We start from the raw sequence: 54,749 nt of genomic DNA, 5'->3' as shown, positions 1-54,749 counted from the left end.
CCCATCTTCAGGGTATGTACAACGCCCAGATGTAATCTGCCTCTGTGTTGGGAAAGTAAGCTTACTGTAAGCCTTCTTTCGAGGAGTGTGCGTCAGTTGCTTGGGTTAACGGTAGCTGGCAGAGTTTGCTACTGGTCGTCCACTTGCCTCGCTCACCGCTATGCTGCTGCTGCTCGTAGAGTATCGTAGTGACTGAGTGAACTAAGGGAGGCAGGTGCTGATTTGCGGCCGTTGGTTTGTAAGAAACACGCTACAGTACATATGTTTATGTATATATTAATACAATTAATAATATTTGTATAAATAACACTTTCTTTTAGTTATAAACAATGAAATTCTACGAATTTTTCAAAACAATATTTTGACATAACAATCATAAAATTTCCACTTTAACGTGAATTGGAATCGTTTCCTTCTCGATGAGTAATTTAACCAACCTAAAATTGCCTAATATATTAATACGTAACAAAAGTAATGAACAAATGTCCAGTTAAACGTCTTTTACCTAGGCTACTGTTAGTGTGTGTGTGTACTAGTTGGAGGGAAGTCATCATTATTTCCTCTTTTTTTATTTTATTATGTATCTCTGTAACCCTTTTCACTGCCGGCGTGGAGAATATAAATGGTGTCCCATTAACAAATGTCAATAGTTTTTGACTAAAATGCGTGGGGGTGAAATGAGAAATAACTATGTTTTACACATACAAATTTGTACTCTCAAAGATTAAACAGTGAAATTCTGTGATGTTTCAAAACAATACTTTGACATAACAATCACACAAAAATACACACGATACTGTGTTCGTGTGTATTGCTATACACTCGAACACAAAAGTATTTGTTGCTATACTTTTGCAACAAATATATAGCACATGTTGCAAAATCAGCAAGAGGAATGCCTGGCCACATGGTTATGTAAGACAAAGTTGATTCTTAAGCTGAAATGCGAGTAAGTAAATACAAGTATAGTGATGTTAAGCGCTGGCTGAGAACCCTGGCTTAGGTAACGGGTTGCGTGTGGCGTCTCGGGGGGGCCGCCTCCCTGCACGTGTTCTGAAGGCTCCCACGCCCCCTCTCCACTCCAGTACACCGTGAGAAAATCAACAAGGAGCCAATGAGGATTGTTGTAAAGTAGCACAGGCTATGATGAGCCCGTACTGGACTTGCCAGACCCAGGAGCGGGGCTGAAACTGTGCCAATGGGGAGGATTCCAACCCTCAAACTTGGTACTCGCCAAGCCCAGGCTCTAGACCGCTGCGCCATTATGGCTAGGCGCTGCATGCCGTCAAACACATGGTTAACATGTCTCAAGTGACTTACAGCCGTCACCTACATAGATTTACCTGAATTTACCTGGGGGCCACTAACACTCCAGTGGCCTCGACGGGGACACGAAGTCGGCAGCTTGTCAATGGTCCCCCCCCCCCTTAGGTATTCTAGATACTCATTCAGCGATCTCATACGATTATTTTAAGAATACATTAATATTGATTTGGTTTAGCATTATTTAAGTTATGTAAGCAATTATCAAAAGAAGGCATCAAGCCGGGAAGACTATGTAGCAAGTTAATACAGCTGTAATACAGTAGGGTTGCATCCTGGAGAGGGTTAGCATTTGGATTTTTGTTTGGGGGGGGAGGGTCAATACCTCCTATTGACCCAAGCAAGGTGCTCCTATTGACCCACGTGAGGAAACTTGTATGGACCATTAATATAAGCATAATAATATAAGAGAAATAAAACTAACGCCTTTACATCATAAAATAAGCTTATCAGTTGTTTAGGAACAAACGTGTCTCTAACGTTATCTATTATTCAATTATAGACTTTACGGACTACAATTTTCCTTAATAAAATGTATTGAAGGAACCTTATAGTTGTTGTGTTATTGCAATATTTAGGAAAACAAATAAGTCTTTGGTGGCATAAAAACATGGCAAATATATTTATTGTCGTGGCTACATTCCGTAATAGCAATAACACTCACAACAGTTGTGTAAACTTATAAATAATTATAATGGAAAGTAATCGGGTGGTATTGATCGTGGGGCCTTCCAATATTCATTTATCTGTGAAGCTTTGTTTTCGTGCAAATGATTTATTAGTTTATTTGAAGTACCATCTGATCTCAGCTTGGCTAGAGAGGTGTTCTTGCGTCAGCACCCTGTTGCAGATGATGAGTCACAATAACGTGGCTGAAATATGTTCACCAGACCACACACTAGAAAATGAAGGGACGACGATGTTTCGGTCCGTCCTGGACCATTCTCAAGTCCATTCTGAGAATGGTCCAGGACGGACCGAAACGTCGTCGTACCTTCATTTTCTAGTGTGTGGTCTGGTCAGCACCCTGTTCTTGCGTCAGCACCCAGGGTGTCCAGTGCTTCCTGGAGATGTTCCAGTGACGGCTGCGTCTGAATCACTTCCCTCTAACAACATTTTGATGTTTTTCTCTCTCTCTCTCTCTCTCTCACTTCTGATCTGCAGCACTCTGAAGTGTTTCAAGGTAACCGCCACTTTCAGAGATGAAAGAATTAATGTTCTGAGCAATGACGTGGTCTGTCTGCACTCCGTCAGCCACTTGTCTTCGCCTCCGTCCGCGTGAGAGTATAGGCCCCACAAGCGCTAACATTGTGAGCACGACGGGCATGTAACAGGTGGGACTACTGAGACACCCAACACTCTCAGCTGCCGGCTTCTTCTTCTTCTTCTTCACGGCTCTCTTCTCATCCTCTTGGTTCTCCGTAACTGGATCGTCGTTTTGTTCCACGTTAACTAGGGCAGAGACGATGGCGGAGGAGGCTGCTGCTGCGTCGACTACTTCTAGTGGTCTAAAGTGCAGCTGCGGGAGAACCGGTTCAATCAGTTCACTGGCATAGTCATCAGAGATTCGTGACGCTTGTCCCGTATTCTGCTGATATTCGTTATTCTCATCTGTGGAGGAGGCAGAATTATGTATAGCGCCTCGAACCAGTGCCTCATAAAGGTTGACGTTAGGTTCATAAGAAGGTAGGAGATGAAACGTAGCGTCTTCCAGCGGCACGCTACTAGCAGTGTCTCGACGCTTGCGACCGAGCACAGGAACCACGAGAGGAACTGCCATTGCACCAGTGGCTCCCATCGCCACCGTCAGTGCAAGACCAACAGCGCACCATTTGGTCTTGAGGCACATCCCTACGTTGTCCTCGGGCTCTGGTGTATCCTGGATGTTCTCACCAATGGCATCCAGACGCTCTTGATTAAAGGAAGTCGGCGAAGTGGTTTGGGGAGTGATTGGTGATGATGGAGGGTTGGTGAGGGTGTGGTGGCTCGGCTCTGGGCCGGAGCCAGCAGTGAGAGGTGACAGGGAAGGTGCAAGGTGCTCCTCAAATGCGTCTTGCAAATATACAAGAGCCTGTGGAATATCTTCATTCGTGCCTTGCAATAGAGGGACTACACTTGGGTATGATTCATTCATAGTCTTCGTGCTTTCAATTCGCACCTGATCATATTCGGTCGGTTCAGTATGATGAAACTCGTGAGCATCGACGCTAGTATCAAAATAACTTGCATTCGAGATATCAACGTGGAGGGTTTCGTTATATTTTGGAATTGCGCTATGAAACCAGTGTTGGTTTCTGATGTTATTAATCTGGTGTGGTGGACCTGTAGCAACGAGCGGCATGTGGGCAACAGGGAAAGGGAGGACATCATTTTGATGTCGCAGTTCTTCCTCGCCCTGTTCGAGAGCATCCAGCAGCTGTGGGTCAATGGTTCGTATAGATTGCAACACTAACGACTCTATAACCCCAAGAATTATTGGATCATTAATATCCATATCGGAAAAGAGGGTTTTAAAGGTTTGTAACCGTTGTAGTTCCTTCCATACCGAGGCAACCACGCTGGACAAGGAACCGTCGATGTGAGGACTACTTCCTCCGTACTGCTGGGAGTTCATTTCGCTGCTGGTAGAGACACTTGACCACTCTGAACGGTCTGGAAATATAGAACTGTTGTTCTTCAAGGATACGAAGCTCTCGGGGCTTCCATTACTCAGTTCAGCGCCAACAGTTACCGGATAGTCCTGGAATGCGCTGTTCTCAGCACTGAAAACATAAGGAAATAGGTGTTGTGGCGGCCTGCTGCCGGTGGCGGCAACGATGCCAGAGCTGCTGCTGTGCTGACTGACGGGGGAGCCAAGAGCAGCAGGGTTCCCGACGCCTTCGTACGGGTAGAGTGGAAGAGTCGTTGTCTGAGTTCTTGTAACAGTAGTTTCTCGCGGTGCATATTGGTGGTACACAGGCCGGGGCACGTTGAATTGATAAAGAGGATGATAATTGTCCACGATACCACTATTGTTTACTGCTGGCAGGTGATGGAAAGTATTACTCTCTACTGATGGTGCATTGTAATTCGGCCTGAACGATGTCGCTAACGATTCCGCAATACCAGCACTTGAAAACGTAGATGTATAAATTGAGTCGGTGTCGTGAGGTAGAGCAGAGGTGGTGTTACCAATAAATGTTACGCTCGTGGAATTGAAAAGTCCATATCTTTTTGTAGAAGATGATTTGACATCTGTTGTTAAATAAGTTAGATTGTCGGATACATGTAGGGTCACTGAACCATTCTCTGTCACTGATAGACTAATATTGTGAGGGAAGTATCCAGGTATGGAAGTTTTCTGTGAATCCTCAGGATTTTGTAAGAAATTATTTCGGTGGAGGTCGTCGCTACCCGGAACCGGAGCGAGAAACTGTTGGACATGTAGAGGAGCTTCAGACTGATTGATATATGACGGTGGTGACACGCCTGGCCTCGCCGCATCGTCTTGGGTACCAGTAATAGTTGAAAACCCATGTGACAGGACGCCTGCCAGTCGATCTGGCTCGGGTTTCATATTTACGTAAGGAATATCATGTAAGCTCTCTTTCTTCAGTCCGCTAAAGATATCAGAGTTTCCACTTAAGCTCTGAGTATCAGGAGAGAAGTAGAGCCTCTCTGGCATCTGGGAGGTATACTGCGACGACACTGATGCAATGTTATAGTCTCCAGGAAGTCCAATTACTGGGACCTGGAGATGACTGGAGGAAAAGTCTCCCAGCGGTAATGAGTTTACATGCGGACGAGATTGGCTTTGTTGCCAGTTCGAGGGAATTTGAGAATTTTTCCACAAATTGAAACCGAATTGTGGTAAAGTTGGTTGACTTATTGATTGAACTGGTGCCAAATTGTTGTTATTCAATAACAAATTGTACAAAAGTGGGCTGAATTGGAGAACTGGTGGATTTTGATGAGGCAGTGGCGCTGATGGCTCTGACCTGAACGGCTCCAAACCTGGCCTCAGCAATGACGTAGGCGAGTTAAGAGAGGGATTAAGGCGAGCGGGATTAGGTTTAATCCCTTGGAAGTAGGTATTGTAGTTATGTAAGTTATTGACATGAGGTGGGATCAACATGTACACTTCCTGATGTGCTGCATCTGTACTGGACACTTGCTGAAGTGCTGCATGTGTACTGGACACAGACTGCAGGCTCGGTTCCTGTTGTTGTTGTTTCTGTCTATGTTGTGGTTGATGTTGCATATATTGTTGCTGGAGCTGACTATACTGTGGTTTAGGAAGGTTATATAGCGACTCCAAGTAACTAATTAATAGTTGACGGTGCTGATGCAGCAACCACCGATCTTCACCCTCGAATTCCTGCTGATCCATTATTTCTTGAATGAGAGCATGCAACTTTTCTTTGGAGGCTGACTGAAGAGAATTTATGAGTTGCTGTAGTTTATAGTTTTCAAGAAGCTGTTGTATGGTCGGTGTTCCTTGACCGAAGTGTCCAGGATGGTGAGAGACGTGTCCATCAGGGTGAGCTGGGGTCAAATGCGACACGACTGGCGGAAAGAGCTGTGTCGCACTTGATAAGAGGCTCTGGAACGCCCCCGAGTCCGCCTGTGGCGTGGCGCCGGTGGAGGGCGTTTGAGCGGGAATGTCGTGGGGAGCCCCGGTCTGAATGAAGGCCGAGGTAGGGAGGCGACTAGTGGCCACCAGGGTCAGTTGGCCGTCGACAAACTCCCATACCTTCACCGCGACGTGGGGAACTGTCGCCTCTGAACCATTTTCTCCCGCGTTTGTGGGTCGGCCGTCCACAACTGGACTAGTCACCGGACGCCCTGGAACATAACACATTAAATTACTTAAAATCTTTTAAAATAAGTAAACAATAATTTACAAATAGTCGAGGGGCCCAAGTTTTATTATTAAATAAAAGATTACAAATGACACTATTTTACCTGTATATAATTTTGAACAATCTGTTCTCATTTATATAGTTACTTTACGTTATAGTTCATATTAACTCTAAAGTTTGATGTGATCAATTCTAGCATCAAAACTATAGGAACATCTTATTTATACCGCTGGGAGGTCAGGAACGTACAAAATGAACTGAAGAAGGGCGAAAATAAGGAGTAAAGGTAAGATGCAAGGGTCAATAGACCAAACAAAGATAAGTTAAGTGATAAGAACCCAGGTGGTGACCGTAGAGGGTTTGGCGTATTGACCAGTGACGTCATCGTTGGCGTATTGACCAGTGACGTCATCCTTGGCGTATTCGCGTTCCGGTCTTGTTCTATCTCTCGTGGTGGGTAGAGTGCTCTCACTCTCATGGTGGGTAGAGTGCTCTCACTCTCATGGTGGGTAGAGTGCTCTCACTCTCATGGTGGGTAGAGTGCTCTCACTCTCGTGGTGGGTAGAGTGCTCTCACTCTCATGGTGGGTAGAGTGCTCTCACTCTCGCGGTGGGTAGAGTGCTCTCACTCTCGCGGTGGGTAGAGTGCTCTCACTCTCATGGTGGGTAGAGTGTTCTCACTCTCGTGGTGGGTAGAGTGCTCTCACTCTCGCGGTGGGTAGAATGCTCTCATTCTCATGGTGGGTAGAGTGCTCTCACTCTCATGGTGGGTAGAGTGTTCTCACTCTCGCGGTGGGTAGAGTGCTCTCACTCTCATGGTGGGTAGAGTGTTCTCACTCTCATGGTGGGTAGAGTGTTCTCACTCTCGCGGTGGGTAGAGTGCTCTCACTCTCATGGTGGGTAGAGTGTTCTCACTCTCGCGGTGGGTAGAGTGCTCTCACTCTCATGGTGGGTAGAGTGCTCTCACTCTCGCGGTGGGTAGAGTGAATAGTTCCGTTATCTGAGTATTTATGACGGGTTGTTCCACTTATATGTAAAGGGCTTCAAGAATTTGTAATCTTATTACATCTTGGACTTTGTCTAAAAAGTGTTTGTAAAAAAGTAAAAAGTGTTAAAAAGTTTGAAAGTGTTTTATTCAACATTTCTCTTGTTAGGGTGATGTCATGGGCTTCTCTCATGTGAATTTTAGGGGCACCTGATTGAAGATGACAGGTCAAACGCCTCGTGTGCTTGGTCGACGTCATACCTATGTACTTAGATTGAAGGTTACATCTTTCATGGGGGGGGGGGCAGGTGTACATGGGGGATGTAACGAATGGAGCAGATCTGTGATGGTGTGCATAGTGGTCTTCGTACTTATAATTATTCTCTTGTTCATGGCGATGCCAAAACTCCTCCCAAGCCTGTTAATTGAACAGAGGGGTTGTCAGACTGTTGCAGTAAATACCTTAAGAGTCATAATGGTCCGTTCTGGGCCATTATCAAGTCGAGACAGTTAAGCAAGTCCCAGCTGTGTCTGGGTACAAGTGACAGGATGAACAACCCAGCGGGTTTTCTTCCTATTGGGGGAGTGTTGTACATGCTGCTATGGCGGTATGTTCACTCACAGGATGAGTGGCGCTGCCCAATAAACTCGCTCCTCGGGGCAAAATTTTTTTTTTTTAAAGTCGTGTCTTGATAACGACTCGAAAACGTCGCCGTTTCTCCATCTTCTGATGTTTAGTCATCATATCCTCAGCCACGTTATTGTGACTCATCATCAACAATAGTTATCATCATTGCTGGAACTGAGAGTATCTGGGCGGTTTTTCGACGCAAGAGCTTCTCGACCAACCATCCTGTTAGGCACGTAGCTGGACTGCTCCGGCCTGAGGGGATTCAGAAAGTCAAAGGTGTTAAAGTGAGACTCTGGTAGCTTGGCTCCTTGGCTCTGTGGCTTAGGGTGCCCAAGTACTCCTCCGTCGTTGACCGGGGAGATGTAGAGTGCAGGCGGCTGACGGCTGACTGTGGCGGCGGGAGTACTCGCACTCACCATGTTACCCTCCAAGAACCCCGTCTTACGAACGTCCAGATTGTTTACATTGTTTTGCAATTGAACTTCGATCTTTTCAAGTTGCGACTGACTAACGTGAGGCCCTTTGTAATGTGGACGCCATATGGGGTTTAAATTAAGGTCGCTCTGGGTTACATCAACATTTCCTAACTTAGTGTTGAATAGAAGATGTGGCATCGAGTCACTGGTTGGCGTGTGGACTAATGGGGACGCGGGTGGATGGTGGCCAAGTGTCGCTTCTGGGCCCAACACCAGCTGCAGGAGGGCCTCCACAACCCCCAGAGTGTATTCCTCTACACCCCCTAGAGTGAGTTCCTCTACACCCCCTAGAGTGAGTTCCTCTCCTTGGTTGGTCACATCGTCATAGTTACTGAGAGTCTGATGACCATAATAATCTTTATTTAACGACTGACTGTAGTTATCGTGCATTGAATAATAATTATATTCCTCAAAGGTCAAGGAATTATCTGTTGAGGGCAAAGTATGTGGCTCAGGAGGTTCAGATAAACTGGGAAGAGTTACAAGGGAGGTGGAGATGGGGTAAAATGATATGGCACTCTCTTGTGAGTCTTCAAGATCCGTTGTTTGTGGCGAGATGCCATAGTCATCTATGTAGATTTGTGGAACAAGATTATTATTATTAAATCCAGGCATCCAAGGAGTATTAAGTTGCGTATGTGTAGGTTTAGAGGAAAGAGCGGCAGTGTAAGGCCAAGTTAATGTCGTAAGACCAGGAAATTCATGTGGAAGCGGCCCCAGCACATGTGGGCGATCGCCCTCTATCTTTTCCTCATGCTCGTCCCAAACATTACCATAGGCAGCATAGTACTCACTCAAATCGTCCTCGTAGAAGTCGTATTCAAAGTCGGGGCCAGCACTACCTTCCTGCGCTGGAGGCGAGCTAGTCGAGGCCACCGTCTCGGTCTCTTGGATGTTCCCTACTTCGGTGTAAACGCCTTCACGGACTTCGTCCTCCGTCACTGGCTGCAAGATTGGTATCCTCGTGAACTTAGATTCAAGAGCCAAAGCTTCTGTTGGTTTTGGAGTCGTTAGAATAGTCCACAACGTTTTAGGAGTTGTATAATCTGTGCTGGCATTCATAAAGGGCTGCGAGGTAGTATTGTGCACTTTTAATCCTATTGGTCTAAGACTTGTGGCCCATGAAGGCGTCAAGTGGATGCTCGTCTGGTTCACTGTATCATTATTGTTCAAGAGTGAGATCTTATTCTTCTCTGCTTCTTTGTTTTTGAGGTTAATGCCAAGATTAATATTTTCTGCTGTATGTTTTGGATAATGGGACCCCTTGTTGATATTTTGGTTCAACGAGGAAAAATCATTAGTTCTGGTTATTTCTCCCAGGACTTCCTGAATCAGCTGATGGTCTGAATCATCTACATCTATTGTTGACATAGGTCGAGGAGAAGCACTGGGTCTGAAATTTGCATTTCCATGTTGTTGGGAATTTGCAATCGTTATTTGACCCTTTGCAGGACTGGTGTGAGGCTGGCTTCCGAAGGCGCTAAAACTTTCAGAAGGATTTCTGTGTAGTTTCACTGTCGTCTGCACTGGTCTGAATGTTGTAGCAAGTGTAGCGACTGTTGGGCTGTCGAATGTTTGCACCTTGACCTGACTGTCATTGAGTTGTATAATCTGTGATTGTGTAGGCCTCCACGTGGACACTCGCTCAGACGCAGTGGTTACACTCCACGGGGCGGTAGGTACAGGCCAAGTGCTTGATCCGATGGTAGCGGTTGAAGACAATGTAGTTAGCTGGGGTCTGATTATAGGTGGGAGCGTTATGGTTGATGGTGGCCGAGAAGAGCTGGAGGACCATGTACTTAGCCAGGGTTTAGTGGTTGAATACGTTGTGCTTATAGATAACTTAACAAGTGAAGGAAATTTAGTAGTGGGAAAGGGCCCAGCAGCTGAAGGGGTCCTAGTGTTGGAGATGGGCGTAGTTGATGAAGTGCGTTTATCGGGTGGATTAGGTTGCGTTCTAGACGGTGTTCTTTTCGGTACTGTAAGTCTAGTAAATGGAGGAAACCATGTAGCTAAAGCAGGCTGCTTGGTTGAAGATAACATTGTGGTGGTCGGTGATCTTGTGATGGCAGGGAACAACGTGCTTGAAGAAAACCAAGAAGTTGAGGGTCGTCCTGAAGGTGATCTTGTACCTGGAGGTCTTCTACTGGAAGGGTATCTTATGGATGAAGGGGAACCTTCCGATGCAAGGAATGTTGAGGGAGGTGGAACCCAGGTAACCAACGACAGGTTCTCCGTTGTACCGAGTTGTGGGTCAAGCACCGATGCTTCTGTTGTTATCCCAGCCTTGGTCCTGGTTACATCGAACGGGATATAAGTTTGCACTTCCCTTGTGGATCCTTTTTCTGTTGGGGAAGTGAAATAATTGTAAGACTGAATCGAAGGAGTTACAGTACCTACTAAAGACGTGTCCAATATTTCAGGAGTTGGTGTGTTTGCTTCCGTAATGGTGTGTGCAGTTTCATGAAAATACGGCACTGAAGCTGGTACATTTGAGGCAGCTGTGGATCTCCGAGTAACTGCTGCCTTAGACGCCATCACCGGAAAATTAGGTGCAGATTCAACTGAAGGTTCTCCAGAGACTGGCTTCTTACCTGCGAGTTTGCTTCCCGCAATCTTCTGTCGAATATTACTGATGTTAGTGGCAGCCCAATCAAAGGCTCCGGCGTCATTATTGCCCGTCACGAATGTTAAGCTGTTGAAAGGCACAAAAGATTTTCTTCTTGCCATTCTTGAGCTGAGTTCGTTCTTCACTTCCTCATTAAACAATAATTCATCGTTCTCCATCCATGCCTCACCATCCTCAGCACTATTCCTACCCTGGAGATTCATCCATTGTCCGCGAGCCCGCGAAATGTTCCCTTGTCCTTCAAAGTCACTAGGGATATTGAGGTCGTCGAGAAGAGGTTTCGGAGAAGCAGAGTAGCAGAGGCCAAAGAGCAGGAGGAAGGGGACCACGGAGCCTCTCCACGTGCTGGATCCCATAGTACACCGCACTCTGCAAAGAACATGACTGTTTAAGTAAAGTTACATTGGGCAAAGTTACCTTCACCTGATGCTCTGATTCACCTATCAGTAAATAGGTACCTGGGAGTTAGACACCTGCTATGGGCTGCATCCTGGGGGTGTGTGTGTGTGTCACCACATTAGACAACCGAAGGTTAGAATGGCGGGAGCCAAGAACTAACAGCTCGACCTTGCAACCACACATAGTAACCCAGTAGGCTTAGGAACCTTTACACCAATTGTTTGACAGTTGAGACGCGGAACCGAAGAGCCGAATCTCAACCCCCGCAAGCACAACAAGGTGAGTACTTGCCTCTGGTCCTAGAACCTCCTCCTAGCGGGCGTCATGGGACGGTTGGCGGTAAAATTTGAAACTATTACGTGCGGCGTTGATACCACCTTTAATAGCTATAATTAACCACATGATGAAGGTAATGGCCGAGTCCGAGGGTGTAGACTGTAGAGAGTCTCCTGTTGTTGTCTAACTGGCGTGTGACTGGCCATATGGATCACAGGGTCTAAATTTTAAGTCCAGGATCTAAGCTCTAACACCATAGTGTCCAGGATCTAAACTCCGTAAAAAAATGCAACTGTTTTACCAAACTAAAAACGTAATAACCCAACCCCCGCCAGCCTAGGCTTTGGTGGTTGAATCGTGGGTTACCAGTGTGTGTCAAAACTATACTCACAGGACCGTTGTATGCACTTTACTCTTGAGTGGTTCCCATGACATCTACATGATTGTGGAGTTATACGTGGGAGCCTGGGCTCCCACGTTGTGATCAGACGTTTGGCGTGTGCAGTCTGATCTTATGCTCACTCACGCCTCATAAGATGGCTGCAGTGTGCTCCACGACCCGCGACTCGAAGCCTACTGCAAGGCGCGACTCGTAGCCTGTCGCGAAGGTTAATGAATGTATATCACGCTAATACTCCAGCTCATATACAGGAGTTTTACAATCGAGTAACGGAGATGGGCTCATAGGAGCACAAACTCTCTGATGACAATGTTGGCGAGCAACCCACCTACACCCCTCGTTATTGCCTGATAATCGTTTAGCTCTTGATGTTAAAACTATTCAAAAGACACGATGTCAGCTATACTAGAACAACATAGCGTAATGATGTACATGGAGCAAAGCGTATACGCTTAAGGGGGCATAACTTAGGAAATTAAAAATTGTTCAATTACAATCAAACTTTATAGTGATAGGTGTGAGGGAAGGAATGATGGCTGACCACTCCCCAGTTGGGTATCCAAGCAAGAAGTATCGAACCTGCAAGAAGCGAGTCGTTGTATCTTTCAGTACAAGTGTTTGGACATTTGCCCACTGAATAACACCAATGAACAGCAGGAAGTACACACCTATCTTGTCAAATAAACATGAGATTGAAATTGAAATAAGTTTATTGAGGTAAAATACACACAAAGGGATGAGGTGGCTCAAGCTATTCTCACCGCGTTCAGTACATCGTGTTAATACATACATAGACACACATCTGTTAATACATACATAGACACACATCTGTTAATACATACATAGACACACATCACAAACAATAAACGTATTACCGAACATTCTGAGAGATAAACATATACATTTCCTCCTTTACACAAGTAAAACATGAGATAGGCTTCATAAGTGAACCATTTTAGACAAATAATGAGATGGGAACGTATTTTTAGAAACTCTCAAAGTGAACTATCTTTTTATCTTTGTATGAAAATACACAAATTTGTATTTTAGTGTAATAATTAAGTCTTACCTGTTTATATATGTCACATATTTCAGCGGTTGAAGTTTTTTTTCTTCTTAGGCTACAGAAGTCACTGGGATCAGCAACGTAATTCCCTTCTGGCAACTTTCTTTACTCCGTCTTGATGTAGTGTTCAAATGAGTATTGTATCCTCTCTCTATAAACAAAGAACTTGTTAGTTTTAATTGTACAGTATGTGTGCCCTTAACAACAGTCCGTCTTGAGACAGAGAGAGGCAAAAGCTTTCGTTTTATAGTTCTCAGATTCACGATATAAATATATATATATATATATATATATATATATATATATATATATATATATATATATATATATATATATATATATATATATATGTTTTCAATTTTTTTTATCCATGCTTTATTTGCATGTGGTTTCTTGAGTATGACAAGTGTCTTGGAATGATGTTCATAATACTGCAACGTATAAATTCAAATTCAAATTAAAAAATAACATGTGGTGGGGTTTGCTGCGGTTTATAAATACTTCACAAGCCAGCGTGTACCGGGTGGTTAATGGTACAATTGACATGGCGTGATTCAAGCCCACATTATACCGTGCTTTAGAAGTACAGACAGACAATCAGCCACCACGTGATATCAGCACAAACACACACACCGCGGGATGTGAGCTCACATCTACACTGGGCGACACGCACACAACAAATGGTCCCAGCTTGGTCAGCAGCGCCTACGTTACTTCAGGAAAACTCACACGCAAACACACACACACACACACACACACACACACACACACACACACACACACACACACACACACACACACACACACACACACACACACACACACACACACACACACACACACACACACACACACACACACACACACACACACACACACACACACACACGGGGGGGGCCTCGTAGCCTGGAGGATAGCGCGCAGGACTCGTAATTCTGTGGCGCGGGTTCGATTCCCGCACGAGGCAGAAACAAATGGGCAAAGTTTCTTTCACCCTAAGTGCCCCTGTTACCTAGCAGTAAATAGGTACCTGGGAGTTAGTCAGCTGTCACGGGCTGCTTCCTGGGGTGTGTGTGTGTGGTGTGGAAAAAAAAAAGTAGTTAGTAAACAGTTGATTGACAGTTGAGAGGCGGGCCGAAAGAGCAAAGCTCAACCCCCGTAAAAACACAACTAGTAAACACACACACACACACACCTAGGTAAGTACACACATTGGGGCCTCGCGGCTGAATGGACAGCGCTCGGGGGGTCGTAGTTCGAATGGCCTTGGTTCGATTCCCTGTGGAATCGAACATTGGGCAGAAATGTTTCTTTCACCCTGATGCCCCTGTTCACCTAACAGGGGTAGGTACTTACAGGGTACTATTGTAAGGCAGTTTCTTGAGGATGGGAGACCTTAGGAGGACGGGCTGATCTAGGCTGCGGGTGACTCGTAGCCCGTCCTCATGAGGTGTTCCAACTTCAAGAAACTGTCGTATTAAAGTGCCTTTATCTTAACCTACCAGAGGACCTAAAACAGAAAACGGGGGTAGTAGGTCAATTTCGCGAGCTGCTACCATTTTCTAGTACGACAATATTTGGCCGAGGAAATGTATATGTTTATCTCTCAGAATGTTCGGTAATACGTTTATTGCTTGTGATGTGTGTCTATGTATGTATTAACACGATGTACTGAACGGGGTGAGAATAGCTTGAGCTACCTCATCCCTTTGTGTGTATTTTACCTCCATAGACTTATTTCAATTTCAAATTTCAATTTTTCCCTTAGGTTGAGTATACGTCAAAATGCGACGCTCTATTATCAGGACAGGTTAGCCTAAGCACACCTCATGCTGCCTTCGTGTATTACTAAAAGTATAATATGGGACTTTAAGTGTAAGCACGGTGTTCTATATAGTTATACATCTCTACAACGGTACTAAAAGATAAGATAATCACGAACTGCGTAAACACCTTTATTGTTCCATCAATCACGTGAGCAAGCGCGTTGAACTTGCACGTCAAGGTTCGCAGCATTGAACAGAATCACAGCGGTGATTGATTGATAAAGAATAAGCCACACACAAGAGGTAGGCATGGGCATGAATAGCCCGTAAAGAATCAGAGCGAGGCTTCCGCTAGCATATATACGCCGGTAGGTTAATCAGAAAACAAGTTTCTGGAGCACGGGTGGGAGTCGCTGGACTTGTCGTGATTGATTGACTGACTTTGATTGATGAAGATTAAGCCACCCAAGAGGTGACACGGGCATGAATACCCCGTATACGTCGTGAGACAAGAGAGGTTGTAGTGTCTGAATTGCCCTATATTACAGTTTCCAATGATAGGCTTGGTGACAGGTTCTTGTGGTCACCCACTTCCACCAAAGTTCCCATCACAGGTCCCACAACATGTTCTTAGAATGAAAGCAATGTTTTTACAGTTGTGGTTTTCTATTTACTTAACACGCTTTCTCTATGTAAAACTGGCAGTTAGTTATACATGTTCTTTCCTTCACCAGAAAGCTTATTCTAAGCTTTAAGTCACTTGATTTGAATGGTGTGTTTGCATAGAATCGATCTCGTGAAGCTAAATAGTTTTTTTTTCAGGGATATTCCTGCACGGGAACTAAGCCTCTGGTTGGCCCACTATAGTTTTGTTAATCACTAGGTGGAATAAAAAGACACTTTTAACTTTTCAGACATCCTTAGCTTTCATCTTGCCTACTGTATCACCTTAAAATCCATTTCAGAGGGAGAGCTCAACGTGGCTAACTAAATTGTTCTAACGTGGCTAACTAACTAGCTCAACGTTGCTAACTAAATTGAGTTCTGGCTACCTAGTAGCCAGAACTCACTTCTCAGCCTACTATGCGAGGCCCGATTTGCCTAATAAGCCTAGTTTTACTGAATTAATATATTTTCTCTAATTTTTTTCTTATGAAATGATAAAGCTACCCATTTCATTATGTATGAGATCAATTTTTTTTTATTAGAGTTAAAATTAACGTAGATATATGACCGAACCTAACCAACCCTACCTAACCTAACCTAACCTATCTTTATAGGTTAGGTTAGGTTAGGTAGCCGAAAACGTTAGGTTAGGTTAGGTTAGGTAGGTTAGGTTGTCGAAAAAACATTAATTCATGAAAACTAGGCTTATTAGGCAAATCAGGCCTTGCATATTAGGCTGAGAAGTGAGTTCTGGCTACTAGGTACGACATATATATATATATATATATATATATATATATATATATATATATATATATATATATATATATATATATATATATATATATATATATATTATTAAATATGACCGAAAAAGTAAGATTAATAATTCTAACACGAATTTTCTCAATCTTTCGTACATTACGCTTCACTGTTGGAGGTAAATCAAAAATCACTTCTCCAAAATTCATTTTTATTTCTAGTCTGACGCGACACGGCGCGTTTCGTAAAACTTATTACATTTTCAAAGACTTCACAAATACACAACTGATTAGAACGTATCTCTGATTTTATATCTACATTTGAGTGAGGTGGGAAGGGTGATGTGGCATTAACACAAGACAGAACAGGAGGGGATATTAATAGGGTATTAAAAGTATCAACACAAGACAGAACAGAAACAATGGGTATTGAATAGAAGTGTTTGTAGAAAGCCTATTGGTCCATATTTCTTGATGCTTCTATATTGGAGCGGAGTCTTGAGGTGGGTACCCACCTCAAGACTCCGCTCCAATATAGAAGCATCAAGAAATATGGACCAATAGGCTTTCTACAAACACTTCTATTCAATACCCATTGTTTCTGTTCTGTCTTGTGTTGATACTTTTAATACCCTATTAATATCCCCTCCTGTTCTGTCTTGTGTTAATGCCACATCACCCTTCCCACCTCACTCAAATGTAGATATAAAATCAGAGATACGTTCTAATCAGTTGTGTATTTGTGAAGTCTTTGAAAATGTAATAAGTTTTACGAAACGCGCCCGTGTCGCGTCAGACTAGAAATAAAAATGAATTTTGGAGAAGTGATTTTTGCTTTACCTCCAACAGTGAAGCGTAATGTACGAAAGATTGAGAAAATTCGTGTTAGAATTATTAATCTTACTTTTTCGGTCATATTTAATAATATATGTCTACAGGAAAGACTGCTACCAAAATATACTAATATATATATATATATATATATATATATATATATATATATATATATATATATATATATAATCTTTGGACAACACCCACCAGTGGGACTCGAACCCAGAAAGCACAACTACCTTCCAGTAGCTGGCATAACTAGTATGCTTTAACCCACTACGCCATCAGACCTTACAAAAGAAGTAGATAGTTCGAGATATATATATCTCAAACATCTCTACCTCCCGAAGGCACCAGATGAGTGAGGGGTCAGTCTGCAATTTTCGTCAAGCCACTGTCAATGTGAGAGAACTCGTGTCCAGCTTATAAGCCTATACTTGCATAAACCACAAGTGAAGATAAACAATCTTTGGACAACACCCACCAGTGGGACTCGAACCCAGAAAGCACAACTACCTTCCAGTAGCTGGCATAACTAGTATGCTTTAACCCACTACGCCATCAGACCTTACAAAAGAAGTAGATAGTTCGAGATATATATATCTCAAACATCTCTACCTCCCGAAGGCACCAGATGAGTGAGGGGTCAGTCTGCAATTTTCGTCAAGCCACTGTCAATGTGAGAGAACTCGTGTCCAGCTTATAAGCCTATACTTGCATAAACCACAAGTGAAGATAAACAATCTTTGGACAACACCCACCAGTGGGACTCGAACCCAGAAAGCACAACTACCTTCCAGTAGCTGGCATAACTAGTATGCTTTAACCCACTACGCCATCAGACCTTACAAAAGAAGTAGATAGTTCGAGATATATATATCTCAAACATCTCTACCTCCCGAAGGCACCAGATGAGTGAGGGGTCAGTCTGCAATTTTCGTCAAGCCACTGTCAATGTGAGAGAACTCGTGTCCAGCTTATAAGCCTATACTTGCATAAACCACAAGTGAAGATAAACAATCTTTGGACAACACCCACCAGTGGGACTCGAACCCAGAAAGCACAACTACCTTCCAGTAGCTGGCATAACTAGTATGCTTTAACCCACTACGCCATCAGACCTTACAAAAGAAGTAGATAGTTCGAGATATATATATCTCAAACATCTCTACCTCCCGAAGGCACCAGATGAGTGAGGGGTCAGTCTGCAATTTTCGTCAAGCCACTGTCAATGTGAGAGAACTCGTGTCCAGCTTATAAGCCTATACTTGCATAAACCACAAGTGAAGATAAACAATCTTTGGACAACACCCACCAGTGGGACTCGAACCCAGAAAGCACAACTACCTTCCAGTAGCTGGCATAACTAGTATGCTTTAACCCACTACGCCATCAGACCTTACAAAAGAAGTAGATAGTTCGAGATATATATATCTCAAACATCTCTACCTCCCGAAGGCACCAGATGAGTGAGGGGTCAGTCTGCAATTTTCGTCAAGCCACTGTCAATGTGAGAGAACTCGTGTCCAGCTTATAAGCCTATACTTGCATAAACCACAAGTGAGGTATACAAGTGCAAGTATAGGCTTATAAGCTGGACACGAGTTCTCTCACATTGACAGTGGCTTGACGAAAATTGCAGACTGACCCCTCACTCATCTGGTGCCTTCGGGAGGTAGAGATGTTTGAGATATATATATCTCGAACTATCTACTTCTTTTGTAAGGTCTGATGGCGTAGTGGGTTAAAGCATACTAGTTATGCCAGCTACTGGAAGGTAGTTGTGCTTTCTGGGTTCGAGTCCCACTGGTGGGTGTTGTCCAAAGATTGTTTATCTTCACTTGTGGTTTATGCAAGTATAGGCTTATAAGCTGGACACGAGTTCTCTCACATTGACAGTGGCTTGACGAAAATTGCAGACTGACCCCTCACTCATCTGGTGCCTTCGGGAGGTAGAGATGTTTGAGATATATATATCTCGAACTATCTACTTCTTTTGTAAGGTCTGATGGCGTAGTGGGTTAAAGCATACTAGTTATGCCAGCTACTGGAAGGTAGTTGTGCTTTCTGGGTTCGAGTCCCACTGGTGGGTGTTGTCCAAAGATTGTTTATCTTCACTTGTGGTTTATGCAAGTATAGGCTTATATATATATATATATATATATATGTATATATATATATATATATATATATATATATATATATATATATATATATACGACATATATATGTCGTACCTAGTAGCCAGAACGCACTTCTCAGCCTACTATGCAAGGCCCGATTTGCCTAATAAGCCAGGTTTTCATGAATTTATGTTTTTTCGACTACCTAACCTACCTAACCTAACCTAACCTAACTTTTTCGGGTTCCTAACCGAACCTAACCTATAAAGATAGGTTAGGTTAGGTTAGGTAGGGCTGGTTAGGTTCGGTCATACATCTACGTTAATTTTAACTCCAATAAAAAAAATTGACCTCATACATAATGAAATGGGTAGCTTTATCATTTCATAAGAAAAAAATTAGAGAAATTATATTAATTCAGGAAAACTTGGCTTATTAGGCAAATCGGGCCTTGCATAGTAGGCTGAGAAGTGCGTTCTGGCTACTAGGTACGACATATATATATATAAAATGTGTGAGTGTGAGTTTTTCAAGGCACACTGACCGTGTTCTGACAAAAGATGATGGCGCGTCAAATAGTGTTAATAGAGCAGATATACTTTCCCAAATTTCACGGCTCTCAGTTTGATGATCGGAAAATACAGACTGGAAGCAGTAATTGTGGAAGCGCTGCGTCCCTCCAAGAGACTGCACGTATGTAATAAAGAGTTGGCCATTGCTGCTATAATGTGTCTTAGAAAAGATGTGAACATTTCTGTAACTTAAAAGCTGAAGGAGATCATAGTTTCGTAGGAATATTCAAGAATATATATATATATATATATATATATATATATATATATATATATATATATATATATATATATATATATATATTTGTATTATTTATAATACAAATAAGCTAATCTGAACGGGATATTAGCTCAAAATTTATTTCCTCTAAAGTTAATGAGCCCAACGACTTGGGCTGGACGGTAGAGCGACGGTCTCACTTCATGCAGGTGGGCGTTCAATCCTCGACCATCCAAGTGGTTGGGCACCATTCCTTCCCACCGTCCCATCCCAACTCCTTATCCTGGTCCATTCCAAGTGCTATATAGTTGTAATGGGTTGGCGCTTTCTCCTAATAGTTCCCTTCCTCCCCCCCCCCTTAAGAAGCAACCCCACAACAGTTGATTAACTCCCTGTAACTCATTTATTGCCAGGTGAACAGATGCATTAGGTGATAGGAAAAACGCACATCCAAACGCCTTTAAATATAATATCCTCATCCCCACACACTATAGTAAATAAATATAATAAAACAATAGAATATAGAATAGAATTAGATTATTATACCTCACGCCAGATAAGGAAATATAAGTACATATAAAAAATAAGAAATAGATAAGAAAATATAAGAAATAAATAAGAAAATATAAGAAATAAATAAGAAAATACAAGAAATATATGTACTAGCTCTATCTATAAATCGATCAATATATGTAAAATCTCTTGTATGTATGTACCTTACCTGAATAAACATTTTATTTTTTTTTTAATTTTAATTTTAAGTACCTTTACCTAAACGCTATGCGTATTAGTGGCTGTAGGTATTGTATGAACTATCTCTATCTTTAAATCCAACATTATGTATGTAACTCAATGTATGTACCTTTATCTGAATAAAAAAAAATCCTAAATCTAAATCTAAATCTATAATTAAGGTCAGTGACATATTACATACAAGCGCCAAGTGGAATCATATTCATCCAATGATAGTCCCCCAGGAGAAAATAAAAAATAAACAGACCTATATTAAATAAAACCGTTTTTGTTTAGTAATATAAGAGAGAAAAGGATGGTTGGAAAAGCGTAAATATTTAGAGTGAGGTTCCCTGTGGCGTCAGAGGTGCCGGAGCCACCACTAACATGGCCGACGTCCAGGATGACGACCAGTGGCTCTATGGCGACGAGAAGGACGACCCCAGGGAAGACGGAGAGATAAATGACAGACCTGAGGCTGACCCCGATGATGCCAGGAAGGTTAGACTTCTTTCAGCCCTTGTTGTTTTAGATTTAGCTACTCAAAACGAAGTGTTCATGTAGCACGGGCTATGGTGAGCCCGTAATATCTTTCAGCCCTTTTACAGTTCTGTTCTGAAGGGCAAGCTGTAGGGTGGGTATAGGTGACTTGTTTGTAACGTTTTAATTCGTGTTTTCCGGGGACAGGAAGCCTGTGTATCGCAGTACATTCACTCTTAAGGACGAACTACTGGCCTTCCTTGGCATGTAGTCTCACAACAGTTGCCTAGCTCCCAGGTACCTATTTATTGCTTGGTGAACAGAGGCATTAAGTGAAAGGAAACATATCCAACCAATTTTATCCTGGCCGGGAATTGAACCCAGGATTCCAGATTGGGAGTTGAGGACGAAGTCAACTGTACAAGACTCATTACGGTGGACAATGTCGAAGTTAATTTAGGAATACGAAGCTGTAACTGATTTGCTGAGGCATTAAGATGAGTCAAAAGATGATTGCCTTGCTTGTGACTGCTGATATATTGTGGGATCAACAGTACTAATTCTCTATACTCTTCAAATACATTAGTGCACTTTATGGTGATGTGCAATAAAATTATATGTGGATTTTCACACGGATTCATATTACGTCGTATCAAAGATGGTTCACCAACAGATTTCAAACCTAATAAAATCTTATCCAATGTCTACCTCACAGCCCAACCTAACAGATACAAATCATCACATACTGAAGACAATTCATCAGTGTATTTAAAGACCTAACAGCATAACCTAAGCTTATGCATCCCAACCTAATCCTAACCTAACAATATATACGGCTCATCCACCTGGGCTCTAGGAGACTTGAACCATGAACCCCACGCGTGTGAGGCAGAAGCTCTATCCACTCGGCTATGAATAGTCATATCATTTATATTGTATTTTTAAATGAAATTTAATTTTTCGTTCAACAAAATTTCAACAACACAATTCATTTAGAAACTGCTAATCAATATTTCAAAGTTTTAAATACTGTATTGTAATATAAAAAAAATATAATATTCCTGATTATAAATGTTGGTTAAAACTGTGACCTAGCAAAAGTTTTAATCCTTTTTTCCACGAGTTTTAAAATCATTTTGGTCTTATTGCAGGAAAATGAGCAGAGCAGAGATATGTCTGTGGAAGAGGGCAGTAGGGAAACTGAAAAGGAGAAAGATGGAGAAGATAAAGGAGATAAAGGTTTGTTAAGTCTTAAGATATTGCTACATTGTTGCAGAGTATTTATAGTACTTACTGTACATTAGTATTTTGGTATGTATTAAGATTTGCAATTTGGAATGTGTAGTATTCTGATGAGGTGGGATAATCCCCGGTGACTCCCAGTTCCTAAGTTCTGAGATCCTGGTAGGGCATACACCATTATTTACCTGTACTGTACATAAACATGACCTTGTAGCATCTGTGTGGTATATGTCTGGCCTGAATACCATGATTTTTACAATGCATTACTATATTTGGGAGCAGCACATAATTGATTTGAATAAGAGTTTCCTCCCTCCTCCACACCAAGTCTTAATTTGATTACATAATGCTGATATTTATAAATTATGGATATTTATAAAGGTTTGTCAACAATTTATATTATAGCTAATTATAATTGATAGCGAGATCTTTATTTTTTGTTTTTGATTTCTTTACAATAGCATTAGTTTTACAGGTGTGACAATATGCTGTACTTAGTTTTGCTGATGTGCGAGAGAGAATGCCAGATATATACATGGAAGAGGTAATGTAAGATGGCTACAGGCATCGAAAGGTATATTTAGAAATGGTAGAATGGGATGAATGTAGTAAATTTGCTGGATAATTGGGAAAAAATGCACCGATTATATGATTGATTATAAAAATTAGAAAATGTATAATGTGCAAGAATTGCAAAAGCATTAGGCTACTAACTGCAAAGTATGTGGCAACAGATTACAAAATTGGTTAATGTTGATAAAGCAGATTCTAAATGGAAGTTTTATGAATCATTTGCATTGTGAGAGCTTGTAGAGAAGGCATGTGAGAAAGCTTGTAAGGATGTACACGACTTTGTGTATTTGGAAAAAAAAGTATATACCTGTATTATAAAGATGTAGTGTGATGTAGAGATGTAGTGTGCAGAAGTTGATAAACAGCAAGACTAAGGAGGCTGTACCATGATGGTTTGTGTGTGGTAGATGAATGGACATTGGTAGACTGCTGAAGAATGTATTGGAGGGAATTTTGAGGTTAGGAGTAGAGGATTATTGAACATTATTTGTGTGAGGAAGCTAAGGAACCAAGTTGGGCGAAAGGGTTTTGGTAGATGGCAGCGAGTATATTTGTGCTGTAAATAAGAACTCGAAAAAGTGTGGACTGTACACCTAATTTTATGAAGTAGGTGGGGCACTGCTGTTGATTGATGGAATCTAGTAGTACTTGTTTTCAGGAATGCTATACAGTATATGAGATATAATACTGTAAATGGACATTTATAGTTTTGTAATATCCATAACCATTCACTATACTGTGTGTAAAATACCATATACTGTATGTGAAAGACAAAATGGGATTGTGGTGATATTTGCATGTACAAAGTATTCATATTTTTTTTTAGAAAAGGAAGGTGAAAAAGAGCCCGGCGAGAAAGGAGACGACGATGACAGTAGTGATGATGATGACCTCACTATTACCATTGGTGTTATCAAAACACAACCAGATATCATACAAGCTCCTACAGCGCCTCACTCGGCTAGGTTCCAGCCTAAGGTATGTTAACGAGTTATCTTAATCTTAGTACTGTATTAGAGTATCTTCTAAATCTAAGTTTTGGTGTACCACTGCACTGTGCACCTGTTTATTATGACCACTCTGTTGTGCATAGAAAAAGATAACTTAAATTTGTTCTAATGCTGTATTGTTAAAAATGCATTCCCCGATTATGGGGGAAAATTCAAAATAGGCTAGGCTGCAAGGACCGAAGCTATCTTGACATGATGGGGGAATGGAAAGAAAGAACTTTTGCTTGAAGACCAGCAAGATATTGAAATGGCTGACGTCGTCAAACAACTTTTGCATCTCGATCCCAATAACCTCCGAACTGCTTTCTGTGTACAATCTGCAACGCTTCATTGTGTACCATGTTGCCTCTCATATTGGAAGTGAGGCACCACACTTATTGACTTGCTGACATTTTATTCAATTTTTTTTTTCTAAACTTGAGGTATCATTAGTAATGCACATCTGTAATATACTGGAGATTTATTACACAGGATTATGCATCATGGTAATGAATAATGAGGGAGCTAGTCAGGATATCACCTTGTTGTTCACTAAGGGTTCCCACTGAAAATGTCTCAAGATAACTTATAGACAAACTGCCCTCTGCCTTGCAGCAAAATTGACATACATACAGTACTAGCATTGTTTATGCTTCAGTTCTCAATTTTGTTAACAGCTCGTCATAGCAATGTGGTCACCAATTAGTACTGTACTAGCTTTTTTTTTTTAAATAAAGTCACTTTTGGCATTACCAGTATATACAGTATACTTGTACGAAGGCTTTGCTATGTTGACAATATTTATTTGTATCACATTATAGCTTTTTACCTAGAAAATTTTAGAAACTGGCTCAATGAAGTAGAATGTATTATACCGTTAAGATTAGAGAAGTGGATAGATGATTTTTTCTTCGTTTTCAAGGTTATAGTTAATGTATAATGGTGTACTGTATTCATGTTGTGCAGTTTTTACATTTTATAATTGTTTTTGCAGGCTGCACCGAACACAGGCTTGAAGGATGATGATTTTACTTCTCCGGGAAAAATTAATGGGGTACCTATGACAGAATATAACCTTGCTGATTTGGAGGATAAACCATGGAGGTAATACTATCTAATGTGTAAAATAAACCTCTTTTTTATATTATTATTGTTCTAGGCTGTGAATTAACCTCTACTCAATGATATAATCTTTGTAGTAGTTTTTTCTTATTTTTTTGCAAACAAGTTTTACAGTTTGCCATAAACATTTGAGTATTCATGAGTTTGCATGGTGATAAATCATCAGTACCAACAGTGTAAAAAGATGAGCATAAGAGCATACACACCCAATTAGTCTCCACAAAGGCAAACCCCAAACTTAGTTGGTGTATACTGTATGCTGCTATTTTGGCTATATTAGATAAATTGGCATCAATGGGTTGACGTAGATGCATACACTCTGATGTGTTAAAAGTACACACAATGTATGATTATCATGTGAAAATTGGCTGCAGTAATGTAGATACCACAAGCATTGCTAAGTTTTTTTTTTTTTCCATTTTTAGGAAACCTGGAGCTGATATTTCAGATTATTTTAATTATGGTTTTAATGAAGAGACCTGGTTCAAATACTGCGAGCGTCAGAAGAGGATGAGAATTTCCGAGTCTGGTGCCGGTTTAACTGGTCTTGGAATTAGCGTGACCAAGGTTAGCTACAGGATATTTGACACGACTGTAGGTTTATAATATTTCTATGTCAGAGTTTAATTATTTATGAATAATATTTTGGTCAAACTAAAATAAAACATTGCCTTACAAATTTATTAATTACTGTAGTGTCAAATAGTTTAAATTTTTCTTTAGAGATATGTGTAATTTTAGTACTGTTCATTAATTCATAATAAATGTAACTGTTGAATAATTGTGTATAGTAATTTAAACTTTGTTTTTCAGCCATTTGGTAATGCTCCCAACAGCATTCCAGTGACAATAGTCAATGATAATAGTAAATACGGCGGTGCTGGAGCTCAGAGGCCGAAGGCAGGACCCCCTCCTCGTAATAAAATGGGACAGATTGACGTTATTGGTGGAACCTCCAACCCTAACAAACCGAGTACAATTCAGGTATTTTGTGATAACCAAGTTGGGTTAAGATATACTGTAGGTATAATGTTTGCTCTAATGCATTGTTTGTATTACTCATTTTGTTTGTAATATTTTAATCTTTTTCAAGAGGTTTAAATATACTGCATATTTAATTATATTTTTAATAGGTTATGACAGCTGACAGACGAGAGTACTCCAATAAAGTAATGATGAATGGTCCTCCACCACCATTGCCACCTAACCAGCCGGGCTACAATGATATGGAGTAAGTAACACTTCCGTGTTGATGTCTATTGCTGTTTTTATGGCACTGACACTACAGTGTGTGTTCGTCACTACACGCTACATACCTTGCCCCTCTCCATTCATCACCCATATTTGTTATAAGTCTTTAGGTTTTATAGAGTACTGCTCTATGCACAAATAGCTTGATTTATGAAGGATGTAGGTGCATATAGATAGCGGGTGGTTATAGATAGGCGCTGCCTCGTATGGGCCAATTGGCCTTCTGCAGCTACCTTTGTTCTTATGTTCTTATATAAAGTTATTCGGTAATAATGCCACATAAGCTTTAGATGTGCCAATATTTTTTGTTTGTGACAAGGGGGTTGTTATATAGTGATGAGTGAAGGTATACGAGACATTGCTGACATCTATTAATATAGGAATAATATTTATAAAGAAGTGTGTGGGTTGGAATCCTCCTTGTGGCTCCTGCTGATTTTTTTATCAGATGCATCACGTTAGTTACATCATGTTAGTGTTCACATTTATAAATACCCACATTATTACTTCAAAGGTAATTATTGAACAGGTTGTGTATTAGATAATACAAACATGCAAACTTTGGCATGTGTAGCTTATTCTGCTTTGTCCTGTGTATTTTTGGTAGTAGATGGGCCTCAGTCTGTGTAGGTGTGATAATCGGAGCACTGTTAGGGATCACTAAAGTCTGCATTAGGGGGGGCTAATGATAGACTGGCTTTATATCGCCTTGAACGTAAATAACAGTAGAAATAATGGAGTTTGTATTTCTGGGTGCCTTAAGTATTTACTTCACTTATTACAGAGCCTCAATTTGTTTTAAGAATGATATACACTTTGGTCACAGTGCATTGCAATATAGTAAGTATTCATAACTATAAAAAAGCTCCTTTGGTGCCAAATGTAAAAAATTTAACTTTGCAGTGGATTTTGTTTTCTTTGCCTGTTCTCTTGGCAGGAATTGAACACTTTACAAGGGATACCACTGCTGGAGATAAGAGCCTTGAATTAAACTTCTCTAGTACTATAGTGTGGCACTTTCTTTTGATAATTACTTTGCCTTCTATTGCACTTCATTGCTTCCTTGTGCCTGTTTACCCTATCTAATTTAGAATAATAGATGAGAAAATATCTATTCATGTTTTATTCAGTGCATTTCTGTTTAATTTTTTTTTATCCCACATGTTAATTTTATAATTATTTCCAGGTTTGGTGGTAATCCATATGGGGATTCATATTATTCAGGTGATACTCCATTTTATGGAGGTCCTGGATTTGAGAATCCTCCACCATGGGGACCTGGTGGACAACCTCCAATGCCAGGTCAGAATAATTGGGAGGGACCTGGAGGTGGTCCCCAAAATGTCACACCTGTATCAGGTGGAGCGGGTTACTTTGAAGAAGAATCTGTTAGTGCTCCACCAGCACCTTCTGAACCTGAGGAAGAAAGACACAGGTAAAGAGAATGTGTTTTGAGTTTAATTCAGAACTAAAGTTTTTTTTCCTTCCAGCTGTCTTTGTTCCAATAATCCTGGATCACGTGTTTTTCTACATGCCTCATCATCATGCACAACGCTAAAAACACACGCATTTCCTCAGTAGTTGTCTTTCTAACGTGTCATTCGAGAGGCAGGTAAAATTCCAGAGGCAATGAGTTGTAGAGCCTATTGGTTCATCTCTGCAATGAGATGGTCCATGAATGGCTGATCGAAATATGCCATAAAATAATCAATTTCAGCTATATCATCACCAGTATAGGGGAATAAGGGTATCACACCAACATCGGTCTTGACAAATGCTGGAAATTTGTGGGGACAAAATTGTCAATCCTCCAACATAAGTACACCAGTGTTTTTGGTTTTGGTGCCAACACCACAGCCTACACCAGCACGGGCGCCAACACCACAGCCTACACCAGCACGGGCGCCAACACCACAGCCTACACCAGCACGGGCGCCAACACCACAGCCTACACCAGCACGGGTGCCAACACCACAGCCTACACCAGCACGGGTGCCAACACCACAGCCTACACCAGCACGGGCGCCAACAACACGGCTCTGTCATCTTGTGCTAGAACTGTGAATGCCAGATGAGGCTGTTCTGCGTAGTATAAGCCTACCACGAACACCTGATGTTGAGGGCTCACTGTCATCTTTGTCCTCAAGCCACGTTATACGCTGACGCTTGCATGCCTTGGCGTGTTGCCGAGGCAGCAAAACCCCCGCCTTGTAACACCACATCCGCTTGTACTCAGTTCATCAACGCTGCTTGTATCCGATCCATGTCACTGAATCCAGAAAATTATCCTATATTATCACTTGGTAGAGACACGTTGGATGACACAGATGGTGATGGTAAATCATGTTGCAACGCTCATTTTGGTATGAAATTGTTCCTAATAGTATGCTTTAGATGGACATGTGCACATAAGGGCTAATTGAACAATATTGCGAATACAATAAGTTATAAACCACAATATAAAATATACAAAAAACTAAAATTTGTTGGACAGTACTTACCAATCCAGTGTTGTTTGTGGAGCACGACGTGGGTTGAACATTAGTTTTATTCGCTCCACCTGCTCCAGGAAAACATTTCCTGAAGGGCCAACCCATGTTTTTTATAGGTGGAGTGGATGGTGGGCAAGCATTACTGCTTATCAGCCCAGAATTGTTTCTTTCGATAGTATTTGCTGTAGCATGGTGCAGGACACAATGGCACATCACACGTCTTGCACTTGTAGTGTCCCCCCATCCCCTCCTTTTACCAGACATTCTGCACAAACCCGGATTTTTAGGAAATATTTTAATGAACGACGCAATGCTGCATCATTAGTGGGCAAAAAAAGTGTTAAGAGGGGAAAGGTGAACAGAATATTTTTTTATTGGTAAATGATTTTTCCAGATCTCGAAGAGGCCATAGATCCCGAAGTCGATCCCCAACACGTCACAGGCACTCTAGTCGACATCCAAGATCTCGTTCTCGATCACCATCTCATAGACACAAACGCAAGAAGTCGAAAAGGGAGCGTGACGCAGATTAACGCTTCGCGTTCTCAGTACAAACGTGTAATTTGTCATATTATGTGCTTTATAGAAGTAATATCTTTGTATCCATATAAATTTTGTTTGATAGTTTGTTAATTTTAATTTGTCAATAAATTTAAGAAATGTTGTATTGTAAAAAAATATTCAAAAAAATTTCATTAATTTTAATACTATTTCATTAGGTACAATAAAACCTTGAAATAATCCTAAATATAAAAATAAATCAGTATAGTTTACCAAATATAATTTTATTTGACAATACCAAGAGGGTCAGTAATATAGATGTACCAGACATTATGAAGGTGATGAATAGAACAACTGATGGCCACACCATCACCATATCCACCACTTCCTTTTATCTTCCCCTACCTTCAAATTAACTTGACTAGGCTCATCAGTTTACCATTAACCATTCTGTTATCACGGGTAAACCATATTGGTGTACTCAGTCTTGCGATATATCAACATTTGTATTCCTCGCCTCTGATCTTTTCATTTCTTAATCCGACTCTACGCATGCTTCTTGGATCATCCAGTTCTACTACTCTTAACTTGTGATTTTTCACATTCGTATCGAGCAAGCGTCAGTGCAACCATATATAAGGGTTGGCATTACCACTTCTTCATGTAACTGAATGTTGCATTTAACAGAACTTGGCCAAAATTGTAGATACTGTAACTACAGAAAGGCAAGGGCATATATACAGGAAGTTCAATGGAAGAGTTAATTCAAGGTGAATGCAATAGATGTAATGATAGAATTAATTGCCTGGAATGTCCAGGAAGTTGACGGGGGGGCAAAGCAAGCCACTGGTTCAGTAAGCCGTGTAAGAGCAGATAGCACCATATTCTCCTTTAGTACATAACAGTACTAAAGGAGAATATATAAATTGTTATCCTTTAGAGCAGCATTTCTCAACCTCTGCTCTGAGAAACCCCAAAATAACTAGTAGGTTAAATAGCCTAATTCTAATAATTTGTCAATGTATTTGAGTAATTATTATTTAATTTTTCTCACTTGACCACCAAGAGCAAAGGCAGAATCTGTCTCCTTTCTATTGTCAATGAAAGCTGTGTTTACCTAATGATGACCTGGAATTATTTTGAGGAAATGCCCTAGGGGTTGATATGGTCCCCCCCTCCCCCCCATCCTGTTGAGAATGGTTGCTTTAGAGCTTTCAATGTCAAATTAAAAACTAGTTAGCCCCTGAAAATCTGGAAAGGGGCAATTGTAGTCCCTGTCTTTGGAAAGAGAGAGACTGGAAGACTAGTGTCGCTAACCTACATCACTTGCAGAAATCTTGGAAAAAATAATCAAAGAAAATATTGGTGCACTTGGAGAGAATAAGCTTCACATGGAGTGGCAACACTGTTTCAGAGGGAAAAAGTCATGACAAACTTGATAAGGTTCTATTACAGGGTTCCCATCATATATCTGAGAAAAATGACTGGTGACCAAACCACACAACAGAAAATGAAGAAACAACTTGGTTTGATCATCATATCTTATTCTGTGTTATTGTGACATCTGAAAAAAAACATTGGGTCAACTATCAGAAATCCGTTGGGAGGTCGGAAATAGGCGGAGAGAGTGTTTAGAATCTAATGGGTGAAATTGGTGAAAGGTATGCCTTATGAACATGATTGGGTTTAATGGGGTGAGAAAAATTACAAGATGGTATGCCTGCCATTACATCAAGAACTGAGAAATGTACAGTTCATCAGTGAGAAAGCTAAGTTATGGGAAACTGCAAGTGTTATTAATTATGTAGAAATAATGATTAAAAGTAATTGAGAAAGTGGAGTGGGTGTGATATGTAAATTCTTTTGAATTTCTTTTGTTTCTAGCTGTAATTCTTTTAAATTTCATTTGCACTACAACTTGTCATGAAATGTAAATAAAATTAAAATTTAAGTGGTAACCAATACTATATCAAACACAATTGGTTTTAAATGTAAGATTTTTCTTAGTTCTATTGTATAGAATCATTCACAGTTAAGGGCACTGACAATTTGAACTGATGTAAGAAATTTTTAAAATGTTCTTAAGTCATGTTGATGCAAGAGAGGCATTTGAGAATTTAATGAAACCAGCCGGTATGACCTTTAAAAAGTTTATTCCAATACACTGAAACACCTTCCTAGTCACTCTGTCACTTTTAAACACTGTCCTAGTCACTTTTAATCTTTGCTTAATAGTGCCTTGTATTTAAGCCCGTTTTTCATAGCTGGCTTGCAGTGTAGTCGACCAGAGTTTACTGCAGGTGTGTGTTTATGCACACTCAATGTGAAAGTTTGCCTTACGGATGGTGGTCCATGATGTCCTGTTTCATCACAACTGCTTGGGATGGTTTTTGGAAGTTTACCCCATGTTTATAGCCATGTTTCTCTCTAGTTCCCTACCAGTGTGTTGTGCTGGGTCAGTTATCATCCAGGTAAGGCATTTCAGTGCCCTGATGTGGGGTTTTCCTAGGCGCCTCTTATGTTTCATGCCCCTTCAGCTTCATCGTGTACCGCTTTATTTCTGCAGTAGTGAGTCATGACAACCCATTTTTATGTGTAATTACTTTTAGGAGGCTTTTTCCTGAATTTTACCACAGGGTGCAACAGAGCAAGATATTTTGGAAATACACTTCGAATGTATAAGAAAAGTATCTTATGATTCATGTTTCATGTGTGGAGAGAGAGAGAGAATTCCATGAGGAAAAAAAAATTAGGAAACGTACAGCAGGTAAGCCTATTTTAATGTCGATCTACTTCTTGGTAACAGCCTGGTGGGCAAACTGATGCCAAGCATAAATGCTACAGTACTTGGCAATCACTATGGTGCCAAGTAGGACTTCAACAGTATTTGGACAAATTTTATATCAGCACTGGCTATTTCTTTCCTCTAGCAGATTTAAGACATTTGAGTTTTGCTGGGTTCCCAACCATGTCAGTATTACCTTAAATGAATGTGCAGACACTGCTGCTGAGGAGGGTGTCCACACTTGCTCTATTTCCAAAAAAGTATTCCTTATTCAGTCTTCTACCCAGTCATTCATTCCACAACCTGAGACCACTGGCAGAGTTGCTGTACAGGTAATAACTGTGCACTCTCAAAGGTAACATATCCTCTTGGCCTTTACCTACTACTGTAATAGACAGTGGGGGATACAGCTTTGGCTAGGTTACGTATTGGTCATACACATTTAACTCGTGAACATTTAATGGCATGCCACCATGCTCCTTACTGTCCAAACTGCATTGTCCCACTTACAGTCGTGCACGCCTTGTGGAATGTCCTGATTCTCACGATGATAGTACTGTATGTCTTATTTTCCTAATGTCCCTCAACAAAAACTTGATGATTCAGATACCTTTGACATCACTTGCTTTGTGTGTGATTTTGTTCTATAATTGGCATCCTCATTGATATTTAGCCCCTTTTGAATATCCAGACACGCTGATGTTGCTACACAAGTCTTCCCATCTAGGTGCTTTCTTTTGATAATTACTTAATGCTACTGAAAACCAGCAACCAGGAGGCCTGGTCGGCGACCGGGCCGCGGGGACACTAAGCCCCGGAAGCACCTTAAGGTAACCTCAAGGTACTGTAGTAGGTTCCAATATGTTTTTAATATATCTGTATTGTGCTGTAGCAGACTAAACCATGCAGTCAGGCATGATAGACAATCTAATGGTATTGGATGAGTCTTACATTAGGGAGAAATTTAATGTCCTTCTTGAGGTTATCTTGAGATGATTTCGGGGTTTAGTGTCCCCGGGGCCCGGTCCTCGACCAGGCCTCCACCCCCAGGAAGCAGCCCGTGACAGCTGACTAACACCCAGGTACCTATTTTACTGCTAGGTAACAGGGGCATAAGATGAAAGAAACTCTGCCCATTGTTTCTCGCCGGCGCCTGGGATTGAACCCGGGACCACAGGATCACGAGTCCAGTGTGCTGTCCGCTCGGCCGTCCTGCTCTGAAGGAAATTTTACAAAGGGACTCGCCTATTTTTTTTTAGATTAAATACATTGTATTGTTTATATAAATGAAATGATTTTTACTGGAACATTAGTAATTTCTACTCATGTATCATATGTATATTTTCTAGGATGAATTTGTTTGGACATTTGACCGTGGACATTTTCAAGAGGAAACTAGATTTATTACTCCAAGGAGTGCCGGACCAACCGGGCTGTGGTGGGTATGTGGGCCTGCGGGCCGCTCCAAGCAACAGCCTGGTGGACCAAACTCTCACAAGTCGAGCCTGGCCTCGGGCCGGGCTTGGGGAGTAAAGAACTCCCAGAACCCCGTCAACCAGGTATATGTGGGCCTGCGGGCCGCTCCAAGCAACAGCCTGGTGGACCAAACTCTCACAAGTCGAGCCTGGCCTCGGGCCGGGCTTGGGGAGTAGAAGAACTCCCAGAACCCCATCAACCAGGTATGTTTCTAGTTATTGATTGGTCTAGGTTGATGAAGTCAATGGGGAAATAGGTTAACCTAATTTTTGTTGTGCCATAAGATAATTGACTAACAATGAAATAGAAATGATAAAGTTACTTTCTGCACATTATCCATGTACAGTACAAGCTGTTACAGATAGTCAACCCTCATAGTTAATAGATCATTGACTGTACTGTACATTGTTACCGTTTCCTAAGCCCTTCTGATACCGTTAACTGCAGTGTATCTTTTCTGTCGTCATAATTGTTCAACTAATACATAAAGATTTGTGTATTATAACAGAGCACTGGGAATTATATAAAAATTAATGATATAAAAATCATACAAATAGCAAGCAAAATGTTCAAGATTATATTTGGTTTTAAGTACTACACAGTACAGTGTGCACCACTGTACACATAATGGCAGTTTATAAATTGTTGATAGTAAGTATAAAATTATAAAAATTATAATGATGTTATAAATGCACAAAACACAGTAGTTTGATACCTTAATGTTACAGGAATTCTGTATATTGATTTTATCCATTTATTTTACTGGAAAAATATGGTTTCATATTTACAAAGTTCATTAAAATAATAGGTTATCTGTAAACAATAACCTTTTGAGTCTAATGGGGTGCCTTTTGGTTTTAGAACTGTGCTTATAGAAACTTTAAACTTTGTTAAGTTTATTTATTTATTTTTATTTATTTATACAGTATACAAGTCATGATGTAGAAGTACATGTTGATCTGTCGGTCATATTTTGTTTTCACTTCTGATATGCACGTGAAGCGCGCACACGTTACGGGTTATTCATGCCCGTGCCACTTCTGGGGTGGCTTAATCTTTATCAATCAATCAGCAGACACATACATTCATTGTCCAGTTATGTCGCAGGTGTCTGTAAAGGTTATTTTCAATTGGGGGTCTTATTACACGAGGCACTTAATGTGACTGCTTTTTTTACTTTAGAACAATATTTTTGGGGATTTATATTTATTTAATTTTTAGCAACTATGCTTATTTAAGGCAAAGTTTAAACCTTCAAAAATAAAAAAAAATATTGGCCTCCTACTATAAAAAATTTAACTATAAAATTGTTTGTATATCATTGGAAAAATCAGTTATATAATTGGGTTTGGGGAAGTTGATGATTCTTGATTGCATTAAGTTACATAAAGTAAGCATTTATTTTTTTTTTTTGCTTTTACCCCCAATTTTTTTTCTTTTTGGACTGCTGATTTGTGTATTGTTAGTTATTTGATTTTGTTGAGAATTTCACAAGTTAATGGAAAATTTAGAAATGGGATTTTGAGAATTTAATTTTCATGCCAAAATACAATCTCTAATCATCATTAATATCAGTTGTAATTATACATTATAACTTACAGTAGTTTGTATTTACTTTGCAATGAGTGGTGTATTCATTTTACAGGAAAAATGACTAGATGGTAACTTACCAATATTCCCAATGTTGCTGCAAATTTATAAATAAAACATGATCAATTTCTTTTCAAACTGAAATGTGGCTAAATATAGGCTTACAAATGTCAATAAACAAAAATACTAAAAAAATCTAGAGAATATTGATTTGGGAGGGGGGAAGAGGGGGGAAGACTGAAAATACAGTATTTTGAAAGAGTGATGCCCACAAACATCACAAGAGCTTTTTCATAGACACTTTTGGAGCAGGCTAGTATATAATAGCAATCCTGCACTAAATTATCATCACTTTGTACTAGAGAATGTGTAATAATCACATGGAAAAAAGGAAACCAATGTGAAATGAGCAAGCAGTACTTTGTCAATTGAATACAAAGTAACATGATCTGGAGGTTCTAAAGAAGGAGTCACAATAACGTGGCTGAAGATATGATGACCAAACCACACACATCAGACGACGGAGAAATGACAATACTGTATTTTAGTCAGTCCTGGAACATTATCAAGTCGTGTTAGACGACATGCACAGCTTGTGATAATGGTCCAGAACGCACCAATACGTTGTCAAGTTGTGCATGTCTCGTCTAACATGCCTTGATAATGGTCCAGGACTGACTAAAATGTTGTCATTTCTCCATCTTCTGACGTGTGGTTTGGTCACCCTGGTCGAGGACCAGGCTGCGGAGACTCTAAGCCCCGAAATCATCGAGATAGGCTATTGCAACCTGCAGATAGGCTATTGATGGCTACAGTATTAAGGAAAAAACTATGAATTTACATGAACTTGTGCTTTTCAAATGTAAGCAATATACAACTTGTGACTATTCTCATTGTGTGGATACACATACACATCAGGGAATATCCTCCTGAACAAGTAAATAGTGTAAATGTGCAATGACCTGATGAATGTAATGATGTAACAAAACTTTCAAATGATTTATTCAACATTTGTTTAATTTCCTTTAGGTTTTAGTCTGCAAGTTACTGAAAATTGTGTATGATATAAATGCAAGAAAATGTCAAATTTAAAAAAAAAATAACATTGCAAAGAATCGCTGAAGAGCATCTATACAGTATTCATCTAATAGAAATAGAATAGACATGACTTTACGTTTAACCAGAAGGGAAAGTAAAACAAGACATTAAACATAAGTCACATTATCCATCGCATGTTAATTTCTTTGTGATTTACACACCTATGTAGTGTATATATATATATTCTGTTTAGTTGTTATGGCCAAATTTTCTATTTGTTAACATTAGTCATTTTGCTTTTAAAAAAAAATCTTGTCAAGTAGAGGACTTGTCACAAGGGAATCTTGGACTTTCATAATCAACGTGATTTTTGTTCAAGAACAATTGGGAATCAAATACTTTATCAAGGATTTATAGCCCCTAGGCCAAAGGTAAGATAATTAGCATATCATAAAAAAGCAATAAGCCATTACAACTACCTGTACATAGTATTTGCAAGGGATATGAGGATAAGACGGAGGAAAAGCACGGTGCCCAACCACTTGGACAGTCAGGGATTGAATGACAACCGGCAAGAATTGAGGTTCTCCACTAAGTGTTTAAAAGTCATTTGATGTTTACAACCAGGATTGTTTATTTAAGCTGTAAAGATTCTTTGCAATTTTTGGTTCACAGCTTGAGAAATTTGATTTCTAGAACCAATGGTATTCCTTGGCAAGAAATAAGTGGTATAACATGGATAAGTAATTAATTATCAAAAGAAGGCACCAATAACATGGATAAGAACCAGTCACAATTAGATTTCCATGCATACATTTTCATATTTACCATTGTGCAATATGTCATCGACAAACAGTACTGGTAGTACAAGATTATAATTACTAATCTTATAGTACCAATACTTGATTGGGAAGAACGGTTGCATCATTATCACAGGAATTCCTATATACAAATATAGCCTTAAATGTAATGTTAGAAAATTCATTAAGTAAAAAACAAACTCATTCAGAGCTCTTGCCATTTATATTTTCATGCAAACACACGTAGGTTACTTCAGTAACGCAATAGTCAACTGTTCGGCAAATGTTGAATACCATTTATTTTCAAATATACGTGTAACTCGAGCTTTAATTTACTGCAATAACAGTACCTTCAGATTGCCTGAAAGTTAAAGTATTTGCTACAGTTGTCACTACGTTTAGTGTTGGAAATTTACATTACCTACTTTGGACAAAATCTAACTCTTCAAAATTTATGAGGTGTTACTGTCCTTATGTATGACCTCAATGATAGGCACTGTTGTATATGGCATACAGCGTATGTATCCAAGTGCTTTACTATACTTCAATCAATTTGATTAGAAACAAATTACTATAAAAGACCATTAATGAAGCAGCCAAATACACTAACAGTACTGTAATATAAATCTGAATCTCAAGAATAAAAGGCAGTGAATTATTGGTGACATAACCTGATTATGTTCACAGTTTTTAATAAAATAAAAATTTGTCTTATTTTATTGTATGGATTCCATACTGATACGTGTAATAATAACAGGAAATAAATGAGTTAATTTTTCCAATCGCGTACATCAAAGGTAGCCAATTTTCCATATGTATTCTCGAAGAGATAAAGTACTCGGGAATCCAAAGCATCAATAGTTGAATTATGTACACAATTACAAAGAATTTTGTCTTTAATATATATATATGAAAAACCATTATTAATATAAAAAATTGATTGGTTAAATTAGAAAAAAAAAAGTTAATATGCAGTAGTGCAAATTAATAAAAAAACAACAACTCCAAACATTTGTTTAAAAATCTCTTCTCACTGATTAGATACTACAGTACTTTGAACATGTTACTTTTTATTAACTTCATACAAATCGTTCCTCCTCTGATGATTAAGTGGTATCATCTGACGCACCTTGTCCACGTATTCAAGATCTGTTGTAGAAAGAAATAACACTAGTACAGTATATAGTATTAGAAGAGTTCAAGGATGCCTTAAAAGCACTTTGAAAATTGACAACTACAAATGCTTACAGGTACAATAACACAAAATTCAGAGCAAAGATAAGCTTTGCAGTGAAAATACTTGCCTAGGGAAGGGCGGAGGATACATTTATTATCCTGAAAAACAGTATTACAAATTTACCATTCTCTGGTCTATATGTGCAAATAATAGTAAATTTTTTATACAAGTAAAAGATCTATAATATGTAGTTGGTAAAGTAGGAGCTAGAGACAGTACAAATTGTATAGCTTTCATAGAATTTGCAAGGGAGCAATATAGGTAGGATGTAAAGAAGAATTAGTGGAGGTGTAGGGTGTAGTACATGTGATAACTGCATTACTTAGGGACAGGAAGAGGCCACAATTTATATAGTAACATGGGGTGAACAGGGGACAGTGTGTTAAGACATGGAGCTGGTGTTCATAAGGGCCCTGTAATATAGACCAAAAATCAAAGTGGACAGTAGTGACAACCAACACAGAAATGAGTAACACTTATTGGGCTAGCCTAGAACACTACTATATGTCGGGGAAAAATGCTGCAGGACTACCACAAGAGCTTTACCTGGTGCAACGCATGACAATCTTCCATGAGGAAAAAACTTGTGCCTACCAAATGAGTCACAGGAAGAATTGAAGTACTTGTTCCATATGAATAAAGAGGGAGATTGCTTGATAGCCCAACCTTCCACAAAGTCCAACAAAGAGAGCCAGCGATGGCACTAGAATACACAGATTATTTTCCAGGAGTGTGATGGTACACTAGGGTCCAAAATGGTTGACAATCCCTCTAAGCCCCCTTTCCAGCTAGACCGGCACATTGATTCAGTTGGGCACCACTGAACACACAGTTGTACCCAAATCTTCCACCTCGGAAGCATTTTGCCCCGTAGGTGCCACAGTTTATGGGCAAACTCAACTCCCAGATAGAGAAAACAGGGAAAAATATAGGTCTCCATGCATGGAAAAAGACATGTGTGATAGTATATCACAAGGCTAAGTTTTAATCACACTCCTCACCTTACACCAATATAGAAGTTCACAAGATACCCTCCAGATCACTGACATACACAACCTTACCCCTTGCCATGTCAAGATTCTGGCTATGAGAGCAAAATTCAATAGAAAGTGAATGTGCTTTATTTTAATACTGTATATGAAAGACTTGAGAGAACAATATACAGTATTATGTACACCATAAACATTTGAAGATACCCCAAAAAAGCCAGGTAGCTAACTCACCAAAAATATACACAGAATCTTAGTGTTAATACACAGAGGGGAGTTTTTTCCTGTTCTAGACTATGGTTTTACACACACTGTCATAACTTTGAGTTCCTACAGACCTTCTGAAATATGAATCATATAGTCAAATTATTAAAACTAGAATGTAGGAAATTTTTACAGTATGAATACCAAACTGAAGAAAAAGACCATGCACAACACTGGTACTCAGGGCTTCGATGAAGTAAATTTAATTAAATTAAAACAAAACTATAGTGTAAAATACTCATAGCATCTAGGCGAGGATTGTTTCTTCTTAAATGGGCTATAATATTCACCTATGTCACCATAAATAATAGCCTCTTCATCTTCACACGTAGCAATAACTTCTCCCCATGGGCTGACTACCGAAGAGTGACCCCAAGCTATATACTTAGCCGATGTGTCACGTGCTGGAGAGATAGTTCCGACATAAACCTGAAAATGGAAGCCAAGGTAAATCTTTCTACCAACTTCAACAATATTATAGCTGTTATATTATTATTATAGTGTCTTATAGTGTGATAATATAAATTATTACCTATTAACACACTTTAATACTAAATATAGCAGCTATAACACAGTATAATATTAAAGTATGAAAACATTTGTGCACGTCTGCTTATAACTTCAGACATTTAATGCTATCAAGCAAACCCTCTTTAAACTTAATTATTCCCCAACACTACAGTTATGGCAAGTTTTTCATTTCTTTAATTGTTAAACTTTAGTTATTTCAGATCTCATTAAACTTTAATTGGTTTCTTATGAAACATCTCCCTTTGAGCACTCTCGCTCAACATTATTTTCCAACTACAGTAGTAATGATGACCAAGCCACACACTAGAAAGTGAAGGGATGACGACGACGTTTCGGTCCGTCCTGGACCATTCTCAAGTCCACTGTGCATACTCCTCGTCTGCATACGGTAGTAATTATCATCAGTCAATTAATGCTGACGAATTGACAAAGCTTGCACTATACAGTATTTCACTTTACCCAGTGTTTTCTGCACTCTACTAATACTACAGACAAGAATCCATAGTTTGACTGCCATCTTTTTGAGTAGACTTGACAATAGTACCGGTACTAGTACAGTAAAAAAAAAAAAATTCAACTAGACCCCTCTTCATACTCAACACATTATGAATATTTCTAACTTACACACCTATCTTCAAGCATTCTGAAGACAAGGAATGTAACAATTAACATCCAATGTTTTTAAGGGTTTTCAAGAAAGCTTGTATTGAAGAATCTGGAAATACTCCTTTGAGTAATCCTGAGACTATTTGTTGCAAATGTACGTGTATTTCATATTGGTAATTATCAGGAGAAAGAACTAAGCCATTACAATTATACAGCACTTGAGAGGGATATGAGAATAAGGATTTAGGATAGGACGAGGGGAAAGAATGGTGCGGGTTGCATGTACAGTACTGTAACGACATCACATTAATGTGACGTATCAATGATAAAATCAGTAGGAGCTATGAGGAGGATTCAAACCCACACACTTGGTACTCCCAAGCACACACCCTAGACCACTGCACCACGACATGGTCAAAAGTAATGCAACCCGAGATTCTACCGATTCCTCGAGGGGTCCCGAGGCTTCCACTTAAGCCTAATCAGAGTTTCGTGCACTGCCATCCCCCCATGCACTCTGGCTGTTGTCCAGGAGTTCTCACTCTAACCCTTCACTTCAAATGCACAATGAAATCACATTAACATGCATTGCAAGAGAAGTGTTGGAGGTAGAATGCCTGGACCACAGCCAGAGTGCATGGAAGGCAGTGCATGAAACCCTAATTGGGCTTAAGTTGAAGCCTCGAGGATTCAGGACCTCCTTAGGACCCCTCGAGGATTTAGTTGAATCCCAGGTTGTATTGCTTTTAACCATGTTATAGTGTAGTGGCCTAGGGCGTGTGCTTGGGAGTGCCAAGCATGCAGGTTCGAATCCTCCTAAAGATTTTCTCCTTGTATTGCCTTAGTTTGGTATGTCCCTTTGTATGCCACAGGGAAGAAAAACTACTTTCATTTACTCAATTTGCATAACACCTTTTTTATTTAATACATAAATAAATTCTCTTTACCACCTGTCCTACATGATGAACAGATTGTGAACACCTGCTTAGAGCTAATTTAAACAAATTCCTATACTGAATGTAATTTCTGTTCCTTGGTGGCAGGTATTCCCCCAAGATTATTCCTTTGAAATGTTTACAAAAATTCAATACCTGATTATCTAAGGCCCGAGCCCTCTGCAGCAGATCCCAATGAACTGGACCAGTGGTCATGTTGAATGCACCTGGGTACAGGAGCAGCTTGCAGCCTATTGAAAAGAAAGAGAGGCAATCAATTGTCAATTCGTTTTTATGTATACAGTATATATATAAATATATATACACTATATTCTGTATATAAATGAAATGTTTTATACCTCTTAATTCCATGCATGTTTATTCTATTATTATTTTAGGGATAACTTATGTGGGGGAAAAATGGCTTGGTTTACCTACCTACCTTGTGTAGCATCCAGGGATCAAATGCCCCACGGCCATGGTCTCTAAGGAGGCCTCTTTTAACAGAGTTCCAGCACAAAAATGGCCCAAATATACCATACTTTGTATTTATGTAGTCCACTGACAAATGTATTTACCGCAGTATCTTTTAGATAAGTCGACAACAAAATTGCTAAAACGATTCATTGATAAATCTTGATAAATTTCAAAACAAAAGAAACTAACATTTCAACCATTGAAAGCAATGCCATAAACATTGACAAATTGTATATGGAAATACATTTCTTCTAGTTTAATGATGGGATGATGATGATGAAGTTCAAGATAAGAACATTAGAGCAGGTGTCAACCTACTGTATGATGGTAATAATTGAAGTGTGTCAGATTTTATACATGCAGATTATGCACTATTTTTAACAAGATAATTAAAGGAATTTATGTAGATTGTTAGTGGTACTATGTCTGTAAGATTAGACTGTTCATGGCGAATATCAAAACTCAAGTTACAGTGGTGGAAATAGAAGTGGTTGATAAATTTAAATAACTGGTGTGCAATGAGAAAGAAAGGTCTTTCTTTCCTTCCCTGGTCAGAAGGAACATGCCCAAAATCCTCTGCATTTTAGTGGCTTTAGGTATTCTACTTAACTTGCCTATGAATTCTACACTGTTCATGTATAAATGTATGTACGTTTGCTTAACCCCTGTACTGAGCACCTGTTTTTGACAAAAACTTCATAGTGCAATTGTTAAGCACATATTTTTGTTGTTTTTATAAATGTTCAGGTAAAGTTAATGTCAAAATGTGTTCAAACTCAATTATTTTAATTTCAAAATACAAACAGTGATGAAAATATTAAAAAAAAAATATATAGCCTAATTAAAAAAAAAAAAAAGCACAACTCTTAGAACGACTTTTGTTGGCTGGCACAGTTCAGGAGTTAAATAAAGTACAATACAGCCTGTATACTGTATTATTATGACAGGAAAAGAACTGGTCCAAGCATTATATTAGTGTTAAATGCCTATAGTTACTGTACATATGAATGTGATATGCTGGTGTGGCATGAATGTAAAAAGAATCCAGAATTAGAGCCATAAAAAATTACAATCTGAGAAGCATGTGTGGCTTCAAGAGAATATATATAGTGATGAAAATGGTAAAAAAAAATATGCAATTGCAAAATTTATTAAATTGCAAGATTATGGATTGTGAGCAAATGGAATATAATACTGATGAAAGTGTATTAAGAGAAAATTTAAAGATAGGAGAGAAGGAAAATCAAGATGGGCATACACAGCATGGAGTAGGAATACAGTGTGCACAACACATGAAATGTGCTACAGAATAAGGCTAAGTGATGAGCAGTTTGGTAAGAGGGAGCAAATTTTTCCATTTATGTAGAGGTGAACACCTAATATTATGAAGCTGGTGGTTGTGGCAGTGGGTTATTTGGCGTAGTGTGGTGGTGCCAATTTTGTAATGCTATGTTTGCATTACAGTACTTTGCAAGTTATGGTGAATAGATGGTTGTCATTTTAATACAGCTATCTTTCTGTCCTAAACTGCTTTTCTATTTTCTCTATGTAGATGCTTCTCGACACCATGAAACAGCGGGTAATGACAAAGTGGTATGGGATTAACACACACACATGCACAAACAGCCTTTGTGTGGCAATATATTCAGGCAAAAACAGTGCGAATAAAATCAAGGACAATTCCAACTTAAAGGCATGTGGAAAAATAGGGTTAGGTTCAGGTTCCAGATACTTTCAAAAGTTCACTTTCCTGGGATGGCCTTCAGTAGCTCTCTGGAGCATTATCTCTGGCACCACAGACATATCCACAAAACTTCCAGGCTTTTGGACATGTGCAGGCCTACTGAACACTAGGGCAACAATCTTGTATGCTCATACAAGTGAGAGGAACATGGAATTGACTCAAAACTCTTACTCATGCACTATGGCCTACATAAAAACATTACACAGCATTTAATGATGCTCTGCGAAATCCATACATGCTCGTCACTCTTTAAGTGCTTCTCGGTTAACTTAGATTAAACTGTATAAATTTGCTTGGGCCAAATTTTTACCGATGTTAAATGCAAATGCCACACAACAGCACACATTAATCGTAAAAAAAAGTTAACATGAACAAAGACCCAATCTCATGGAGCCACTTTATGAGAACTATAGCATATTAGGATCTTATGATCTGTTTAATGGAAAAATTCCTTCACTAAAGCAAGATTTCCAACTGCTTCATAAGCATGATTTTGTTTAACTGTTCTTTTTATTGGTTTACATTTTTTAGTCTTTTCACAATTTTTTTTAATTTGTTTATGCATTATTCCTTGTACTATAAGCCAAAACAAACTGTAACGTCTGTACACGTGATTTTTGTTTACGATAGAAGAGGAATATGACACTCACCCATTTTACTGTAGACCTGTGCAAGTTCAGGAAATCTAATATCATAACAGATACCCATCCCAACTTTACACTGTGGTAACTCAAAAGTTGTCAGTTCACTGCCTGAAGACAGAATATCAGACTCCCGAAAAGCGATTGCACCAGGAACATTAATGTCAAATAAGTGGATCTGCAAATATAATAATTCTGTTAGCATTCACTGCCAAGACACACTATATTATTAAGCCTTCTTTGCCATTAGAAACAATTCAGATTATTCTTCCTACCACCAACATTTTGCCTTTGGTTATGCAGTACACACACCAATCACATTGTAAACAAAAAAGTGTCTTTGTAGGCCCATATACAGTACCACCTTATTTTGGTTATAACAAATTGTATGTAAGATTGACTAATTTGATATGGGGATGCATTCCTTGACACCCAGTATTCCAATTTGTTGACCAGACCACACTAGAAGGTGAAGGGACGACGACGTTTCGGTCTGTCCTGGACCATTCTCACAATCGACTTGAGAATGGTCCAGGACGGACCGAAACGTCGTCGTCCCTTCACCTTCTAGTGTGTGGTCTGGTCAACATACTTTAGCCACGTTATTGTGACTCATTGCCTGCATTCCAATTTGTATGCCTTCATATGCCAAAAGCATGCAAATTGGAAGTTTATTACATTTTGAGAACAGGCAGTGGAAATATAAAAGTATATAAATCACACCTCCTTTAATTTTACTCTAACTGCATTATTAAGAACCATCAAAAATATTAAGAACAGTTCTGTAATGGAACACCTCTCACATTATATTACAGTATTTATCTTCCAACAAGAGCACATTTTTGCTTGGTTGGGGGAAAAAGAAATTTAAGATGCTTCTTTTTATCAGTTATATAATTAAATTTGACCAAGGTCTCAGCCTGAAAAATACTTTGTTGTTTTTCTTGCATACCCATTTCTTAAATTATTCTTTCATCATCTTGCATCTTATAGTATTATGGATTTCATTAAGCAATGTGTTGAGGGAGCATTAAATATTTAGGTTAAAATACGCATTTTACAGTATCTAGGAAAGTAGACTTTTTGAGGTTTCTTGAGTGTACCTTAACCCCATTTCATCTACTGTATATATCATTACTTTTTAATTTTGATTTATGTTGTTTTAGTGTTAAATATTTTTTATAGAAAAGTAACCACACTGCAAATTAAAGATTGAGATATATAGTATCTTGCCCGAAATGCTATGCGTGCTAGTGGCTTTACAAGAATGTTAATTCAACTTATTTTCTATATTCTCTGTTAACCCCCAATGTAACTTCTTGTATATAAATAAATAAATATTTTGAAATCTTCATTTCAACATACCAGGCAACTTTACCCATACAGTATTACCTGTTCCATTCTTATTTCTCAACTTTTGTATTCTTTTCTTTCAATACTTCAAAATTTATTATATAAACATTAATATCCCCCTGCTAATTATTTTTTTTTTATTAATAGTAATATGGAAGACACTATGGAGCATATTTAAGCAAGACTAATACTGTACAGCTTTTTCTCTGGTCGATTCTTGAATGTAGTCTTGCTCTTTTTCTTGAATATACAGTAGTATTATGGTCATTCCTTTATCTGTGCTTATTTGGTCAATGTGAATTTGCAGCTACAACATTTGAGCTATTAACACCAAAATTCAATACACACAGAAATCACAATTGCGTGATGCATCAAATGAACAATGTTCGTAGCTCAGTTGATTAAGGCAGCGTCTGGGTATACTCTCGGACGCAGGTTCGAATCCTCGTCACGGCCCTTGTGGATTTGTTACCAAAATTCAAATTGTGTATCAAGATTTGCATGTAAGAAATCGCTTTAAATCTGTAAATAGAATACTAATGTACCGTACATACTTTTCTATGTTTAGCAATCATCTCTCCTTGGGGCCCCCAAACTGTACAGGTATTGTACACTTTGTCTCCATCACGTTCAGGTATGGAACCACCAACGATATAAACGCCAAACTTTTTTGCGGCAGCACTCAAGGCATCGGTACTTTCTCCAGGAATTGTCTCAGCATACTTTTGAAAATAATCTGAAATAATAAAATTAAAATGATATACATCTGGCAAATTTATTTAGTAAATCAAGATAAATGGTATAGATGGCACTGTATAAATAAAATAAGCATCATTAAAAATGTTGTATATAAATTAAAAACAAATTCTGGGACCTTACTTGTTCCGTAAGGAGAGTTGAAACACTCCGGGAGAGCCACCAGCTGAGCTCCTCCCCCTACAGCTTCTCTTATCAACTGCACAGCACGGGCAATGTTTTTGGCTTTCGTCTCCACCACAGCCATTTGGACAAGAGCAAGACGCAATTCTGGCGAGAATAAATTCTTAGGCAAATGCAACAAACAACTGTATAGGAAAAACCCTGTCAGTGATCCCAGATGTATCCACAATCATTGCATGGAACAATTTATTTGTTTGTAGAAAAACAACTAAGTTTAGAGTAGACTTGACTGAAGATGATGGTTTAATTGTCATAGCTATATCAAATTCTGTACAAGTGAAAATTCCTCTTTAATAAACTTTCTCTACATCACTGGCAATATAGCCAACTTATCAAGCACCATGTGTAATGAAATGCCCTTTTCTGGTTTGGCCCTTAGTAGCTCCCTGAACTTAGATCTAACATTACCAAGCCTTAGTCCAACATTCCAAGCCTCCGAGACCCATCTGTCACCTACCGAAGGCCAGTACCAGAATTTAATTCACTTTGAGGCGAGGGGAGCAGGAAATCAGAGATAAACTACAACACTGAGGAAAACCAACCAGAAAGCAGAGCCACACAAAAAAGTGTCTGGAGGAATTTGACACTAAGGTAAACAAGGCAAACAAATCAAATCAAATCAAAATCAAATCAAATGTTTATTTAGGTAAGGTACATACATACAAGAGATTTTACAAAGAGTGATGGATTTATAGATAGGGCAAGTACATACAATGCCTAAAGCGACTATTACGCAAAGCGTTTCGGGCATAAAACAAGCTGCCCCACGAGAGCAAATGATTGTTGCCATGGGTTAAATACCCTGAATCTGTTGCACCTGACCACCACCAGATAGTACAGTAGTCCAAATCTCCCAAGGTTTCAGTCAGCCATAGTGACCCCAGTTACTCTGGGGGTCACCCATGTATAATTCGTAACCCCGTGAGAAACAGGCCAGATATGGAGAGCTAATGGGGAACAGCCAGAAAAGGGCATTCATTACATACAACCTTTTATTTCTAGGAGAGACAATTTGGTAGCTCCCTGAGTTTACTCAAAAAAATCTCCAGACAGAAGTCCAGCTTTTCAGACAAATATAAAAGGCATTCTGAAATGACTCGTGGAAGAACAGCAGGAGAGGGGCTGGAGCAAAACAAAAATGGCAGCCCCACACAAAACATACAAGAACACACATGTGTAGAAGCAAAAATGTCATCCAATAAGAAACAAGAGCTATGAACAAAAGGACCGTACAGAAGTTCAGAGCCTGAATATTAGCCAGGTACAAAACAGATATTAAAGCCATCAAAGCAGCAAACATCTGCACATCCCAAGATACAGGAAGGAAACAGTTGGTTGGCTGAACTGAACTACATCATGCAGGATTTGGGACAGGCTGATCTTGGAACAACAGAAGCACGAAACAGGTATCAAACAGAACCCCAATTCCAATAGCATTAAATTGGAAACTGTAGCCACAGTAAAGAGTACACAAGTTCCTGCTGGAGATCAAAGAATGCCCGAGGCAGGTGGAGAACAGGCGAGAACAATTTCCCCCTTTATAAACCCCAGCGAGAGAAATTCTGTTTAGACCCAAACATACGAGGCAAAAGTACAGGCAGCAGAACCATGAGGTAAAACAGCAGCAATTAACACTGTTAATAATAAAAATGGTTATGAAATGCTATACATTTGGTGAGACAAAAAGGCATCTACTGTATTGTGAAAGATAAAAGATAATGCAGACATTCACCTCCTTACCACTATTAATATAAATTATCAGGAAAAAAAAAGAGCATCTAAATGCCTTCTCCAATGTCCTGCATATTATAGAGGATTATCACTTACTTGATGATGCCATCCTGATTTTTGCTATCCAATTAATAAACTGTACGATACAGTAAAAGTGCCAGTCTGGAAAAAAAGAAGACAGTGCTAACAAGCAGAAACAAATGTTATAAATACTGTAATGTTATAAAAAATTAACACAAATTTGCTTAAAGTCTAAATCACTTGTGGCTATAATTGTTTTAGTTAATTCTTTAAATATCTAACATTTGAAGCCGGCTGAAATGTTTGAAAAAATTTCTACACAATGCCACTGCTTACAGGATGGGAATTACAAGATGCTACATAAATACATACATGGTCTCAGATGCTAATGAAATCTGAATTAGAGCCATGTAATGAAAATACTGTAAAATAGAAACTTGAACCAAGAACATAAGAAATTTATGTATACAAAGAAAATAAACATAAAAGTTATCAATTGCATCCTTTTCATCACTACAGATGTACAGACATACTATATGCTGGTATCCACTTGATCAATAAACTGAGTGTGCTATTTAGATACAGAAAAAACATTAGGGAAATGATTAAATCAACTGCCCGGTCAGCCAAGATGCGGTGTAAGTTTAGCGGAGTGTGGTTGGCCAACTCCCCACCCTTTCATCATCTGTATCTAAGGACTCTGCTTGCCATATAACCAACCTTTCTTTAAATGCATCATTTCCAACTTCGTGTACAGCACGTGCATCAATTTCTTCAATGATACATCTAGCAGTCTGCTTTATTTTCATTACATTACCCTTTCATTGAATACAGTTTGCCATTTCATTGATTTTCTTTATTTCCCTTATTGATGCTTGTCTGTCATTTCTTCTCACTGATTCTCTTTAATGTTCTCACTGGTACATGTTTGGTGAAGCAATCCTCATTTATCAGTACACCAGTGGTTACTGCTTCACTTATTTGACAACCAAACAAGTATGATAAATTTGTGGGCAAAAAAGTTCAAATACAGTATTCCTTAACAAGTCTTCAAAACACCAGCAATAGTGCAAAAGATGTTTCACTAAAGGTAGCATTACATTTCCTTACTGTATGTGAAGATAAAAATTTGGCTCGGATCCTCCGAGTGATTATTGGAGTCTTCAGAACATACTGTATATATGCAGATATATAAAAATATTATATAATCTCTTTACTCTGCATTTATGACAATAAATCTACAGGACTAATAAATAATAGCTCATGCAATCCCAACTTAATTCATATAGCATATGCAGTATAACAATATATTTAAATAGGAGAGTGGAACTTTGTTGCTGTACTTCAGATGTGGAGTACAGCAGCAAAGTTCTCAGTACTCTATTAAGTCCAAAGTACTGTATGAAGGTTATACTATAATGACTTGTAAACTGGGGTGTCTATCTGTTTATGTTTCCTGTAGGCTCTTTATCAAAACCAATTTTTTTTTAATTTACCCAGTTTACATATATACTGTGCTGTGCTGTACTTGATGAAACCATTCTCACTACACGACAACATTACATCCGTTTGAAGCTGATCGAGAAAAATGTTAGGCTTGGCATTATTCCAAGACCGAGACCAGATATAGCAACCACAAGCGTGGATAAACTTGCACACTAATTTGCTAAATATACATACAGTACTGTACTCTACATGTTTGGCTGCCATGTAATAATAATGTATTTATATTAATACATTTTTAATCCAAATATAACTTGAAAATTGGGATTCAGAGTTATTGTATACAATTGATGATCACAATTACTGTCTTATTTAAGAAGAAAATAGTAACTTGGTTGTACATGTATAATAGTGTGTTGAAAATTCAAAACATTTTTAATGTCCCGAGACATTAAAAATTATGAATGGTTTGGTTATTTGAACAATATTTTCAAGTTGAGAACAGGGGCACTTCTAAATGTGCGTGAAAAATCCAGACTGACCCAATTGTTTAAATAATAACCATATTTTTTTGTTACAAAATATATTCTTCTACCTTCAATACAGTAGCTATTATTAAAAATAAACTTTTTTCTAATATTTTACTGTAATGTTCAATAAATTGTGCAACAAAGTTTATACTGTATAACATACACATTATTTTTTCCACGAGTTGCCCAGTACTGTACATGTATACCTTGCAGACCCGACATGTTGCCACCATGCAGTCTCTCTCTTTACTACTGCAATGTGATTACTTATTACTTCACGATTTTCATACTTTTTTAGTGTATTTTATTACTGTTTATATTTGTAAATAGAACGATGTATACATTACTGTACAAATTAAAGTAAGTCAGGATAAATCATATAGGGGCAAGAGGTTGTTTCTTACCATGGAGAAAAAGGCAGAATTTCTGGAGAAAACCGAGTGAGGCCGAGAGGTGAAGAAGCCAGCAAAGGAGTTTAGAATTGGCACTACTAAATGTCTGTTTCTAATATTAAAAAGAACAAGTAAATATTTAAGAGTTCAATGGCAAGAGTTCCATTAATTGCTTATGTGTAATTACCTAAGTATAGTTGCAAGATGAGAGCTAAGCTCGTTATGTTCCATCTTCCTAATACTAGTACAGTATTCAATTACTGTAAACTCAATACAACAATACTGTACTCTTGTTGTATTGAGCTTTGAAGTTTCCAATGATGCTGGCAAACACTAATCTCTCACTTATTTCTTCCATATTACCAGTCTCCAAAAGATAATTTTATGTTTTTTCACATTTTCAAAATTTATGCAGTACTGTATCAATATTCCTGTGTTTAGGGCTTCTTAGTACAGTTGGTTTCACCCTAAACTCACAACTGGGGATCTCGGGTTCAGTTCCCCGGTGGAAGAGAAATGGTTTGGCACGTTTCTTTTCACCTAATTACTGTTTAGGTGCTAGTTTACTGTTCAACTTGCAGTAAATCGGTACTCGAGTTGGGCAACTATTGTGGGGTTCCATCCTCAGGAGGGTCAATACTTCGATTTTGGGGGGGGGGACCTCGATACCAACCTAAGGTATACAGTATTGTATATTCTGTACACATGCTTCCTGTCCCAAACAAATATTAGTTGAAGATTTATCAAATTTATTTTTGCCAAATTTATCAATTTTCATCATAATTTTGTATGCAGTAATCACATCACACCATTTTCTTCTGTCTGCCAGTTTTGCCTCATTTAGCAACTCAAACCTTTCTTCATAGTCCTTAATTTTGTTTATGTTCTGGAGGCCATTTAATTGCATTTGTCTGCACCCTTTTCACCTATGTTTTTTGAGGTACCATAAAGATACCAAACAGCAGCATATTCAACATAACGTCTTACACGTCACAAACTCTTTCTTAAGCATACAATGCTGTATCTTTAAATATGTGATTGAACAGATTTCTGAAATTGGTGGTATACGTTAAAAGATAAAAATACTAAGGGGTCTCAAAATATGATCGGCAAGATGTCACAGTTAACAAGTGGCTTATGCAGGAACAGTGTGAACAGGTGCCTGTAGGTGGTGATAAAATTAAAGATGCAGCAGGCCGTGAGGTTTGCTTCCAACTCTGGCATTTACAAACTTTATCTGAAGTTTTCTGCATACGTATTGTATGTGGAATATTTGAATCCATTTAACTGAACATTTCTGAAGTTAGTCTGCAGATAAATATAATTTCTTCCAAGTGTACATTGCTAATTAAACTGATCTTATTCGAAGTGGTATACCACTTGAGACATTGGCTAGCAGAGTTAACTACCGGACTGTTAACAGGTATTGCATTTGAGCTATAGTGCGTACCAATGCAGAGAGCTTACACAAAACAAAAATTTGCAATTAAGGGTAAGGGTACAAGGCCAAGAACAGTATATTACTGTACTGACAACACACTTTTTCTTTAGTACTATTCAGGAAATGTTTTGTTTACTCATGATCAATTCCCTGGCTGGTTTCATCATTTTTTTCCTTTTTTCAAAAAGGTACAAAAGTTTCAAATGAAAGAGGAGCTGAGGGCTAAAGAGGTGCAGGTGTTGGTGCTGCTCCACAACACCCCTTCTCATCGTGATAACAGTTTTAAATCATTACACACGATAATTGCGTATTAAATCTGTCATTAAATATAATTATCTCTAAGTAGGTCCTTATCAAAAGAAGGCACCAAGCCGAGTAAGGGTAAGGGAAGCACTGATTATCTCTAAGCTCATGTATACTGTGCATACGTACTGAGCTTTGATGCACATTTCAAACAAAATTATAATGAATAGTGGTGTTCTACAGAACAGGCAATTAAAGTAAATACTGTACTGTAGTTATCAAGGAATTAATTCATTCATGATACTAAGTTACAAGAATATAATACTGTACCTCAGTACAATATATGCTCGAGGTTCTCTTATGACACAAAGTTGCCGACCAAAAGTTCTGTCCATTTTCAGCATATCATCATGATCCAGCATGGAACAGCAGCAGCAAATGTTACTTACATAATATTGCTGTTGTTACTTGTTTGTGATCTTCCTTATACAACATATTGGGACAGCCTCACACACACATTAGTGGCTTTACAAGCATATATATATCTACTTTAATACTTTATTAATTACATTGTAGATACCCACCATGTACTACTGTACTAAAATTTGATTGTATGTTCTGTAATCAGTAAAACGAATTGCAATCACCATAACTATCTCTTGAGCACTACAAAATCTAATTTATAATGAAATGTACAGTATAATACTCATATATATACAGTATATACAGTATAAAAAAAAAATAATTACATGTGATAATGTCAAATGGTTGATGTGAGCAATTATTATATTAAAGTATTAAAAAAAATATGTTCAATTATTAATATCAATAATTATGGTAATTTCTATAACCACACTCTGAATTATATTGTATATAAATATATATTATTATATATATTATTATATATATTATATATATAATATATAATATATATATGTCGTACCTAGTAGCCAGAACGCACTTCTCAGCCTACTATGCAAGGCCCAATTTGCCTAATAATCCAAGTTTTCATGAATTAATTGTTTTTCGACTACCTAACCTACCTAACCTAACCTAACCTAACCTTTTCGGCTACCTAACCCAACCTAACCTATAAAGATAGGTTAGGTTAGGTTAGGTAGGGTTGGTTAGGTTCGATCATATATCTACGTTAATTTTAACTCCAATAAAAAAAATTGACCTCATACATAATGAAATGGGTAGCTTTATCATTTCATAAGAAAAAAATTAGAGAAAATATATTAATTCAGGAAAACTTGGCTTATTAGGCAAATCAGGCCTTGCATAGTAGGCTGAGAAGTGCGTTCTGGCTACTAGGTACGACATTATATATATATATATATATATATATATATATATATATATATATATATATATATATATATATATATATATATATATATATATATATATATATATATATATATATATATATATATTTATATTTTGTGTGTACACCAACCATGCAGTCACAGCTGTAGCCCGACTAAAGACTATATAAAAAATCTTTTTAACAATCTCCAGCGAGCTTTAATGTGACAGATTGTACCACAAGTAGAATACTCGGCAAAAATACACACAAAACTGTATGTTTGGAATTCGAGCAGAGCCTTGCAAAACACACACACATACACAACCAACCAAAATAGATGGTTACACAAGAGCAACACCCCGGCCACTTGTATTAATCGTGCAATGGGCTGACAGGCTCCGGAGACGGTGTCCCCTTTTCCACCGGTGTCCCCAGCGCCTTGGGAACACCCTGGACACGCCCTACCTTCAAGCTCTCTCCTGCAAATATGGTGTCTCACCGGAGTGTAACCCCTAGCCGCCGGCCGTGTATCTCTCTCTGGCAGCTGGGAACACTGTTTGGGGGAAACAGCTGATCCACGTTTTCTCTAATGAAGGAGAGAGGGGGAAGTGAAAACGGGAAATTGGGGGAGGGGGGGGGGGGGGCAAGAGGCGACATTATTATTATTTATATATTTATATACAAGAAGGTACATTGGGTTTGTGAGAATACATAGCATAGTACAGTATTTACAATCTTGTAAAGCCACTAGTACGCGCAGCGTTTCGGGCAGGTCCTTAATTTAACAGATAATTTTAAGTAGTTAATTAGCATCTTTATTGACAAAATTAATTACAATTTTGCTTAATCTAATTCGGTCTTTCTCCAGTTGCTGGGGGGAAG

General features: G+C 38.9%; 3 protein-coding genes across 6 annotated transcripts; 1 reads left to right on the top strand and 2 right to left on the bottom strand.

Annotated features, from left to right (window-relative positions):
• Window positions 1-1,633: 1,633 nt before the first annotated feature.
• On the bottom strand, window positions 1,634-13,280 carry LOC138355013 (uncharacterized). The gene is made up of 3 exons (XM_069309723.1): window positions 13,029-13,280; window positions 7,928-11,253; window positions 1,634-6,147 (listed from the first exon to the last, which is right to left on the bottom strand). Exons 2-3 carry the CDS (start codon window positions 11,238-11,240, stop codon window positions 2,471-2,473), a joined length of 6,990 nt encoding a protein of 2,329 aa, XP_069165824.1. The 5' UTR covers window positions 11,241-11,253; window positions 13,029-13,280; the 3' UTR covers window positions 1,634-2,470.
• Window positions 13,281-21,042: 7,762 nt separating this feature from the next.
• Window positions 21,043-29,631, top strand: LOC123771073 (pre-mRNA 3'-end-processing factor FIP1). Its single transcript, XM_045763382.2, has 9 exons — window positions 21,043-21,200; window positions 22,331-22,418; window positions 23,821-23,972; window positions 24,978-25,087; window positions 25,531-25,672; window positions 25,919-26,089; window positions 26,239-26,336; window positions 27,543-27,791; window positions 29,243-29,631. Exons 1-9 carry the CDS (start codon window positions 21,087-21,089, stop codon window positions 29,379-29,381), a joined length of 1,263 nt encoding a protein of 420 aa, XP_045619338.1. The 5' UTR covers window positions 21,043-21,086; the 3' UTR covers window positions 29,382-29,631.
• Window positions 29,632-34,168: 4,537 nt separating this feature from the next.
• Window positions 34,169-54,462, bottom strand: LOC123771074 (omega-amidase NIT2). Of its 4 annotated transcripts, XM_069309577.1 has the most exons (9): window positions 54,333-54,434; window positions 48,582-48,647; window positions 46,695-46,841; window positions 46,370-46,551; window positions 44,472-44,640; window positions 41,757-41,851; window positions 39,819-39,957; window positions 38,343-38,373; window positions 38,003-38,187 (listed from the first exon to the last, which is right to left on the bottom strand). In XM_069309577.1, exons 2-8 carry the CDS (start codon window positions 48,592-48,594, stop codon window positions 38,369-38,371), a joined length of 750 nt encoding a protein of 249 aa, XP_069165678.1. In that variant the 5' UTR covers window positions 48,595-48,647; window positions 54,333-54,434; the 3' UTR covers window positions 38,003-38,187; window positions 38,343-38,368. The 4 variants fall into 4 exon arrangements, with proteins under 4 accessions (XP_045619340.1, XP_045619339.1, XP_045619341.1 ...); XM_045763384.2 differs by lacking the exon at window positions 38,343-38,373 and having other exon boundaries at window positions 34,169-38,187; window positions 54,367-54,462; XM_045763383.2 differs by lacking the exon at window positions 38,343-38,373 and having other exon boundaries at window positions 34,169-38,187; window positions 54,333-54,432.
• Window positions 54,463-54,749: the final 287 nt, after the last annotated feature.

The sequence above is a fragment of the Procambarus clarkii genome, chromosome 65 (genome assembly GCF_040958095.1).
Source record: "Procambarus clarkii isolate CNS0578487 chromosome 65, FALCON_Pclarkii_2.0, whole genome shotgun sequence".
Classification (NCBI taxonomy): Eukaryota; Metazoa; Arthropoda; class Malacostraca; order Decapoda; family Cambaridae; genus Procambarus; species Procambarus clarkii.
Note: the sequence above shows the minus strand (reverse complement) of the source record. Positions and strands in the feature narration are given on the sequence as shown.

Bases quoted from the DNA above. Each gene is read 5' to 3' on its own strand.
- LOC138355013 (XM_069309723.1), bottom strand. From the start codon at position 11,240: ATGGGATCCAGCACGTGGAGAGGCTCCGTGGTCCCCTTCCTCCTGCTC. The intron at 6,148-7,927 runs GTTGATGATGAG...GTTATGTTCCAG, and splicing joins CAGCAATGATGATAACTATT to GGCGTCCGGTGACTAGTCCA.
- LOC123771073 (XM_045763382.2), top strand. From the start codon at position 21,087: ATGGCCGACGTCCAGGATGACGACCAGTGGCTCTATGGCGACGAGAAG. The intron at 23,973-24,977 runs GTATGTTAACGA...TTGTTTTTGCAG, and splicing joins CGGCTAGGTTCCAGCCTAAG to GCTGCACCGAACACAGGCTT. The intron at 25,088-25,530 runs GTAATACTATCT...TTCCATTTTTAG, and splicing joins TTGGAGGATAAACCATGGAG to GAAACCTGGAGCTGATATTT.
- LOC123771074 (XM_045763384.2), bottom strand. The intron at 41,852-44,471 runs GTGAGTGTCATA...TCTTTTCAATAG, and splicing joins ACAGGTCTACAGTAAAATGG to GCTGCAAGCTGCTCCTGTAC. The intron at 39,958-41,756 runs GTATTGAATTTT...TTCCATTTTCAG, and splicing joins CTCGGGCCTTAGATAATCAG to GTTTATGTCGGAACTATCTC.